The sequence below is a fragment of the Jatropha curcas genome, chromosome 4 (genome assembly GCF_041381405.1).
Source record: "Jatropha curcas cultivar XTBG-Jc1 chromosome 4, XTBG_Jcur_1.0, whole genome shotgun sequence".
NCBI lineage: Eukaryota > Viridiplantae > Streptophyta > Magnoliopsida > Malpighiales > Euphorbiaceae > Jatropha > Jatropha curcas.
Window position 1 is genome coordinate 27333997 of NC_143154.1, and position 72089 is coordinate 27406085.

The 72089-nt window shown below is 36.5% G+C and overlaps 2 protein-coding genes, 1 non-coding gene and 6 pseudogenes across 3 annotated transcripts; 1 reads left to right on the top strand and 8 right to left on the bottom strand.

The window, feature by feature from the left end:
• The window catches only part of LOC149497118 (receptor-like protein kinase FERONIA pseudogene), a 3153-nt pseudogene extending 2628 nt beyond the window's left edge, over positions 1-525 (bottom strand).
• An 8383-nt stretch (positions 526-8908) lies between these two features.
• On the bottom strand, positions 8909-13386 carry LOC149497119 (uncharacterized). Its single transcript, XM_089720013.1, has 6 exons — positions 12904-13386; positions 11720-12786; positions 10219-10801; positions 10068-10152; positions 9607-9986; positions 8909-9357 (listed from the first exon to the last, which is right to left on the bottom strand). The coding sequence occupies exons 1-6, from the start codon at positions 13202-13204 to the stop codon at positions 8909-8911; spliced, it is 2865 nt and encodes a 954-aa protein (XP_089576139.1). The 5' UTR covers positions 13205-13386.
• A 432-nt stretch (positions 13387-13818) lies between these two features.
• On the bottom strand, positions 13819-22603 carry LOC149497120 (receptor-like protein kinase FERONIA pseudogene; annotated as a pseudogene).
• A 6290-nt stretch (positions 22604-28893) lies between these two features.
• On the bottom strand, positions 28894-29708 carry LOC149497121 (uncharacterized). Its single transcript, XM_089720014.1, has 2 exons — positions 29009-29708; positions 28894-28937 (listed from the first exon to the last, which is right to left on the bottom strand). The coding sequence occupies exons 1-2, from the start codon at positions 29706-29708 to the stop codon at positions 28894-28896; spliced, it is 744 nt and encodes a 247-aa protein (XP_089576140.1).
• A 952-nt stretch (positions 29709-30660) lies between these two features.
• On the top strand, positions 30661-30767 carry LOC149497122 (small nucleolar RNA R71). The gene has a single exon (XR_016320738.1). It is a non-coding gene; the product is annotated as a small nucleolar RNA R71 (small nucleolar RNA).
• Positions 30768-34137: 3370 nt separating this feature from the next.
• On the bottom strand, positions 34138-46173 carry LOC149497123 (receptor-like protein kinase FERONIA pseudogene; annotated as a pseudogene).
• An 825-nt stretch (positions 46174-46998) lies between these two features.
• LOC149497124 (secreted RxLR effector protein 161 pseudogene) lies at positions 46999-47718 on the bottom strand (annotated as a pseudogene).
• A 6721-nt stretch (positions 47719-54439) lies between these two features.
• Positions 54440-61901, bottom strand: LOC119369084 (receptor-like protein kinase FERONIA; annotated as a pseudogene).
• Positions 61902-69908: 8007 nt separating this feature from the next.
• The window catches only part of LOC105643763 (receptor-like protein kinase FERONIA pseudogene), a 2759-nt pseudogene continuing 578 nt past the window's right edge, over positions 69909-72089 (bottom strand).

Sequence of the window (72089 nt, forward strand, 5' to 3'; positions counted from 1 at the left end):
GAGCGAATGATTCGAGCAGTCATGTAGGGTACCGGAGTAACTGAAGGATCTTGTTGGGAGGCTTTAGAAGCTGAAGAGGTTTCAGAGTTCACAGGACAGTATTTGGACTGCTTATCGGCATCACTCTCCCATTTCCGGCCATCCATTGACTGTTTTCCATATGGTGCACCGCTATTTAGGAGAATTAGATCCGTAGGGGTGTAAGGCGACCTGTTTTGGATTGCAATGGTTGAAAGAAGGGGATTGAGAACGAGAAGAAGGTAGAGAACTGCAGTATGCATAGTAGAATTTTCCGTTAGGTTGCTGTCGGTTGAAGTTCAAAATTATAAGAGAGTATTTTCTTGGAAAAATCTTTTATTTTATAGAAGTAGAAGAACATTTCTTTATACGACATAGTTTCTAGTCAGTTTGGAACAAAAAATTGAAATTGGGAGTGCTTTGGCAATTTTCATTCTAACTCATTAATGGGGTTAAGGAAGACCTTACTGGGATTGACTCAGAAATTTAGGACTCAGTCTTATTGAACCGTTCTTCCCACTTTATTTTTATTTTCCAGTTAATTTTATTTTTGCAATTTATTATCTAAATTAGCTTTTCATTTTCTCTCCATCATTTCGGGAGATATTAATTTGCGTGTTTAGAGATTTTTCTAGCTTGTGAGTTGTGGGACTGGGCCTTGTGGACATCAAAATTTATGAGTGCTATCCATCGATTATTCTGAGCAATAATTCCCTACTGATAACAGAAATTAGTTCACTCGAGCTCTCTTTAGATTGGTGCAGTAAAATTAGAAATTTAAGATTTGAAAATATGTAAGTGTTTAAGGTTTTAAATTATGAACAATTCCTTAAAATTCAATGGCTTATTGCGTTCTTTAAATCTTTTTCTTAGTTCAAAATTTTTTTACTTATAGTTTTAAATGAATTTTTACTTGATTTAATTAAAATTTTGAAGTGATATAAGAATAAATATTATGAAATAATTGGCTGAAAAAAAAGTTAAATATTTGATGTTCATGCCAATCGCAAATGGATATTTACGTGATTATTCAATTTATCTCTTTGTAGATTTAGTTTGAAGCATATATATTAAAGATAAGAGAGATTATTTTCATATTGAAAGGATATGGAAATACTCCTAAGAAAAAAATCTTTATATATATATATTTTTATTTCGCTTCACATAGCTTAATTTCAGCTGTCGCATCTAAAATTATAAATGGAAATAATAAAAATGAGAGTATCACTTGAAAAATCAATGTTTAATTGACTACTTGGAAAATTTTTAATGGCCGATCTATTCTTGTACCAATAATGCAGAAGAAAACGCCATAGACTTGAATGAGTCGGAGTGGAAAAAAATGTGACAAGCAATTTTCATGAAGTCGCATTCTTAGGCCCCCTGCTTTAGACCAAAGTTAGTGGTGTCTTTGCTTTTATGTGCTTTCCTTGTCTCTATTTACCCACTTGCATATACCTATAAACTAATACTCCCTCCATAAATGTAGAGGTGGTTTTAGGATAGTTTGTTGAAAAATGTAAGTAATTTTGAGAATATTTAAGAATAATTAGTAATTTTTTTATTTTATCCTTATTTATCTTAAATGCAACAATCTATATATATATATATATATATATATATATATATATATATATATATATATAGTTCTGGATAAAAAATATTTTTGAAATGCTGAGTTGGCATCCTACTCTCCCACTAATTTCTTTTTACTTTTTTTTTTTTACAGATTTTTGAACTTTTTTTTTACTTTAATTTGATTGCCTATAAAATATTTTTAAAAAACTATATTGATAAATAGATTCTATTTGAAAACTAAATTTAATAAATTTAAGCAAATCTTTTTGTGTATATCTTTCTATTTAAATGCTTTTAAATTGAATCTTTTTATCTCTGTTTAACTATTTATCTTTTATATATTTATTTGAAAGAGATTTGTAAACTTGAGCATGGCTCAAAGGTGCAAATTTGTAAATTTTTCTTTAATTTTTTTTTTATTTATTCTCCTATGTTGATCTACTTTGTCAATGAATAAATGATGCATGGTTTTATTTTTATTTTATTTTATTTATTTTTTTGACAATTCATTCCGCTGCTGTTAGAGTGATCTATTTAAGAATTGGATGATGTTATATATTATGCTCTTCAAATTAGATTTTAAAAAAAAAAAAAAAAAGCGAGAGCAAGTTATATTTGAAATCTAATTTTCAAGTAATTGTGTAGGTATTAGTAACTACGTTTGTTGATGGCTTTGACATGCGAATGATGCAGGCATAGATCCAAATTGCATACTATATTCATTTAGTTGCCTTTCATTATTACTAAACGATGGTAATGTTAATTATTTAGGATTTGATTTTTTTTTTTTTGGAGATATGAAAAATGTCATTACAGAGCTAAAGTGCAATAATCTTATTCAGTTTGGTTCAATTTATGTTATATAGAAAGTGCATGTGATATAGCCATAGTGGTATTGGTATTAAATAAATTACTATTTCTTCGTATTTATCATTATTCATTTGCCTTTTTATTATGCTCTTTTATTCTTTCTTTGAGACTCTTCTATTTTTCTATTTTTCTTAAATTTTTTGTTAGTGGAATTATATTTTCTAATTCATTTTTGTATTTATCCATTCATATACATATTAAGAGATTGCGGGCAAATTAATTTTGATATTTTTATTTTTAATTGATTTGTTTTTAGTGTCTTTTTGTAATGTTGTTCTTGAAATTCACTTTTTATTCATTTTCTTTCAATTTACTTTCATTTCAATTTAAATCATGTGTCAGAATTATCTAAAGGGTCATGTTACATATGTTAGCTTAACCTAAAATATCAATAGAATCAATTTTAATTTTTCTTTCATTTTTCTATGTTTTATAGAATTAATATTTAATAATAATAATTGAACTATATTTTAATGTTAAATAATTAAAATTATAAATAATATTTATGTATATATTATTCATATTGAATTATTTGAATTATAAAAACTTTATCTCTATAGAATTATCAATTACTAGATATGGTATTTAAATTGTTTAAATAACAAACTTTAACTAAAACTTAGACATGATTAATTAAATGTATAATTATTTAAATACATTTAATGGAGTAATTTGCTGGAAAACATCTTTTAATAGTATACTAAATAAATTTATAAAATACAATGTATAACAATAAAGTCGTTGTCGCGCAAAGTGCAGGCCTTCTACTAGTTATTTCTATAATTTTATAAATGGTACTTAATCAAATTAACGAAACACTTTGTTATAATTAAAGAAAATTAATTATTTTTTAATCATCATATAACAATCTTAAACTACTTATTTATAGATGGAGTATAAATCATTATGATTCACATTGGCCAACCAATCAACAATTGAGGGTAGCGATAAAAATTGGTCCATGAAAATTTACTCTTTTCATATCCAAATTCATTTTAAATTCATTTAAAAATTACATTTGCAACACTGATGGATAGAGTAATTGAGTGCCTAAACCATTAAAAAAAATACAATTAAGGACTTATTTGGCAATATTAACTGTTTTAATAGTTGTTAGCTGTTATAATAGTTGTTTATTTTTTTTATTAGCGGTTAATTAGTGGTTATCTGTTAGCTATTAGTTTTTAATCTGTAGTTTATATAGAAATTTAATTAGAAGTGCTCGGTAAAAATTATTATTTGATTTAAACTGACAAAAAATGACATTAATTGTTTAATTAGCTAAATTCGAGGAAAAAAAATAATGAGTGTAATTGTCAAAATTATTTAATTAATCTCCATGAAATACTAAGTATTAGAGTGTTTAACGTTTTATAAAAAGTGTTTTGTTAGTCTTTAAAACCTATTGTAAAAGCTATATTACCGAACGGTAAAATTAATAGGGATGAAATTTTAATTTAACCAAAAAGCTAAAGATTTAGTACTTTGAATGTTGTTTGAATTTAATTTCCATATTTTCCGACCTATTATAAAGGTTTAGGGGGTACAGGAAAAATACTTGCACTAAGCTAATGATTCACTGCCATTAATTTCACTCCTGACCGTGCATATGGTGATATATATATCTCCAATTCCTAAATTCACACTAGTTAAATAAAAATTAAATTCCTGACAATATAGAAAAAAAAAACTCTTAATATAAATTAGCAAAAATATTTTCACTAAAATTTGAATTTTTGAAGGGATTTGAATTTTATTTTGAAGAAATAATTATTAAAAATTATTTTGAATTAAATTCAAGAAGTAGAAAGAAAGGGGAAAAAGAAAGGAAAAAAAAATAGCAACATTTATTTACATGTATAAAAAAATAACTAATATTTATTAATGACATAATGCATAAATTTGCTATAAAACTTTAGGCGCTTAACCTTGGAACAATATCTCTAGAAAAACCTTCTCCTTCCTCTTCATTTCAATAAAATAAAATCACTCTCTTTGTCATTTGATCAAACACAAGATAAGCCATGGATGGAGCGGTGTTCAAAACGAAATGGGTTGTCATGGTTGCAATTTAGAGCTGTGCATCGTACACCTTCAACATCTAATTTTCCATTCTCAAACCCAGTTAAGGCTTGCAACAATAAATAAACATTACTCTTTCTGGTTAAAATTCCTGATTGGAAAAAATATATTTTAATTTTATAAATCCAAAATTGAAAATTAATTTTTTATAATTTAAAATTAATTAATTAAATCATACTAAAATAAATTTAAAAATTATATTTTAATTTTAAAAGTGCTACTTAATAAATAATTAAAATCAACACAATACCATATAATGAACATACATATATTAATTGAATTTTCCAACTTTTATTGGTAATGTTTAGAATTAAAAAAAAAAAAAAAGTCTTATTCAATTCAATTCAATTAAAACACTTAATTTTTTAGCGAGAATATCAATCTTCTTCTTGCTTCTCGGCTGCTCTTAATTTTGTAATCACAATAGTATCTGTTACAGCTATTGTCAATTGAAAACTTGTTGTAATCTCATAATTACTAGTGGAGTTTTTATTTTTAAGCAATGATACAACTTCTGCAGAGACATTAAAGTGGATTCCCAAATTAGACCCATCAACAGTATCAGTTCATGTTGTTGATTGTAATAAGCTATTAGAGGAACCGAGTGAAGGTGTTGAAGCTGAGAAAGCATTTTAATTTCTGTGAACTGTACACCATGTTTGCTTGACAAAAAATGGCAATATTTTCTTAATCCATCTTTTTGAGAATTTGAGGGTGGAGTTATAGGTTAGAGATATGACAACAACATCTCTAGAAAAACAGGGGAAGACTAAGTGTATTAACCCTTTCTAGAGCTATGAATGTGGATGTTTCTTGCATTGGATCATTCTTTATGATATTAAGAATTTCACTTCCATTAAGAATTGCATCAGAGTAAAGTACCATAAATTTGAACGAGAATGCATGGATGGATGGAATTGAAAATCCAACTGTTATCTAGACGAACTTTGATTATGTTTGTCATTATTCTGTTATAGAGAAAGGGAGAGATTATTGTATTCGGATTGAAGATTTTTCCCTTTGATCATGTTACAATATCCCATATCTGTTGATGGTTAGAAATATAAAGGCACATATAAGTTTTGAGTTACACCCTGAGCGAAACAAGACAAAAGAATTAACATGCATTTCTAATTGCTTTTGTGATGCTATGTTATTCAGCAAAAAATGCAATGATTAAAGAGTTACAAGATCAGATTCAGAGTAATAGCAAAGACACAAATATGATAGCTAGATTTAAGTACTTGGAAGCTATTAAATCCAACACTTTTAACTTATTTTGGGGGGAGTGTAAAGTAAAATTTGCATAACTGAACATATCTCTGTTGGACTTGCTGTAACGTGTAACTACATGAGCAGAAGAAGGCAAATATCATGGCGCCCATATTCGTCAAGAATAATGGTTGGAGGAAATATGAGCCATCAACAAAATGGGCCGGGCAGGAAGACTTGTAGAAAGTCGTTGGCAGGACTCAACAGAGTTCTTTTGTTTAGGCAGAATCATTTTTTCTAACTTGAAAAAGAATTTGGGGCAAACAGAGACTTGCACAAAGCTTAAGCAGTGACAGTTTTGGCGCAACCTTTTGATCAAGTCGTTCTAAGGATCTAATCATTCACTTGTTGATTGTCTTGTTGATATATATCTCCAATTCCTATATTCGAACTAGTTAAATAAACATTAAACTCCTGAAATATAGAAAAAAAATCTTAATATATTATTAGCAAAAATATTTTCACTAAAATTTGAATTTTTGAGGAGATTTGAATTTTATTTTGAAGAAATAATTATCAAAAATTATTTTGAATTAAATTCAAGAAGTAGAAAGAAAGGGGAAAAAGAAAGGAAAAAAATAGTAACATTTATTTACATGTATAAAAAAATAACTAATATTTTTTAACGACATAATGCATAAATTTGCTCTAAAAATTTAGAGCGTTTATCCTTGTAATACTTTTAAGTCCGCGCAGTATCCATGGTGCCCGTGCAGTTGCCTGTCATTGTAGTGGAAAAATAGACCTTGCAAGTTGCAAACAGTGCATAAAGATATTGCAGATGCTTCTGATCATGTGATCCGGAAGGACTGAGAATTGAAGCTCTACATATCCCAACTTTTTATGTAGCTTCCACTTTCTATAAGTTCATTGGAAAAGTCTCAGACTTTGGACCTAAGAGATCATTCCAACTAGATATATTATCAGGTTATACATGCACTATGCTTTTGTATATCTACTTATTTTCTTGTTGATACTCATTGAATGAGGAATTGTTAATGACAATGATAATGATAATAAAATATTATTTTGAGCAATAAATAATTCAATAATAATCACGTCAAAAAAAATTCAATAATAATCAAAACAAATAACCGAACAAGTGATGATCTGATTAGTTTTTTTACTTATGTGAAAGTTTTAAGATCGAGTCCTCTCGATCACTAGCTTTATAAATAGTAATTATTATGTATTGAAGTTTAATCCAAGATTAATATATAATTTTTTTTACAAGAAGGATAAAAAATATAAATAATTTGAATTTTATGAATTAATTTACATGAATGTATGTACATGAATTAAACAAATACAGAAAAAAGAGAGTTGAACTAACTAAAAATATTATAGTGGACAACGACTGCAACCATGGTCATGTCTAAAAATAAGAGCATGATGTTACTTTTGCCACATGTATTCACTATCCGGAGAGATGGACCGGTTAGAAGAATAGAAAATTCAACAGAAAAATTATTGCGCTTTCTGTCCCATTTTAATCAATAAAAATTATTTTTTATTTTTTTAACTCATTGATAAAAATTCATTTAATGAATAATCATAAAGATTATTATAAAAAAATAATTATTTAAATATACAAATTTAAAAACATTGCAAATATTTTGAAACATTCCAAAAAGTAATAACAAATAAACAAAATAAGTATTATTTCAAAAAACTGAATGGTGAGTTTATGCATCAATTCTTGTACCAATAATGCAGAAGTAAATGCCATAGACGTGAAAGACTTGGAGTGGACAAGCAATTTTCATGAAGTCGCATTCATGGTAGACCAAATCAGTGGTGTCTTTGATTATATATATGCTTACCTTTGTTTTTATTTACCCAATTGCATGTACTTCTAAACTCATTTAAACCACTAAATCAAAATGGTTCAAATTGGCAACCAACCAATCATCAATTGTATGCTAAGTAACTTTTCGGGAAAAATTTCCAGAGAAAATTTTATTTTGAAGAGAGAGAAACAGTATAAGTGGTTGTGCTTCCATCAAAAAATATTTTGAAACTTTTTGATTCACTGGGAGATTCAATGGGTCGACTGCAAATTACATAATAAAAATATTTTAAACTTTTAGTGAAATCATTTTTTAAGAAATATAATTTAGTTTATCCCACAAGCGAAATTATTTTTTGGTCTTCTGTTTAACTATTTCGGGTGATTCTCTCTTTTCTGTATTATACACCTTTAAATTAATAATTTCTTTCATCCAAAAAATCAATTTTTACCGTTAATCAGAATTGAGAGATAAAATTTCAAAGATAAAAACACTCTTAAGCACATATGTAAAGTTTAAAAGGAAAAAATGACTTCCAAAATGAACCACAGTCCTTTTCTTTTAATTAATATATTTTTCCTCTTTATTATTTCTCTGTTCTTAGTCCAAGTCTTCTTTCGCCCAAAGCATCAGTTTATCTCTTAGACCATGAAAGACTTTATTTAGCATTTTTCATCTATTTTTTTGCTTATTATTTTTTGGTTTTCTCTTATTTTATTTTCTTTTTTAAGCTTTTTAATTTGGTTAGCGAAGGCAAACATTAATGGGTTAAAGGGTCACCTAATCCAATATCCATTTTTTTAAACGTTTCATCTATTTCCTTGTTGCTGAAGGAAATTTTTTTTGTGTTTACCTACAGCATTTGGATGTAATAGACAATAAAAGAAATTTTTCCAGCATTTAAAAACAAATTAATAAAATATTTTATTTTGCTGATTAAAAAAAAAAAATCTAATTACCCGTTGATAAACTTCTTAAATCTTTTTAACTACTTTTATTCTATACCTTCTAACCCAAAAATGATAAGAAAAAGTCCCAAAAAATTGGAAATATCAGTAATAAGAAATGATAATGATAATGAGAAATAAAATAGAAGAAGATTAGGATGAAGACCTAATAGTTTGTATTCTGTAATGGTTTTTTTGTATATTTACAGTAAAGCTATGTACATCAATTTATACAAAGAGATGAAGACTTTCTATATACAATTTAAGGAAATATGTGGTGATTCCAATATTAACGGGATCCTATTCTTAATACACATTTATGATAAATATTTTATTCCTTAATACTCCCCCTCAAGTTGGAAGGTGAAGATCATGAACCCCCAACTTGTGTCGAAGTATCAGAAAACGTTCCTTGCCCAATGCTTTCGTAAAAATATCTGCGAGTTGATATTGTGTAGGCACATACGAAGGCTTTACAATCCCAGCTTGTAATTTTTCTCGCACGATGTGGCAGTCAATTTCAATGTGCTTTGTGCGCTCATGGAAAACTGGATTTGCTGCTATGTGCAAGGCCGCCTGATTGTCACAAAGGAGTGTAGTAGGCAAATCACATGGCACTTTCAAGTCTTGTAATATATATCGTAGCCAAACAATTTCCAAACATGTATTAGCCATCGCGCGATACTCGGCTTCTGCTGATGACCTTGACACATTTGCCTGCTTCTTTGATTTCCATGAAATAATAGAAGATCCAAGGAAAATGCAATACCCAGACACTGATCTTCGAGTTATTTGACAACCTCCCCAGTCTGAGTCACAATAAGCTTTCAGTGTAAGATTATTCTTTGATGGCAATAACAATCCTTGTCCTGGTGATCCTTTAATATACTTCAAGATGCGGATTGCTGCATCCCAATGAGGTCGCCGTGGGGCTTGCATATACTGGCTTAATGTTCTTACAGAAAACACTATGTCAGGCCGAGTTACCGTGAGATAAATTAACCGCCCTACAAGGCGCCTGTATTTGGCTGGGTCTTTTAACAATTCACCATCATCCGGTGTTAGCTTTAGATGTTGTTCCATTGGGAATTTATCTGGGCGAGCACCTGTGAGTCCCGCATCCTGTAAAATATCAAGTGCATATTTTCTCTGAGACATGTAAATGCCAACTTTGGAACGTGAAAATTCAATGCCTAAGAAATATTTCAAGTCTCCTAGATCCTTGATACGAAATTGTTTCAGTAGGCATTCTTTGAGGTGTTGCATTTCTTTGAGATCATTTCCTGTTAAAAGAATGTCATCCACATAAATCAAAATAGCAGTGAATGATGAGCCATGCTGTTTTGTGAATAAAGAATAGTCTGCTTTGGATTGCTGGTATCCTGCAGATTTAATCACATGGGAAAATGTCGAAAACCATGTCCGAGAGGCCTGTTTGAGACCATACAGAGATTTGTTGAGTCGACATACAATATTCTCCCCCTGTCGACGATGCCCTGGTGGCAATTCCATGTATATAATTTCGTGCAAGTTGCCATGTAAAAAAGCATTTTGCACGTCTAACTGGTGAAGGAACCAATTTCGAGCAGCTGCGACTGTAAGGAGACATCTGAGAGTTGTGAGTTTTGCTGTTGGAGAAAATGTTTCGCAATAATCGACACCTTCAATTTGAGTGTACCCTTTTGCGACAAGGCGCGCTTTATATCTTTCAATACTACCATCTAATTTGTATTTAATTTTATATACCCATTTGCAACCGATGGGTTTGTGCCCAGCAGGTAAAGATGTCAATGTCCATGTTTGATTTAATTGTAGGGCTGTGAGTTCTTCATCCATTGCTTGCTTCCATTTTGGATCAAGGATAGCTTGAGCATAAGTGCTAGGTTCTTTGGTGCCTGTAATATTAGCAAGATATGTACTATGTGTAGGAGAAAAATGAGAATTAGAAAGATAATTTTGCATGGGATACCTGGTTCCATTTGGCCGTTCTTGGACAGCGGTTGAATGATTGGCTTGAGTTCCCACCACATAATCTTGAAGCCATGAGGGTGGTTTAGTTGTGCGGCTAGAACGACGGACATTAGGTGTGGGTTCTGCTGGAATTTCTTGGGCAGAAGAAGGAAGTAGGGCAGTTGAATTTTCAGAGTCATTGTGAAGGGTTGAAATTTCTAGTCTTGGTTCTGGTATATCAATGTCAGAGGTGGGTAAAATTATTGGTGAAGGTGGTAATGGTTTTGGAGTAATCTGTTTGTAAAAGGGAAAAATATTTTCATGGAAAGTGACGTCTCTACTTGTGAAAAAAGTTCCATTGTCTATGTCAAAGAGCTTATACCCTTTTTGATTGTGTGGGTAACCAATGAAGACACATTGTCGAGCTCGGGGATCAAATTTTTGTTTGGGTGAGACAATGGTTGCGTAGCATAAACAACCGAAAACTTTTAGGTGAGATAGAGAAGGTGGCTGATTATATAGTAGCTCAAATGGGGATTTATTTTTTAGCAGAGGTGATGGCAATCGGTTAATTATATATGCTGCAGTTAAAACACATTCCCCCCAAAATTCTAATGGTAAATGAGATTGAAATAAGAGTGCTCGTGCTGTATTTAAAATATGTCTGTGCTTACGCTCTACTACTCCATTTTGTTGAGGAGTATATACACAAGTACGTTGAAACTCAATACCATTTTTAAGAAAGAAATTGCGCATGGAAAGAAATTCTAACCCGTTGTCAACACGAACGGTTTTGATGGATGTATTGAATTGATTTTGCGCAAAAGTGATGAAGGATTCTAAGAGGGATTGTGTTTTAGATTTGTGATTCATAAGGAACAACCATGTGCACCTAGTGTAGTCATCGACAATGGTGAGAAAAAAACGTTTTCCAAAATGAGTTGGTGTTTTATGAGGGCCCCATATATCACAATGCAAAAGATTGAATGGAGAATGAGTTTTTATTGTGCTTGATGGAAAGGGTAACCTTGTCTGTTTAGCTTTAGGACAAATATCACAACAATTATGATTGAGAATTAAATTTTTATTGATAGATAACAATGATGATGCAAGTTGTAAACGCGCCGGAGAAGGATGTCCGAGACGCTTGTGCCATAAATTAGAATCAGCAGAAATTTGAAAAGCATGTGCTTGGTTCTTTTAAGGGGATATGTAATACAAGCCTTCGTGTTGTTTACCCGAGCCAATCATCTTCCCCGTAGCCAAGTCCTGCAAAATGCAACCATGTGGAAAAAGAAGAACACAACAATTTAGTTCACTGGTTATCTTGCTAGCAGATATGAGATTAAGATTAAAGGAAGGTACACAAAGGACATTTTTGAGAGTGATATCGTTATTAAGTTCAATTGTGCCTGTAGATATAATGGCAGCAGTTGAGCCTATGGGCAGGTTAATATGTGGTATGGATGATGAAGAGGTCTGCGTTAAAGATTGTGTTTCTGATGTAACATGATCAGTGGATCCACTATCCAAAATCCATGGTTTAATAAAAGCATAATTAATGGATGAATTATAAGTGGACAGACCTGTAGCGTTTACAAACGCTTCACTTTTACCAGAATCATTGTTGATCAAGGCAACAGCTCTAGCCAATTGTTGTATTTGTTCAGCAGTGAGGCCTTGCACAAGATTCCCATTGGATTCATTGCTGTCATGTGGCATTCGAGAAGATTCTGCCATATTTGCTGATGGATAGGAACCTTTTAAATTCTTTTTGCTTCGTTGTGGTTGGCCATTACGTCCATTTGAGCTCCATGTCCCTTTCTTTATTCGACACCTATCTTCCGTGTGTCCGTCTTTATCGCAGTGTGTGCAATGATACTTCAAAGTTTGACATTCATCTATGGTATGACCAGATCTATTACAATGTTCACAGAACTTACTTTTCGATTGCTTCCAGTTGGAAGTTTGGCCTTGTACTGCTGCTGCAATTGAAAAGTTTTCCCCATGGTCTGAGTTCATCTGCTGCTGTGTTTCTTCTTGTACAACAAGGGAGTATGCTTGTCGAACATTAGGCAAGGGATTCATGACTAGAATGTTGGATCTTGTTGTTTTGAATGAGTCATTCAATCCCATGAGAAATTGCATTAACTTATCTTCTTCTTTCTCAATTTGATGCTCTTTAGTTTGATTGCAGACTATGGGTGAACGATATAATTCGATTTCATCCCAAAATGCCTTGAGTTTGATGTAGTATGAAGCCACTGACATCGTTCCTTGTGACATTGTTGCTATCGCCTTTTGAATTCGAAAAATAGCTGGTGCATTCTTTTGACCGAATTGGTCGCGGAGGTCTTCCCAAACTTGACGGGCTGTCTTTGCATGAACTGTTCTTGCTGCAATTTCTGGCTCAATGGAGTGACTTAACCATGTGAGGATCAAGGAATTACATTGATTCCATAATTCGAATTCGGACGGATTTTTTTCTGGTGATGGCATTTCCAGCGTGCCATCAACAAATCCAAGTTTCTTCTTTGCTCTGAGTGCGTGAATCATCGCTATTTTCCAGGATTGATAGTTGACACCATTTAATTTAGTTGATACCAACATGTGTCCTGGTTGGTCTGAATGATGAACATAATAAGGATTGGTTGAATCCATGGCAACCAACTTTGTGGATCCTTGCTCTGATACCATAATAAGAAATGATAATGATAATGAGAAATAAAATAGAAGAAGATTAGGATGAAGACCTAATAGTTTGTATTCTGTAATGGTTTTTTTTGTATATTTACAGTAAAGCTATGTACATCAATTTATACAAAGAGATGAAGACTTTCTATATACAATTTAAGGAAATATGTGGTGATTCCAATATTAACAGGATCCTATTCTTAATACACATTTATGATAAATATTTTATTCCTTAATAATCAGTTCTAAAAATTTTACGCGTCAATTCGGAGCAAGGAACCCACAACTGTTTCATCACTAAAAGTGATGTGATTAGTTTTTCTGATGCAGAAGGGTCTTGTTTTTACTCCGTGATGAATAGCTCTTATGACAGTTAAAGTAAGGATCTTGTCTGCATAGTTGCACATAAAATTAGCTTTGTAATTTTGAGGTTGTTGAGATCTATCCTTCCATGGTGTTGGGTTCTCCAATGTGATTTCCCGAAATCAATGAGAGTTGGGCTTTTCAGGGCGTAGATGATGTGGGCATTTTATGCACACATTTTTGGGCCATAGTTCCTATAGTATAGCATCTAAATGATACAATCTCACTCGGCTCATTTCGCCAAGTGCACCATATTTTATAATCCTTGTCATGTTTCTTTTGAATAGGTGAAAATATAAAGTGCTTACAGCTGAAAAAGGACCAAAACGAGTAAATCCCAAAAGCCAGGAACTAAGCTGCAGATTAACAGAGGCACCCAAAAACAGCCAGTAGCTATCCCTCAAGATACGTCCCAAAAGGCTGTCATTCAAATGAAAAAGCTAAGCCCATGCATCAAGAATACAGTAATTGAATGTCTTAGAAAATGTTTCTAACCACAAATATTTGAAAACATATATAGAGCATTAATTGCTAATTAACAATTGTTAAAAGCTGAAAACAAAAAAATTATATCAGCCAATCCTTGAGCCAAACACACCCGTAGTTGAACTACTTGTATCAAAATCAGTTGATGAAGTTGAGTCTAGCTGAGGTCCGTCGGCAATATCAACACATTGGGCAGGGAAAAAAGATACATCAGGATGGACTGTTTCACCATCAGGACTGATTCCCATATTCTCAGCTTCTGCATCCTCTTGCAGCTTCAGTGCAAACTCAAGTTCTTCCATAACATCTCTCATATTGGGCCGTTCAATTCCTTTGCTATGAATGCAACTGAATGCGATCTCCACAAATTTTTTTAAACACCGTGGAGCTATCTTCCCCTTCAAATAAGGATCAATTATTTGATAAATGTTTCCATTTTGAATGCATTTTTCAACCCAGATGGCTAAGTTCATATGTTCTTCCACCAAATTTCGATCAAGCGGCTTCAGAGCACACAAGACTTCAAATAATACTACACCAAATGAGTACACATCAGATGTTTCTGTTAATATTTGGTATCTTGCATATTCTGGATCTAAATAACCCCAAGTTCCCTTCACTATAGTAGTACTGACCTCCTGTTTGAAAGCTGCTTTGGATAATCCGAAATCTGAAACTTTTGCAATCCAGTTTTCATCTAGCAAAATATTAGTTGTCTTCACGTCTCGATGGATAATGGTATGCGTGAACTCGGAATGAAGATAATGCAATCCGCGTGCTGCACCTATGCATATGTGAAGCCTTTTTTTCCACGGAAGAGGATCATTGTTTATTTCATGTAAATGTTCTCCAAGTGTGCCGTTGATAAGGTAATCATAGATGAGAATCATTTCACCTTCATCAATGCAATATCCGATCAAAGATACGAGATTGACATGGCGGACTTGTGACAATATCTCTATTTCTGTCGTGAATTCGGGAGTCCCTTGCTTTGATGATGAATCTAGCCGTTTGATAGCGACTGTGATGGATTCATTATCTATATATCCTTTATATACATTACCAAATCCTCCAGAACCTATAAAGTTTTGATCGTCAAAATTTCTGGTAGCTTCTTTGATTTTGAGAATTGTAAATCTACGGCAACGCTCTGTTGGCAATGGTGAAGCAATTGTCGTGGACTTATTAGATTTGTACGAAAATGGGGCCCAAAAAGAAATATGGTCGATCGTAGGAGAGTCCTTAACTTTCCTCCTCTGATTAAAAACAAAGAGACAAACAATAAAAGCAAGAAATAACACTCAACCAAATACTGGTCCAATTAAAATTGTTACTTTCTTTACGTTTTTGCTTTTTGTTCTTTCTAATAATTTTGGTTGCTGTTCTGGTTTTTGCTGGACTGGTGGTGTCTGAACTGGTATTGGTTCAGAGTTTGGCCCTGCTAAACTACCCTTTGAATTATTCAACTTGAATATCTCCAAACCGTTCAAGATTGCGTCAGCAAACTCCTGCACATCAGATGGGTGTAAAGCGAGCCATAAGTCCTGCTTCCTAGGGACTCCAGCTGGAACCCATACAACGTAGTCTTTGTACACTGGAATACCGTTACCACCACTCCAGTATATTACATCTGCTTGAGGTACCGCTGTTTGATTATTGATGAATATGGAGAATACCAGTTGAAACGCACCGGTAACCTCTACTGGAGTCTCACAAAAGTGGAGACGAACAAGATAGTTGAATCTAGTATCAATGGGGTGTTGTGCGGTGCCCACTCAAATGGGACCCACAATAAATTTGAAAGGAAAATAAATTGAAAAAGAAAAAGAAAAAACAACACGTTTTGATTTATTTTCAAAGGTTTGCAGCCAAACAGTCAAAGGTTGGCATGCCAACCTGATTGTCGTGCATTGGTAATGCACGACTCTCTTAAATTCTCTTTGAATCCTCTCCTATAAAGAGAGGATATGAGCCAAGGCTCAATGCACCCAGAACACACCGAAACGAGAGAGAAAATGTAGCGAGAGAGTGTTACCGTTTTAGGATGGGTTGGGAGAGAAAACATAGTGAGGATTATTTTAGGGTGTTTTTGGGAAACACTTTGTGTGTCACTATTTTTGTATTACTCTCTTTGTACCTACTATTGTTTTAATAGTGGAAGAATGATTCGGAGTTTGTACCGTGGCCGTAGCCCTAAAAGAGTTGAGGGTGAACCACGTAAATTTCTGTGTGTCCCATTTCTATTTTTCCACTGCCGTAATTATTTTCTCTTAATTGGTTGAAAGGGCCCAATAAGTGGTATCAGAGCTGATTTCCTAACAAGTGGTATCAGAGCCGAAGGTTTCGGCAGGTCCAGCCGGTCAGATAGCGGTACCGGATCCGTGGATATATTTTGAAAATGAATATACCACGATGAAGAGAAAATTACGCCGAGTCCATTGGTATTGTCCGCTCGGAAAGACGTTGCAGAATCGACTGAGTGATGAATAGTAAAATAGTAACTCGCGTTGATGGTGAATAGTTACTATTGGCGTTATGTTGCTGAGCCTGTCACTGTTAAGCCCAGTACTATTCACGTATAGTACTATTCACGCATAGTACTATTCATGTATACAGTTACTATTCATGATCACTATTCACGTATACTACTGTTCACGTATACGATTTATGTTGGTGATGATATTCTGCGCAAGTCAAAATGGACAAGCAAAATGATCAGTCTAAATGGCGAAAATTACCATATATGGAGAAATGAGAGATCTCCTTATGGTAATCAAAATGTGTTTACCTGTGTTTAGTTGAACTAAACCGGAAGAGAAGACTGATGAGAAATGGGTTTTTTGAGCATGCGTCCAAATCTCAGTTGTAGATTTGATGATGAAGGTTTCTGTAGCACCTTCAGAAATGGTCAGTGGAGGCTCACAAAAGGTTCATTTGTAGTAGCTAAAGACCAAAAGCTGTACGTGATGCATGCGAAACTCTCCCAAGACACTTTGAGTGTAGCGGAGAATGACAGTACAGTTGAATTGTGGCATAAACGACTACGCCACATGAGTAAGAAAACTCTGGCAAGAAAGAACGTACTACCTGGATTGCATGAAGTTCACCTAGAAAAGTGTCCTGATTGTATGGCGGGAAAGCTCAACAGAGTAGCTTTCAAGATTACCCCTCCTTCTAGAATGAAGAATGTATTAGATCTAATTCATTCAGATTTGTGTGGACCATTGACGATGTCATATGGAGGAAATCGATATTTTGTGATATTTATCGATGACCATTCTAGGAAGACCTGGGTATGCACAATGAAGTCTTCTAAACCTGGTTGAGAGATAGACAGGCAAGAAGCTAAAGTATATCAGGACAGATAATGGTGGAGAATACACTGGGCCATTTGATGCTTTCTGCAAAGAGCATGACATTCGACATCAAACAACACCTTCCAAGACGCCGCAATTGAACAGTTTGGCTGAGAGGATGAACAGAACTTTGATGGAGAGAGTTAGATGTTTACTCTCACATGCAAAGTTGTCTAAAAAATTTGGGGTGAAGCGTTACTCACAGCAGTTCGCTGTTCACTATGTTTCCCTCTACAGTATGATACTCCAGAGAGAGTATGGTTAGGAAAGGATGTTTCCTATGATCAGAAGCGGGTGTTTGATTGCAAAGCCTTCATACATGTCCCAAAGGATGAACGGTTTAAGCTTGATGTCAAGACTTGACAGTGTGTATTCATTGGTTATCGCCAAGACCAATGTGGCTATAAAGTTTTATGACCCAATCCAGAAGACGATTAGAAGAAATCGTGATGCTGTATTTGTTGAAGATCAGACTATTGAAGATATTAAAGCAGAGTGCCAATAGATCTGATGAAGACTCAACAGACATACAGAGAGTCCCTCCAATAGAATGCAGACGAATTGGAGATGAAGAAGATGTTCCACAAGAACAAGTGCCAGAGTTAGAAAATCCAGAAGTTCCTAATGAAAATGAACCAGATGAAGATTATGGTGTTCATGTTCAGCCACCAGCTCCAGAAGGTTCTCAAACATTAAGAAGATCTAGTAGAGTTTGACAACCATCTACTAGATATCCAGTCAAAGAGTATGTATTGACGACTGACGGGGGAGAATGTGAAAGCTTTGAAGAAGCTATGGGAAATGAACACAAGAGGAACTGGATTGAAGCCATGCAAGATGAAATGAAGTCCTTGCATGAGTATGAAACATTTGAGCTGGTGAAGTTGCCTAAAGGCAAGGAAGCTTTGAAGAACAAGTGGGTGTTCAAGATCAAGCAGGAAGAACACAGCTCCCAACCACGAGTCAAAGCTAGAATGGTTGTGAAAATGACATCTATTCGGACAGTGCTCGAAACGGCCGCCAGTTTTGAACTGGAAATCGAGCAAATGGATGGAAAGATGACCTTCCTAAATGGAGATTTGGAAGAAGAAATATACATGGAGCAGTCAGAGGGTTTAGAAAAAGAGGATTGTGTTTGCAAACTGAAGAAGAGCCTGTACGGCTTGAAGCAAGCACTGAGACAGTGGTACAAGAAGTTTGAGTCTGTTATGGGGGAGCAAGGCTACAGAAAGACTACTTCAGATCACTATGAAGAAATTCTCTGATGATGACTACATTGTTTTTGCTCTATGTGGTTGACTGTTGGTCAGAATTCTAGTTTGAAGAAATCTAGTAAGTCTTTGCATGAAAGACTCAGGACCAGCAAAGCAAATTCTTGGCATGAAGATCGAAGAGCCAAGAAATTATGGTTGTCACAGGAGAAGTATGTTGAGAAAGTACTTCAAAGGTTTAGACTGGAGAATGCTAAAGCGGTTAGTTGTCCTCTTACTAATCACTTTAAATTGAGTTCTAAACAGTGCCCTTCTACGGATGGAGAGAAGGAAGAAACGGAAAAAGATCTGCAGGTGGTGCCTTGTGTCGAAAGTCTTCCCGACAAAAGGAGATCGGGCGGCGTGTCCCGCAAAGTTGTAGCGGCGGTACAAGATGGTGGGCAGATCTAATAGATTATAGCTGCAGGGGGAGCCATGTCGTGACAATCAAAGCGCAATTCACCTTGAAAAGAATTCCTCCTTCCATTCTATCACTAGATCAGGGATGTGTTGGAGATGAAGCTGTTATAGCTTGAGAAGATCCATACAGAAGAAAATGGATCAGTCATGTTGACGAAGATTCTTTCAAAGGAGAAGATCGAATACTGTCGGATAGCTGCAGGGGAGATGATGGCTAATGTCTCCACTTGAGTGTGCAGGGGGAGATTTGTTGTGCGGTGCCCACTCAAGTGGGACCCACAATAAATTTGAAAGGAAAATAAATTGAAAAAGAAAAAGAAAAAACAACACGTTTTGATTTATTTTCAAAGGTTGGCAGCCAACCATTCAAAGGTTGGCATGCCTTTTGACAAACCTGAGTGTCGTGCATTGGTAATGCACGACTCTCTTAAATTCTCTTTGAATCCTCTCCTATAAATAGAGGATATGAGCCAAGGCTCAATGCACACAGAACACACCAGAAACGAGAGAGAAAATGTAGCGAGAGAGTGTTACCGTTTTAGGATGGGTTCCTAAAACGAGGGAGAGAAAAAATAGTGAGGATTATTTTGGGGTGTTTTTGAGAAACACTTTGTGTGCCACTATTTTTGTATTACTCTCTTTGTACCTACTATTGTTTTAATAGTGGAAGAATGATTCGGAGTTTGTCCCGTGGACGTAGCCCTAAAAGAGTTGAGGGTGAACCACGTAAATTTCTGTGTGTCCCATTTCTATTTTTCCGCTGCCGTAATTATTTTCTCTTAATTGGTTGAAAGGGCCCAATAAGTGGTATCAGAGCTGATACCCAACAACTGGTATCAGAGCTGATTTCCTAACATGGGGAATATCCAAGTGAGATTGTATTTAATGTTAACTTTTTTTCGAGGACCCATTGAACGCATAGTACTATATACCAATTCAGGAGCAACCCAAGCGGGAGTACTCTTTGTATAATTTGCGGAATTCCTTGTCAAGAATGGATATGTTATGGCACTAGCAGACTCCAGTTTATTTGTAAAAGATCGGGAAGGAAGACTAGCTATATTGCTAGTATACGTTGATGATTTAATAGTCACTGGCGACAACATCGAAGAGATTCAACTCCTCCGAGAGAATTTGGCTACTTGTTTCAAAATGAAAGAGCTAGGAAAGCTCAAGCATTTTCTTGGATTAGAGATAGAAGAAGCCAAGGAAGGTTTGTTCCTCGGACAACAGAAGTATGCAAGAGATCTACTGAAGAGGTTTGGAATGATGGAGTACAAGCCGATATCTACTCCAATGGATGCTAATGTCAAGCTGTGTGCTCATGAAGGGAATGACGAAGATGCTACTATGTATAGACAACTAGTGGGAAGCCTAATCTATCTCACTATGACACAGCCGGACATTTCCTTTGCAGTTGGAGTAGTCAGCCGATTTATGCAGAAGCCTAAGAAACCTCACTTGGAAGCAGTTCGAAGAATATTGAGATATGTCAAAAGTACAATCGATTATGGGATCTTTTATAAGAGAGGTGAAATTATCAAGTTGGAAGGATATTGCGATGCTGATTATGCAGGAGATCATGACACTCGGCGCTCGACAACAGGCTATGCATTTAGTCTTGATTCAGGAGTAATCTCTTGGTGCAGCAAGAGACAACCTACAGTGTCACTGTCCACAACAGAAGCTGAGTATCGGGCAGCAGCAACAGCAGCTCAGGAAAGTGTTTGGTTGTCACAGCTTATGAACGATTTGCATCAACCCATCGACTATCCAATTCCATTAAATTGCGATAATCGTTCAGCTATACAAATGGCTGAGAATCCGGTGTTTCATGCAAGAACAAAACACGTGGAGGTTCACTATCACTTTATCAGAGAGAAGGTTCTAAAGGAGAGATTAGAATGAAATATATCAAGACGGAGGATCAACCAGCAGATATCTTTACAAAGAGTTTAAACACAAATAAATATGAAGATTTTTGCCAACAGTTGGGAATGATGAAGAAGGAGAAATTAATCGTTGAGGGAGAGTATTAAAATATCACCGATTAATTTAGTAAAGACAACCATCAAAATGGGCTGCCACAATAACTTGGCAAGCTTCAAGCCCAAAGGTAGAAACCCAAGCCCAAAGATGGATGATCCAAGCCCACATTCTAGAATACTCCATAATTCTCCACACATGAGATGTAATGAAAATATCTTACCTAACTCTAGAATGTTCCTTGTAATCTAGACCGTCCATTTTTGTAAACAAATCTTAGCCGTACATTGAGGAGGTGGAAATGACTATAAATACCACATTCCTCTCAATTGTAAGAACCAAACAAACCAAGCAAGCACCAAACAAAAACCAAGTAAGTAATCCTTTCCTTAAGCTTTGTAAATGTTTGCTTCCTATTAATACAATTATATTTGGTGTTTTGTGTTAGTATTATTTTGGTTGCCTTTCCCGTTAATATTCTTGGTGTTATAAATTATTAATCAATCTTGGAGTTTATTACTACACTTATATCCAACAAGTGGTATCAGAGCATTAATCCCAACATAATTTATCTTAACCTTAGAAATAGACGTCACTCCAAATGCAGCACCAAAAATGTAATTAGAGTCTTGAACCCATTTCTTGTACATTCCGGTGTCACCTGAACCGTCAATATCCCGTCCTCCAACATTTAACCGATAAACAGTCTCAAGAGCGATTGTATTATCCAAATAGAAGGGATAGTCAATGCCAACATTTGTCAGCGGGCTATCATTTCCGTGTATATAAAGACTGTCTAGCATGGAAACGATTTCAATACCATTTATGAAGGCAAAAGATTTCAGAGATGGATTAAAAGTTACGTTAAGCATCTGTTTTTCCTAAATAGTAACGACAAACTCTTTCACAATGGCAGCGACTGGAAGCTCTATAGCTGTCACCGTAAGAAAAGCACTAAAGTTGCTTAGAAGTGTGTAGTCATTGGCTTCAATGGAAAAGAAGGATTTGGATATATCAAGATTGGAGTAAGTAGCCGGATAGAAGTAGAGGCGAATAAATTTTGAGCCAAATGAGACAGGAAAGCTGTAGGTGAATTTGGATAGAAAAATACGAGCTGTCATGTAAGGGACTTGGGTTACAGATGCATCTTGTCGGGAGGCTTTGAAAGCAAATGATGAGTTCAGAGAGTTAGAGGTACCGAATTTGGATCGGGAATCGCTAATCCAATTTCGGCCGTCGGGTGATGTTGTGAGAGAGGACGCACCACAGTTGAGAAGGATAATGTCTGTTGGAGTATATGGCGGCAAGCTGTGAACGGCTGTGATGCAAGGGAGAAGGATTATGAAGAGAGATGCAACAGAAATGAATTTTGTCAAGATAAGAGAGAGTGAGGCAATTATGAAGCCCATGGATAGTGTGAAATTTAATATTTTTTAGATCCAACTGATTGTTTATGGCGATCGGCAACGATAGGAATAAAGGAAAGAAGTTTACATCAACTTTCCATTAAAAAAAATGGAAATTAAATTTTCTAATGGAAATTTCATGTAAACTTCTTTCCATTAAAAAAAAAAATTAGAAAATTTTAATTTCCATATGTTCCAAATACTTATAAAGGTTTAGGGGTATAGGAAAAATACTTGCACTAATCTAATACTTCAGTGCCATTAATTAATTATGTGATAAATATATGAGAAAATATACAATATATAGACATAATGACAATATAATATACCAATTCTCTCCTGACTGTGCATGTGGTGATATTCCTGTATTTGCACTAGTTAAATAAAAATTAGATTGAAGTGATAAAAAATTGTAATAATTTTTTATCAAGAAAAATTACAATAAATGCTTGATTTTTTATCATAATAAAACTGGATATAATTTATTATTCAATCAGAGAATATAATTCATCACCGGCACACACATCGTTTTCTTTTATCTAAATTACTGAAGTCCGAAGCTCTATGTCCTTCTCAGAGCTTTTGCAACATGTATACCAAAGTCTCTTTTTTCTTGTTTTGAAGAACTGTTAATTGTTAATTTAAAAAGCATTTTTGGGAGTCAGCAAAGACTTGAACAAGTCTTCAATATTGACAAGTTTTGGCACTGATAGAGATTTTCGCAAGTGTACGAAATCGCTACAAGTAATATATGATGAGTAGAGTATCGTATCCACAGGGATTGTAATCCAAGTACCAAAATTATGTTATCTTATTATTATTTAAACGATAAATGAGAAAATTGTTTATAGAAATTAAATTCAACAAGTAAAAATAAGAAGTTAAGCAAGCAATTATTGATTAAAGAAATCAAGGAAGTAAAACTACTAGGGGTTTTGATTTCACTTAACTCTATCCAATTTATTTCATTAGTTCATTGATCAATTTAATTATTCAAGTAGGGGAAACAACCCAAAAATCACTAACAAGCTCTCCCGATGTATTGTTAGCTATTTTAACCCGGTCTAATTACCTATCTTCCAATAGCGCAATCAAACATGAATTAAATCATTAAGTTTTATGGTTTGTTTTGTGAATCCATAACCTAAGGTCATTAACTTATGAAAACCCCCCATGAGTCAAACCGTATAGCTTCCGCATCAAGTTATTATTCTCATGTGTTTTATTAACCTTTTCATATCAAAGACCCTTCTTCCGATAGTGATAATCGAAATAAATCAATCTAGGGGAAAATTCTGCCTAGAAGCATTAAGTTCATTAATAAATCATAACTTGAATAAGGAAAAATAAATCTAATTGCATAAATTGGAAAATAGATTAAGCTACATCAAACCCCCTAGTATAAGAGTTTAGTTACACATAGTACTTAAATAAAACTCAACAATACTTGATAAATATTCCATAATCAATAAGATAATGAAAGAAATAAACAAGATTAAGAGTTAGAAATAAGAACTAGAGATAAATTGCTTGGATGGCTTCCTTGAAACCTTGCACAACTCCTAAACACTTAGCCTCAAAAGAAAATAAAACTATCTAAAAACTATGAGAAAAGGGAGAATAGATGTAGAGTGTAGGATGTGTCATCTCTCTGAGTGGCTTCTTTGCTTCCTTATATAGCCTATTTGGGGGAACAAGCCTTGTGCTTTGATGAGTGAAGTCCAACTTTGTTAGGTGGAAAAGTTTGTAAATTAAGCCATAAATTGCTCTCAATTATGGTGTCTCAAATGCACATGGTTGAACTTTGACTGGCATGTGAAGAAAGCATCCAAAGCACCTTGTGAAAATGGTAGAAATTAGTTGGCAACTTTTGACTCAAAATATAGAAATCTTGGTCTGCACGGGCGTGTTGCCTGGCACGGCCAGGGGCGTGCTTCTCTCTGGAAGTTAGAGGCATATGAGGCACTGGCGTGTTCCGCAGCACGGTCTGGGAAGGCTAGCGCGCACGGGCGTGTCGCGTTGCACGGGCTAGGGCGTGCTCTTCTCTGCCTCTTGAGTTGCGCTTCTCGCGGTCGCGCATTTGCAAGTCGCGCTCGCGACTTGTGCTGGCAAACCTTCTGCCTCTCAAGGGTGCTTTCTCGCGCCCGCGCATATGAATATCGCGCTCGCGACTTCATCTCGCGCCTGCGTATATGACTGTCGCGCTCGCGTCTTCTCGCGTCTTCTGGTTCAATTGCTTCTGATACTCAGATCTGCTTGTCGCGCCCGCGCATTTTAAAGTCGCGCTCGCGACTTCAGCTCGCGTCCGTGCATATGGAAGGTGCGCTCGCGAGCTTTTCTTGCAAATCTTCTGACTCTCTTTTCTGATTGTCGCGCTCGCGCATTTGAAAGTCGCACTTGCGACTTGGCCACTTTTCTTTGTTGAGACTTGCTTCGTAGCGCGACTTGGGCGTGCCACTTAGCACGGCTAGGGCGTGCTAGAGCTGAGTGTCTTGTTTTCTAAAGTTCTTTTCTGCACCAATTCCTACAATTTTCTCTTAGATCAAGCGGATTAAAGATCAAGGAAGCTTTTGATCATAATTATGCTAAAAGTGATTAAAACCAAATTAAAGCAATAAAAACTTACTAAAATTCTAACAAATATTATAATAAAAACACTATAAAAATCAACACTATCAAAATTCCCCAAACTTAAACTATTGCTTGTCCTCAAGTAATAAAATTCTTTCTGAAAGTAGCATGGAATAATTATTTGCGAATTTAATCAATAACTGAATTAATCATAAGAATAAATTATATATATATCCTATGTAAGTTATTTTTTTAGCAAAAATTGATATAACATATTCTTTTTATTAAACATGAGTAAATGACATTTTGCTTACTTCTTATAGAATAGTGAGTATTAGGACAAATTTAGCCTACATGTAATATTTCTCATCTCAAGGTATTTTTAGGTAACCTACTTCTATTAAAGAAATTGGTTGCATTTTATGCTCCATACCACTTCTCATCTTTTTCTTCTTTTGTGGTTGCATTTTATGCTCCATACCACTTATATATTTATAAGAATATAAGTAATAAGTAGTTGCATTTTATGCTCCCTACTATTTTATTTTAAAAAAAAATAAATAAATAAAACCTTCATCCTTTATTGATTTAAAACATACATGTAATATGGCTTTAGTGTCCTTTTTCTCTTTATTCAAGTTTTAGAAAAATGCTCTAAACAAATGGTTAAGTCCAAGAAGTATGTTAAAACCAATTTTTGGTTTAAAATAATTTACTTTGGAAAATATTATTAATTTATTCAAAAGTTTAACTAAGATATATCATAAATTCATACTAATAATTATTCCATACTTATTTTATTGAAATAAAATTTTATAATTTAGATAAAACGTCCACCCCCTACTTAAATGAGCACATTGTCCGCAATGAGCAATTCCCCAAACTTATTGTAGTGCAAATAATAAGAAGTTTAGAAGTGTACCATTGTTGGGGCAAAAGAATGCAATGGAGCGTGGTAGATCATCCAAGCTAGGAGGTGAGAAACAGAAAAATAATAATAATCTAAAGGAAAAACAACACAAACCAAAAACAACACAAACCATTAAATCTAAAGGAAAAATGGGTCGTCTCCCACAAGCACTTTTGTTTAACGTCGTTAAGTTCAACATTCTGAACCTGATTCGTTTTAATCAAGATGGATAATGGTTTTAACAGGGTCAAAATTTCCACCATGGTATACCTTTAGGCGATGAGCATTCACTTTGAAACATCGGTTGCCATCCATTATCTCGACTGCTCCATGTGGAAAAATTTCCTGAATTGTGAACGGACCAGACCATCTCGAGTGCAATTTGCCTGGAAAAAGACGGAGTCTAGAATTATATAGTAATACCTGTTGGCCTACCTTTAGATTTCGTTGAATGATACGCTTATCATGCCATCGTTTGGTGCGTTCTTTGTATACTTTGGTATTTTCATAAGCGTGGAGCCTCATTTCATCCATCATATTCAATTGAAGCAACCTCTTTTGACCAGCTTCCTTAGTGTCAAAATTAAGAAATTTGATTGCCCAATATGCTTTATGCTCCAACTCGACAGGGAGGTGACAGGCCTTACCATATACCAGTCGATATGGTGACATGCCAATTGGCGTCTTGAATGCAGTTCTATAGGCCCAAAGAGCATCATCGAGCTTCTTGGACCAGTCCTTCCTTGATTGGCCAACAGTTGTTTCCAAAATCTTCTTGATTTCCCGATTCGTGACTTCTACTTGTCCGCTTGTTTGAGGGTGATATGGAGTACCTACACGATGTGTAACACCATATCTGGAAAGTAGTGAGTCAAGGTACTTGTTACAGAAATGCTTACCTCCGTCGGTGATTATTGCTCTTGGAGTACCATGCCGTGTGAAAATGTATTTCTTGATGAAGCTCATCACACTTTTGGCATCATTATTGGGAAGAGCAATAGCTTCTGCCCATTTTGATACATAATCCACCGCCACTAGGATATATTGGTTCGAGTATGATGAAGGAAATGGTCCCATGAAGTCTAGACCCCAAACGTCGAAAATTTCGACCTCAAGAATGCCATGCAAAGGCATCTCTTGTCTTCTTGAAATATTACCTAACCTCTGACATTGATCACAAAGACGAACATAGTTAAAAGCATCTTTAAACAGATTAGGCCAATACAAACCGCTTTCCAAAATACGTGCTGCCGTCTTGTTTGCTCCAAAATGCCCTCCACATTCCATTGAATGGCAGAATTTAAGGACACTCTCCATTTCACTTTCCGGTATACACCGCCTGAATAGTTGATCATTACAGTATTTGAACAAAAATGGCTCCTCCCAATAATAGTATTTGATATCATGGAAAAATCTTTTCTTTTGTTGATAAGAAAAATTGGGAGGAGTAATTTTGCACACAAGATAGTTGACTATATCAGCATACCAGGGGGTTTGAGCTTTTACCATTAGCAAAAGTTGCTCATGGGGGAAGTTCTCATTAATTTGTAGTTTGGTTGTATCCTCTTCCTCCAACTCTAATATGGAAAGGTGGTCAGCCACAAGATTCTCGGTTCCCTTCTTGTCGCGAATTTCCAAATCAAATTCCTGCAATAAGAGAACCCAACGAATCAGTCTTGGTTTTGCATCTTTCTTTTCTAGTAAATATTTGATGGCTGAATGATCTGTATAGACTATTGTTTTTGCTCCAATTAAATAGGCCCTGAATTTATCAAAAGCAAAAACAATAGCTAGCAATTCTTTTTCAGTAGTTGCATAATTCAATTGTGCGTCATTCAAGGTGCGACTAGCATAATAGATGACATGCAACTTCTTGTCCTTCCTTTGCCCAAGAACAGCTCCAATAGCATGATCACTAGCATCACACATAAGTTCAAATGGAAGAGTCCAGTCTGGTGTAGTGATGATAGGTGCTGAAATTAACTCCTTTTTTAACCTGTTAAAAGCATCTAAACATTCTTTGTCAAAATTGAAAGGAACATCTTTAACTAACAAATTACAAAGAGGTTTTGTGATTTTTGAGAAATCCTTGATAAACCTTCTGTAAAACCCTGCATGACCAAGAAAACTTCTTATGCCTTTCACTGAGTTAGGAGGAGGCAGTTTTTCAATTACCTCGATTTTGGCTTTGTCTACTTCAATTCCTTGTTGAGAGATTTTATGCCCTAAGACAATTCCTTCACTAACCATGAAGTGACATTTTTCCCAATTTAACACAAGGTTAGTATCTTCACAACGTTGCATTACTAAAGATAGATTATAAAGACATGCATCGAAAGAAGAACCAAATACAGAAAAATCATCCATAAATATCTCAATAGATTTCTCAACCATATCAGAAAATATGGCCATCATGCATCTTTGGAAAGTTGCAGGAGCATTGCATAATCCGAAAGGCATTCTCCTATAGGCAAAAGTGCCATAAGGACAAGTGAAAGTGGTCTTTTCCTGATCTTCTGGAGCAATGGGTATTTGGAAGTACCCGGAATAACCGTCCAAGAAACAGTAGAAAGGATAACCTGCAAGTCTTTCAAGCATTTGATCAATAAAGGGTAAGGGAAAATGGTCTTTACGTGTTGCTTTGTTTAATTTTCTGTAATCAATGCACACACGCCAACCTGTGACTGTTCTAGTGGGAATTAACTCATTGCTTTCATTAAAGATGACAGTCATACCTCCCTTCTTTGGCACCACTTGAATAGGACTTACCCAACTACTATCGGATATTGGATAGATAATACCGGCGTCCAGAAGTTTTATGATTTCAGCCTTCACTACTTCCTTCATGTTTGGATTTAATCGTCTTTGGTGCTCGATTGAAGGCTTGTAGTCGTCCTCCATTAGGATCTTATGCATGCATACACTGGGGCTTATCCCTTGTAGATCAGAGATCGACCATCCTATGGCCTTCTTGTGCTTTCGAAGAACCTGTAACAACCCTTCCTCTTGATCAAGTGTTAAGTGAGAGGAAATAATAACAGGAAAAGAGTTGTTTTCACCTAGAAATGCATGCTTCAAATGAGGGGGAAGCTGCTTCAGTTCTTGTTTGGGTGGTGTATCTTCTTCTTCTTTTTCTTCTGTATTATTACAATTATTATTCATGCGATATAAAGTTTTATCTACACATGTATCTATTACATCTATTCTAAAGCAATCATCGCAGTCCATAGGTAGTTTACAAGATTTTAACACATCGAAAACAACCTCTTCTTGACCTACTCTCAATGTCAATTTTCCATCGTGTACATCAATTAGAGCTCTTGCAGTTGCAAGAAAAGGTCGTCCAAGGATCAATGATCCTTCTCTTCCTTCATCAATGTCAAGGATGACAAAATCAACTGGAAAAATGAATTTCCCTACCTTGACTAGTACGTCCTCTACAATTCCTTTGGGATATTTGATTGATCGATCGGCTAATTGTAGAGACATCTTTGTTGGCTTGAGCTCCCCCATACCTAGCATTTTAAAGACTTCATAAGACATCAGATTTATGCTAGCTCCTAAGTCAGCCAAAGCCTTTTCAAAATTTAAATTGCCAATATTACAAGGGATAGAAAAACTCCCTGGGTCTTTGAGCTTTGGTGGCAATTTATTTTGAATAATTGCACTGCATTCCTCAGTCAGCTTTACCATTCCTTGGTCATCAATCTTTCTTTTCTTGCTCAGGATTTCTTTCAAGAATTTTGCATAACTTGGCATTTGAGCAAGAGCTTCAGCAAAAGGGATGTTTATTTGAAGCTTTTTGAAAACGTCCAGGAATTTCATGAAACTTTGGTCATCCTGTGTCTTTTTCAATCTTTGTGGAAATGGAACTGGTGGAACATAAGGTTTTACCTCTTCCTTCTCTACTAGATCAATGATAGGTGCCTTTTTCTCTTCCTCCTTCTCTTTTTCTTTTCTGGGTTTGTCCTCCAACTCTCTTCCACTCCTCAAGGTGATTGCTTGTACCTGTTCTTTAGGATTTTTTTCAGTGTTACTAGGTAACGTACCTTGAGGTCTAGCTGCCATCATGTTTGCAAATTGTCCCATTTGGATCTCCAGATTTCTTATCGCAGCTTGTTGGATTTTATTGTGTTCTCTTGTTTCGTTCATGAAATCCATGTGCGATTTTAAGAGGGCAGTAAGGAGATCATCATGAGACTTCTTTTCAGGGGGCAAGAAACCTGGTGGTGCATTTAAAGCATTATTAGAATTACCATATGAAAGACTCGGATGATTTCTCAACCTGTTATCATAAGGATTCGAATATGGGTAATTCCTCCTTTGTTGGTTCATCACATAGTTCACTTGCTCCAAGGTTTGTGGGTTTGCAGAATCTAACATGCATTCTCCAACTCCATGCGGTTCGTTGCATCTGTCACAAGTTTGCATGATAGAATTTACAGACTTAGTGGTTAGCAAATCAAGCTTTCTTACCATATTATCAACCTTTGCATTGAGTGCAGTGATGGCATCAATTTCATAAATCCCAGCAGTCTTTCTTCTTTCAGAGCTGCTTTGATAATGGCTATTGCTGGTCATTTCTTCTATTAAATTATATGCCTCATCAATCTCTTTTCTTTCAAAGGATCCTCCTGCAGCTGCATCCAAAGTAATTTTAATGTTAGGTGACAATGAATTATAGAAAGTTTGGACCTGTAACCATTTGGGCAAACTATGGTGAGGACATTTTCTCAACAAATCCTTGAATCTTTCCCAAGTCTCATACAAGCTTTCTTGATCATGATGAGCAAAGGTCATAATCTCATTCCTTAATTTAGTTGTTTTAGAAGATGGAAAGAATTTAGCTAAAAATTTCTGGGCTAACTCTTCCCAAGTTTTAAAACTTCCAGCAGGACAAGATTGTAACCATGATCGTGCTTTGTCTCTTAGAGTAAAAGGAAAGAGTCTTAATTTAATGGCATCTTCAGAAACACCATTTTGTTTGAAAGTGTCACAAATTTCCAGGAAATTAGTGATATGAGCATTAGGATCTTCACTAGGAAGTCCTCCATATTGAATAGAAGTGGAAAGCATTTGTATTATTGCTGGTTTAATTTCAAAATTATTTGCTTCCACTCTTGGTCTAGTGATGCTGGAGGTTGCTCCGTTAAGAGAAGGTGTGGTGTAATCTCGCAAGGTACGGACATTTGGCTGCTGTATGGCTTGAGGATTTCCAGCAAGATGTATATTTGGAAGTTGAGGATTAAGTCCGTCCATGTTTGTTTGTTGTTCGGTTCTATTTTCTTGTGCTCTCCTTGCTGCGTTGTTCCTTCTGCAGGTTTTCTCAATTTCTGGATCAAAAATCAGAGGATCTGTCCTTCTAGATCTTCTTTGCATAAAACCTGAGATAGTCTGCAGAGAAATTAAATGACTAAAAACAAATGAATAAGTAAATGTCTAAATTAATAACAAGATAATTCGTATTGATATTGGTATTGCCAATCCCCGGCAACGATGCCAAAAACTTGATAGAGATTTTCGCAAGTGTACGAAATCGCTACAAGTAATATATGATGAGTAGAGTATCGTATCCACAGGGATTGTAATCCAAGTACCAAAATTATGTTATCTTATTATTATTTAAACGATAAATGAGAAAATTGTTTATAGAAATTAAATTCAACAAGTAAAAATAAGAAGTTAAGCAAGCAATTATTGATTAAAGAAATCAAGGAAGTAAAACTACTAGGGGTTTTGATTTCACTTAACTCTATCCAATTTATTTCATTAGTTCATTGATCAATTTAATTATTCAAGTAGGGGAAACAACCCAAAAATCACTAACAAGCTCTCCCGATGTATTGTTAGCTATTTTAACCCGGTCTAATTACCTATCTTCCAATAGCGCAATCAAACATGAATTAAATCATTAAGTTTTATGGTTTGTTTTGTGAATCCATAACCTAAGGTCATTAACTTATGAAAACCCCCCATGAGTCAAACCGTATAGCTTCCGCATCAAGTTATTATTCTCATGTGTTTTATTAACCTTTTCATATCAAAGACCCTTCTTCCGATAGTGATAATCGAAATAAATCAATCTAGGGGAAAATTCTGCCTAGAAGCATTAAGTTCATTAATAAATCATAACTTGAATAAGGAAAAATAAATCTAATTGCATAAATTGGAAAATAGATTAAGCTACATCAAACCCCCTAGTATAAGAGTTTAGTTACACATAGTACTTAAATAAAACTCAACAATACTTGATAAATATTCCATAATCAATAAGATAATGAAAGAAATAAACAAGATTAAGAGTTAGAAATAAGAACTAGAGATAAATTGCTTGGATGGCTTCCTTGAAACCTTGCACAACTCCTAAACACTTAGCCTCAAAAGAAAATAAAACTATCTAAAAACTATGAGAAAAGGGAGAATAGATGTAGAGTGTAGGATGTGTCATCTCTCTGAGTGGCTTCTTTGCTTCCTTATATAGCCTATTTGGGGGAACAAGCCTTGTGCTTTGATGAGTGAAGTCCAACTTTGTTAGGTGGAAAAGTTTGTAAATTAAGCCATAAATTGCTCTCAATTATGGTGTCTCAAATGCACATGGTTGAACTTTGACTGGCATGTGAAGAAAGCATCCAAAGCACCTTGTGAAAATGGTAGAAATTAGTTGGCAACTTTTGACTCAAAATATAGAAATCTTGGTCTGCACGGGCGTGTTGCCTGGCACGGCCAGGGGCGTGCTTCTCTCTGGAAGTTAGAGGCATATGAGGCACTGGCGTGTTCCGCAGCACGGTCTGGGAAGGCTAGCGCGCACGGGCGTGTCGCGTTGCACGGGCTGGGGCGTGCTCTTCTCTGCCTCTTGAGTTACGCTTCTCGCGGTCGCGCATTTGCAAGTCGCGCTCGCGACTTGTGCTGGCAAACCTTCTGCCTCTCTAGGGTGCTTTCTCGCGCCCGCGCATATGAATATCGCGCTCGCGACTTCATCTCGCGCCTGCGTATATGACTGTCGCGCTCGCGTCTTCTCGCGTCTTCTGGTTCAATTGCTTCTGATACTCAGATCTGCTTGTCGCGCCCGCGCATTTTAAAGTCGCGCTCGCGACTTCAGCTCGCGTCCGTGCATATGGAAGGTGCGCTCGCGAGCTTTTCTTGCAAATCTTCTGACTCTCTTTTCTGATTGTCGCGCTCGCGCATTTGAAAGTCGCGCTCGCGACTTGGCCACTTTTCTTTGTTGAGACTTGCTTCGTAGCGCGACTTGGGCATGCCACTTAGCACGGCTAGGGCGTGCTAGAGCGGAGTGTCTTGTTTTTTAAAGTTCTTTTCTGCACCAATTCCTACAATTTTCTCTTAGATCAAGCGGATTAAAGATCAAGGAAGCTTTTGATCATAATTATGCTAAAAGTGATTAAAACCAAATTAAAGCAATAAAAACTTACTAAAATTCTAACAAATATTATAATAAAAACACTATAAAAATCAACACTAGCACTATCATTTAATCAAGTGGTACGTGCTCAGAAAGTAAGGGGCTGACCGTAAGGTCTAATTGTGGTTGGACAAAATATGTAACATCTACAAGGCGGGTCGGGCAAGAAGACTTCTAGTATGTAGAAAGTCATCCATAGGACTTTGAAAAGACCTTGTTGATTACAAATTAAATAAAGAACTGCGGAACACCTGGTGATTAGAATAGCTATAACGACAATGACAACAAAATAGTATAATTATACCCTTCACAAACAGAGCAATGCAGATCTTAAGAAGTTGGATTAATTATATCATTGGAGAGATCCATATCAAACAATTAATTATATTAATGAAACCTAGATAGTTCATTATTCAGAAATAGCATAATTACATAGAAATGCTTAAATTTTTAGAAAATATTCAAACTAGCAGAATAGAGCAGCGTTAATGATCTTAGTCTCCATATTTATCCAATTGCAATTCTTTCAAACAACTAAAAACCCAGTAACCGGGAAACAACATTTTTAAGAAACAAAAACAGAGCAGGTCTTATTGTCTATAATAGCACATTGTCGAGTATAAACAAATTTTGTCCATTCTTATAGTAACTACAAATTGGAAAAAGATCATCAGCATTTACTCTCAGGATTCCTTTCTAAAACCATGCAAAATTTGATAGACTGTAATAAGCATACCAGAGGCTTAAATCAATTGGATTTAACTACAATTTTCATCTTCCCATTTGATTCATAATTTCCGAAAATACAGACTTAGACTTAAATCCATCAGGATCAAGTTTAGCAGCACTCCCTTCACCACTGCTAACTGTGCTCTTGGAGTCCTCCTTTTGTTCGCCTGAAACGCTAAATATATCATCATCATCAGTAGTTACAACAGCTTCCCCACGCAACAACAATGGACTTTCCTGCTCTTCACCCACACTCTCGACACTACTATTTCTACTCTTCTCTGCCGTCTCTTGAAGCTGCAATGCTAACTCCAGCTCACATATCACGCCGCTCATTGCCGGTCTTTGTGCTCCATTGTCACGCAAACAGCTCTCCGCGATCTCTCCAAATTTCTCCAAACAGGCAAGATCAGCATCACCTCTCAAGTGCGGGTCCATTATTCGGTCGAGTGCACCTCTTCTATAGCAGATTCTAGCCCAATCAGCTAAATTCGCTTGCTCTTTGGGTAATCCTGGAATTACAGGTGCCCTAGCACATAATACCTCCAATAGAACAACTCCGAATGAGTACACGTCAGATTTTTCAGTGAGGTGTTGCCTACGATAATACTCTGGATCTACATATCCAATACTACCCCTGACAACAGTGCTGACTTGCGTTTGGGACTGGCTAGTGTGAACCCCTCCCCAAAATATCATGGCGATATGAATGCATGTGACTAAGGAAAAAATGCACGTGAATGAATGAGTCGCCACCTTGTTTAATTGTTTTAGGGTAAACTAGGAAAAACCCTAAGTGACTCCAATTTTAATTAACCTAGTTACTAGATTAATTAGCCCAATGTCTAAGGCATGGTCTTCGAACCCGAGGTGGATCCCGAGACTATGTCATGCTGATGAAACTAACCTAAGAATGAATGTTTTGCAAGGAAGATGAAATAATTTAGACCAATGAAAAAGATGTTTATGTGATTCGACTTGCCGCCCGGGGTTAGATCCCGAACGTGCCTACGTACTTCCGTTTGAATGGAAGATCAAAGTCAACGTAGTTCGATAGGCCTCTTTTAGAGGGCTTTTGAAGGGGATGCTTAATGCATGAGTGTGTGTATGCTTTGTGCATTTCGTTTAGGCATTTTGCCAAAAGATTGATTGATTTAGGCACTTGGTGCCAAAATGTTGATTTTGAGGCTTTTAGCCAAAAGAATTTAATTTGGGCTTATTCTTGCCAAAAGATTGATTTTTAAGGCATTTGTGCCAAAACGAATTGTTTTAAGGCTTTTAAAGCCAAAATATTGGTTTAGGCAATTAATTTGCCAAATGATGTTAATTGGGCGATTGTCGCCTAAATGGATTGATTTAAGGCAGTTTATTTGCCAAAAAATTGTTTGAAGGCTTTTAGCCAAAGAAATTTAATTTAAGCGATTTGTCGCTACAAAAAGGTTAATCTTCACTTATAGGCAATTTGTTTGCCTAAAGTGATTAATTAAAGGCTTTTAGCCAAATTTTGATTTAAGCGGTTTGTCGCTTAAAAACTGATTAATTCTCACTTGTAGGTAATTTGTTTGCCTAAAGTGATTAATTAAATTGAAATATAGGCAATTTATTGCCATAATAAAAAAAGTGTTTAATTAGGGCCTTTTAGTCACAATTATTGATTAATTAGACTTAGGCCGAAAACTGTTCGAAATAAAGGCACTTTTACCATAGTTATGGATTAACTAGGCTTTTTTAGCCAATATTGTCGAATTTAAGCTTTAATACCACGATTATTGATTAACCGGGCATTTAAGCTTAATTTTATTTAATTGAGGCAATTTGTTTGCCTTGTGGATGATATGAATGCATTTATGCAGTTATAGAATTTAAGAGGAGTAGAAGAGAAACATGCATGAAATGCTAAAATTAAAAAAGACAGAGTTTAGTTTTGTGTACCTGATTTAGTCGACGGCCACTTCTTAACTCCAGGTTAAGCTCCTCGTTAAGGGAAATTAATTAATTTAATTTAATTTTAATTACCCAAATAACAAAGAAAGAAAGCAATAAAAGCTAAATTAAAATGCAAAAAAGCAGTAAAGAATCGCAAGGAGCGAGAGGGAGAAGGAGCGTCCGTCAACACAGACTGAGTGTGGAAAAAAGGAGGCCCGAGGCCTGTATTTATAGGCACAAAAAAACGGACTGTTTTCGGTGGTCGGGTCGCCGGCCCGGCGGCCATCCCGGCGGCCGGGCCGCCGGCTGGGCCGCCGGCTCGGCGGCCGGGCCGCCGACTCGGCGGCCAGCCCGGCGGCCGGGCCGCCGGTCCGTAGGCGGCTGGGCCGCCGACTTGGCGACCTTCCCGGCGGCTGGGCCGCCGGGTCGGCGGCCTGACTGGCGGCTGGGCCGCCGGGACGGGCCGCCGGCTCGGCGGCTGGCTCCGGTGGCTGAGCCACCGGGGCAGGCAGGTTCACTCCGGGGGCTTTTCCGGGAGTTCCGGACCTCCAAAAAATATTCCGGGACCAGTTCCGTGATCCTCGTAATTTTCCGGACGTTTCAAGTACCATATTGGCATACTTCCGGTGAACTTTCCGAAAGGCCTCCAGTCCGGCCGGACTGTTCGCAGTCGGAAAAAACAGGCTTTTGAGCCTCAAAAATTTGAATATTCACAGGCGACTGCAGCCGCTGTCGCCGGCGGCCGGGAAAACCGGCTTTTCGAGTCTCAAAATTTGAGTATTCACAGTTGCCCCCCACCGGCAACCATAAAAATGATTTATGGGTGTCGGTGGTTGTCTGAAGACCAAATTTTGAGGATGGGCAGCGGAGGAAACCCCGCCGTGGTTTTTTTTTTTTTTTTTGAAAATGAAATGATCAAATGCATGGATTTATGTTGGTAACTTAAAGATGTTTTTGCCTCTTAATGAGGGCTTAAAAAGAAGTTTTGCCTCTTAATGAGGGCTTGAAAAGAGATTTTGCCTCTTAAAGGACTTGAAAAGAGATTTTGCCTCTTAGAGGACTTGAAAAGAGATTTTGCCTCTTAGTGAGGGCTTGAAAAGAGATTTTGCCTCTTCGAGGACTTGAAAAGATGTTTTGCCTCTTAGTGAGGGCTTGAAGAGATGTTTTGCCTCTTAATGAGGGTTTGAAAAGAGATTTGTTTTATTTTTCTTTGAGAACCAAGGGTCCACCTAAAGTCGAAATGATCAAATGGCTTGGTTTTGGATGAAAAAGGGTTGGTTATTTGTTAGGGTTTCACCCTAGGTTTTATGTAAGAAAGTTAACCATTAACCGGGTTCTACCCTGGGTTTGGGTAAAAGAGATTGACGATGGTTGGGTTCCACCCTGGGTTGTGTATGTTTTTTTTTTTTATAACACTTGCCCCTGAATTCGACTTGGAGGATTTTGCCCCCTGCTTGAGGGAATTGATGCCTTTATTAGCTGAAACAGAATTTCTTCTTAATGAAAGACTAAAATTTTGTGATTACTTCTGTGATGGGAGAATGGTGAAGGTTCTTATCACTTCTTGCCCCCAGAATGGTGCTGACCATGGAATACTTCAAAACATTGGTGTTGTATTTGTCCTTTCGATCGAGGAATCAAAGAGAACAAGGTTACTTATATGACTCGAGGAAACGGACAATGTGGATGACATCGCTCGTCTGAAAGGATCGAAGAAACGATGGTCCGAGTGGAGACGAGGTATTAAAGAATTACCTCTCAATGATTATGTTTGACACTTTTTTAGGGATTGTTTTGACATTTTTCTCTCTCCCTCTTTCTTCGAGGAATGACTCAAAGAGTGACGCTTTCAAAACGGACTTTTGAGAATGACTCGATTTTTGTGGCCCGTTGTGGAATGACCACTGGTGATGGAGACTTGATTTTAGAGACTCGATTTAGAGACCCAAAGTTTTCTTGTAGTGAATTTTGACTCGAAGGAACTCAGTGATTCCTGGAAAAAATGATTTATATACTCCCAAGGAGACCTTTGAAAGCACCTTTTTTTTTTTTTTTTTTTTTTTTTGGCCTTAACTTTTGCCTAGTAGCCGCCCTTTCGGGTTTTCGACTCTAGCAGGCTCTTTGCCCTAACTTTTGCCTAGACCGCCCTTTCGGGTTTTCAGCCTAGCGGGCTCAATTCTTGCCTGAAGCCGCCCTTTCGGGTTTTCAACTCCAGCTTTTATTTTTCTTTTCTTCTCTTTTTTTTATTTTTTATTTTTTATATTGGCAAAGAGAAAATGCTATTTATGATGCAAACTTATGTTTGTGACCGCGCCTTTGTGGCTGCCTACGTATCTCCAAGAACTCTTCGGGGGATGGGGAGAATCAGGTCTTTCGTAGTTCCTTCCGGGATGCGAACTTCGTGCTCGGCTGGTGCGGAATTCATCTCCGTCTTGATGTTAGTGCGGAATTCCTTTCTGTCTTGGTGCGGAATTTATTTCCGGCTTGCTGCTGGGGCAGAATTCAATTCTGACTTAATTTTGATTGTGGAATTCATTTCCGATTTGACTTCTTCGGGATTCCTTCCTGACTTGATATTAATACAGAATTCATCTCCGATTTGAATTTTTTTTTTTTTTTTTTTTTTGCGGGATTCCTTCCCGGCTGGATGTCTCTGCGGGATTCTTTCCCGACTGGATGTCTTTGCGGGATTCTTTCCCGGCTTGATGTTGATGCAGAATTCATTTCTGACTTAATTTCTTTCGCGGGATTTCTTCCCGGCTTGATGTCTTTGCGGGATTCCTTCCCGACTTGATGTCTTTGCGGGATTCATTCCCGACTGGATGTCTTCGCGGGATTCTTTCCCGGCTTGATGTTGATGCAGAATTCATTTCTGACTTGATTTCTTCGCGGGATTCCTTCCCGGCTTGATGTCTTTACGGGATTCATTCCTGACTTAGATGATGTTGAATCAACTTATTGACTCGAGCTCGTATGATAGTGATGACCCTAGGCGAATCTGACTTTGTTGTTGTAGTGGTTTTACCACTGGTTGACTGAAATGTGACTTGTATTCGCCACAAAGAGTTTTGAATACCCACATTGTGGCGGTAACTTGAGGGGCTTGAGTGTTGAAGAAGCTTTTATGCTTTGAGTTTATGGCTTTGCCATGTTTGAATTCTTGAGGTTAATTTGATTCCTTTTCTTGAACTTTATCTTCCTCTGAACTTGAAACTTATTTCCTCAATGGTTCTCCTCTCCATAAGGAATTTTGAGGAGACTCTTCCTTTTCCCCGTTTTGAGAAATGATCCTTGTTTATAAGGACACTTGTACTTGTGCCATGCTTGGCGCTTGATTTTCAAGGTGTTTGTTGTCATCCAATTCGTGAAAATGACTGCTTCTTTTAACTTGCTTTTTCAAAGTGTGAGTAGCCGCTTGGTCTTTGTCCTTATGGCTGAAATGATTTGTCATCTACCCTTGATGGTCTTGAATTTAACGGAGAGCCTGCAGTTGACCCGTTTTTGACAACTCGATTTCCTGTAGCTTTGTCCTTGATTTCTTTCTTTTGTGCAGGAGTTCCTCTTTGACCCATTTTTTTCTTTTGCTTGTTTTCTTCCTTTTGACCAGGGGTTCCTTTTGTCCCGTTTTTCCCTATGCCTGCTTAGAAGCAGCCTCTCCATAAAGAATTTCGAGGCAACTGGATTCTGAGATGACTTGAGTAGTGTATGGATAGCATTGCGACTTCGTGCAGACCCAACCCAATTCCAAATATAACTTCTTTTATTCTGTCGCTTTTAAGCTCGAAATTCAAACACCTCTCTGTCAGAGCATCTTCCATTCCTGGGTTTTTGGAGAAACCATTCTGGCCCTAACCCCTTCAATCGGCTTTGCCTCGGTACTGTTTTGAAGTCTTGCGTACCCTTTGCTGGATCCTTTCCATGATTACCCTTCAAAACTTCCCCTTTGATGGTGCTTCTTAGGATGCCCCCAGCTTTGATTGATGCAGAGCAAATGAAAGGATGAATGCATTTTTCTTTGCCAATTTTTATTATCTTTTTGTCATTTTTTTTTTATTTTTTTCAATTTTTCTTTATTATTTTTTTCGATTTTTTTTTTTTTTTTTTTTTTTTGCTTTCACAGGCAAGGATAGGGAAAGAGTATAAATATGATTGGAACGTAAACTGATCCCTTTTTATTGATAAGACAAAATTTGTGTACAAAAGACACTTAGATTTACAAATGAATACTTGAATGGAAATGAAAATGAAAAGAAAAAAGAAACTAGACCCTAAAAGATAGACTCTAGGTGGGCTGTGATGGACTAGGATTGGATTGACTGTAGTGACTTTGTTCTTCTCGATGCTTCAATCGATCAGACATGTTGTTGTTGGTCTTGAACAATACCTTTGTTCTTTTGGAGGCTTGATCTCAACCTTCTCAGACACAAACTTCATTCAATTCTAAGAAAAAGTTTGAAAGGATCGAACGATTCTTGTTCAGCAAATTTTTTTTTGCATTAATCCCATGGTTAGGCAAGGGATTGGTTGATGTTCAGCTTGCTCTTGGGGATGATGGACCCATTGTCAACTAGGTCTTGTAGACGGTTTTTCAAAGTCCAGCATGATTCGGTCTTATGCCCATGTCCTTGATGGTACTCACAGTATTCATTGGTTTTGAAATTCCGGGGCAGGGGGTTTGGTAATGGCCTTGCTTCTAAGGGCTTCAGTAAATTTGCTTTTACTGCTTCTTGGAACACCAAAAGGATTGGCATGCCGAGATCAGTATATTGCCTCCTTGGCTGATTGTTTCCCAAATTCCCAATACGTAAAGGATTCATGGGGATTATACTGGCTATTTCATTTGTCTCACTGGACCCAGCATGATTCTGCTTCTTGTATGAGTCTTCTTTGAGTTGACCCAACTGGATTAAGTCTTCCACCTTAGTTGCAGTCGCAATGAGCGATTGGAACGTAGGCAAGTACTGTGTTTGAAGATGTGACTGGTAGACAGGCAGTAAATTATTGATTATTATGTCAACTTGTTCCTGTTCAGAGGGTCGGTTGATCATTTGAGCAGCTTTGGCCCTCCACCTCGAAAGGAACGAGGAGAAGGGCTCATTGTTCTTTTGTCTAGTGGTTTCCAGCTCTCTCCGAGTGACATCCACTTCGATATTATAATGGTACTCCGTGTTGAAAGCATTGCATATGTCCTCCCAATTCTTCATTTTGGAACGATCCAAGCTTACAAACCATCTTAATGCAGCACCAGTCAAAGATTGCTGAAACAACTGAGCAAGGAGCTCGCTGTTCAGGCCAAACGGGTTGAGGGCACCTACATACATTTTCAGGTGCATTTTAGGACAAGTGGTTCCATCAAACTTGTCCATGTTGGGCATCTTGAACTTTGTCGGCAGTCTTGCTTCGGGGAACAAGGACAAGGAGTCCATGTCCACGACTTCTTTGTGTGTCTTGAGGGCACTGATAGACCTTTCCAGGAGTTCTAGTTTCTCTCTCATTTTCTGAGCTTCCAGCTCAGAAGCAGTTCCAGAGGGCATGCCATCCAGGTTAAGGGTAGGGTTTATTGGTTCTGCAGCAGGTCCCAGATTGGAGGTAGAAGGTCCACTTCCCCCGGCGGAAGCCCCATTTCCATTACCACCACCAAGTTCGGCTATTAGGGCAGTCCTCTGGGCAGCCAATGCCTCATTCATTCTAGCCTCCATTCTGGCTTCCAATTGTTCAATGAGGTTTTGGATGTCAGACAGTGATGCCATTGGTGCAGTTGGGGTTGTTGGACTTGTGGGTGAGAGCTCAGTTGGTGTTTCGGGTACAGGTGGTCTTTGGAGGGGTACCTGTAAAAGGACATAGTCAAAAATGATTAGACTATAAGGTATTTTCATAGGGTATGTGAGATAGTGTGAGGTAGGGTAGTGTATGGGCGAGGTATTTGGACATGACCCTTGTGATGTGGGGTGATATTGGTATGCTAGGACACCTAGGATAGAACTCCATGGGATGTGATATGTAAGGTAGAGTGTTTAGGGCTGGACACCTCGACTTTTCGAAAGACCCTAAGTTCTCAAAAAAAATTTTTTGGGCCTTAGGGGCCAAAATGTGAACTTTTGGGCCTTTGGGGCCAAAGTGTGAATTTTTGGGCCTCTGTGGCCAAATTGGGAATTTTTGGGCCTCTGTGGCCAAATTGGGAATTTTTGGGCCTTCGGGGCCAAATTGAGAATCTTTGGGCCTCTATGGCCAAATTGGGAATTTTTGGGCCTCTATGGCCAACTTGGAAATTTGTGGGCCTTCGGGGCCAAATTGGGAATTTTTGGGCCTTCGGGGCCAAATTGAGAATCTTTGGGCCTCTATGGCCAAATTGGGAATTTTTGGGCCTTCGGGGCCAAATTGAGAATTTTTGGGCCTCTATGGCCAAATTGGGAATTTTTGGGCCTCTATGGCCAACTTGGAAATTTGTGGGCCTTCGGGGCCAAATTGGAGATTTTTGGGCCTCTATGGCCAAATTGGAAATTTGTGGGCCTCTATGGCCAAATTGGAGATTTTTGGGCCTTTGGGGCCAAATTGAGAATTTTTGGGCCTTAGGGGCCAAATTGGAAATTTTTGGGCCTCTATGGCCAAATTGGAAATTTGTGGGCCTTCGGGGCCAAATCGAGAATTTTTAGGCCTCTGTGGCCAAATTGGAAAATTTTTCGGCCTTAGGGGCCAACTTGAGAATTTTTGGGCCTTTGGGGCCAAATTGAGAATTTTTGGGCCTTAGGGGCCAAATTGAGAATTTTTGGGCCTTTAAGGCCAAATTGGGCATTTTTGGGCCTCTGTGGCCAAATCTAGAATTTTTTTTGGGCCTTAGGGGCCAAAATTGGAAATTTTTGGGCCTCTGTGGCCAAATTGGGAATTTTTGGGTCTCAGTGGCCAAATTAGGAATTTTTGGGCCTTAGGGGCCAAAATGTAATTTTTCAGGTCTTAGGGACCAAAATGTGATTTTCCAGCTTTGAAAAGGAATGTTTTTTTTTTGTGAAGTTATGGGATGAATGCGTGAATGCGCACGACATCACAACATAATTCATTTTAATGGAATGATCCAGCATCATTGGGTGCATACTGTCCTAAAGGATAGGTTCTATAGGCTATGACACAAATAGAGGATTGGCTTATTAAGGGACCCTTGAGCCTTGAGCATGGATATACCTAACCACATGTGAAACAAAGAGTTTCGCGTGGGTCCAACAGTACGCATGCCCATGGGCCACCCCCAAAAGGATTAGGGATGGTTTGCGGCAACAGGGAGGACGCTTTGGCTGTCCGTCGACATAATCAAAGAGACCTGCCGATCAGCGCTACTTGCTATCCAGACTCAGAAGTTTGAACAGAGAGAGAAGAAATTCATTTGAAATTCATTTTTTATGTAATGGAGAAAAAGATTCTCTCAATCGTGCAAATAAATAAATAAATTAAAATGTCTTAAACAATTTGTACAATTTGAGTTTAAATTCCTCATCTCGTATTCTTAAAGAAAGAATACTTGATTTGTGCTAAGGTACCCTGCAAAATAAAGCATTGTAAAATAATGCCCTAAAGAAGGACAGGTTAGTTTACACAGCAATTGTAGTCCACTTTATGCAAAATGATTACATAAATCCCCAGCAGAGTCGCCAAACTGTGAACCCCTCCCCAAAATATCATGGCGATATGAATGCATGTGACTAAGGAAAAAATGCACGTGAATGAATGAGTCGCCACCTTGTTTAATTGTTTTAGGGTAAACTAGGAAAAACCCTAAGTGACTCCAATTTTAATTAACCTAGTTACTAGATTAATTAGCCCAATGTCTAAGGCATGGTCTTCGAACCCGAGGTGGATCCCGAGACTATGTCATGCTGATGAAACTAACCTAAGAATGAATGTTTTGCAAGGAAGATGAAATAATTTAGACCAATGAAAAAGATGTTTATGTGATTCGACTTGCCGCCCGGGGTTAGATCCCGAACGTGCCTATCTACTTCTGTTTGAATGGAAGATCAAAGTCAACGTAGTTCGATAGGCCTCTTTTAGAGGGCTTTTGAAGGGGATGCTTAATGCATGAGTGTGTGTATGCTTTGTGCATTTCGTTTAGGCATTTTGCCAAAAGATTGATTGATTTAGGCACTTGGTGCCAAAATGTTGATTTTGAGGCTTTTAGCCAAAAGAATTTAATTTGGGCTTATTCTTGCCAAAAGATTGATTTTTAAGGCATTTGTGCCAAAACGAATTGTTTTAAGGCTTTTAAAGCCAAAATATTGGTTTAGGCAATTAATTTGCCAAATGATGTTAATTGGGCGATTGTCGCCTAAATGGATTGATTTAAGGCAGTTTATTTGCCAAAAAATTGTTTGAAGGCTTTTAGCCAAAGAAATTTAATTTAAGCGATTTGTCGCTACAAAAAGGTTAATCTTCACTTATAGGCAATTTGTTTGCCTAAAGTGATTAATTAAAGGCTTTTAGCCAAATTTTGATTTAAGCGGTTTGTCGCTTAAAAACTGATTAATTCTCACTTGTAGGTAATTTGTTTGCCTAAAGTGATTAATTAAATTGAAATATAGGCAATTTATTGCCATAATAAAAAAAGTGTTTAATTAGGGCCTTTTAGTCACAATTATTGATTAATTAGACTTAGGCCGAAAACTGTTCGAAATAAAGGCACTTTTACCATAGTTATGGATTAACTAGGCTTTTTTAGCCAATATTGTCGAATTTAAGCTTTAATACCACGATTATTGATTAACCGGGCATTTAAGCTTAATTTTATTTAATTGAGGCAATTTGTTTGCCTTGTGGATGATATGAATGCATTTATGCAGTTATAGAATTTAAGAGGAGTAGAAGAGAAACATGCATGAAATGCTAAAATTAAAAAAGACAGAGTTTAGTTTTGTGTACCTGATTTAGTCGACGGCCACTTCTTAACTCCAGGTTAAGCTCCTCGTTAAGGGAAATTAATTAATTTAATTTAATTTTAATTACCCAAATAACAAAGAAAGAAAGCAATAAAAGCTAAATTAAAATGCAAAAAAGCAGTAAAGAATCGCAAGGAGCGAGAGGGAGAAGGAGCGTCCGTCAACACAGACTGAGTGTGGAAAAAAGGAGGCCCGAGGCCTGTATTTATAGGCACAAAAAAACGGACTGTTTTCGGTGGTCGAGTCGCCGGCCCGGCGGCCATCCCGGCGGCCGGGCCGCCGGCTGGGCCGCCGGCTGGGCCGCCGGCTCGGCGGCCCGCCCGGCGGCCGGGCCGCCGACTCGGCGGCCAGCCCGGCGGCCGGGCCGCCGGTCCGTAGGCGGCTGGGCCGCCGACTTGGCGACCTTCCCGGCGGCCGAGCCGCCGGTCCTTCGACGGCTGGGCCGCCGGGTCGGCGGCTGGCTCCGGTGGCTGAGCCACCGGGGCAGGCAGGTTCACTCCGGGGGCTTTTCCGGGAGTTCCGGACCTCCAAAAAATATTCCGGGACCAGTTCCGTGATCCTCGTAATTTTCCGGACGTTTCAAGTACCATATTGGCATACTTCCGGTGAACTTTCCGAAAGGCCTCCAGTCCGGCCGGACTGTTCGCAGTCGGAAAAAACAGGCTTTTGAGCCTCAAAAATTTGAATATTCACAGGCGACTGCAGCCGCTGTCGCCGGCGGCCGGGAAAACCGGCTTTTCGAGTCTCAAAATTTGAGTATTCACAGCTAGTGGGACCCATTCTTGACAAGCCAAAGTCAGAAACTTTAGCCACCCAGTTCTTCATCTGTCAGTATGTTCGTTGACTTGACGTCGCGGTGAATGATCGGGTGTTTCGCACCTGTATGGAGATGATGCAGTCCATGTGCAGCTCCGATGCAGATCTGTAGTCTTTGCTTCCATGGAAGAGGAGGGTTTTTGGTTTTGTAGAGATGATCACGGAGAGTGTTGCGGTGCATGAACTCGTATACTAGAATCATCTCGCCTGGATCATCACAGTATCCTATTAGAGACACGAGATGCGTGTGACGGAGCTTGGAAAGCATCTGGATTTCTGTTTTGAACTCGCGAGTTCCCTGTTTTGATGATGAATGTAATCGCTTGATTGCGACAGTAAAGGCGCCATCATCGATGGATCCTTTGTAGACATTAAAAATGTGTTGCTTTCTTGATAGACATGGGACAAGGGACATCAAAATTTATGAGTGCTATCCATCGATTATTTTGAGCAATAATTCACCACTGATAACAGAAATTAGTTCACTCGAGCTCTCTTTAGATTGGTGCAGTAAAATTAGAAATTTAAGATTTGAAAATATGTAAGTGTTTAAGGTTTTTTAAATTATGAACAATTCCTTAAAATTCAATGGCTTATTATTCAAAATTATGAATAATACAGATCCACACGCACACTATATGAATGCTTTAAACCTGCCGTATTTGTATATATTGTTGGATATCAGCTCTGATACCACTTGTTGGATATCAGCTCTGATACCACTTGTTGAATATAAGTGTAGTGATAAACTCCAAGATTGATTAATAATTTATAACACCAAGAATAATAACGGGAAAGACAACCAAAATAATACTAACGCAAAACACCAAATATAATTGTATTAATAGGAAGCAAACATTTACAAAGCTTAAGGAAAGGATTACTTGGTTTTTGCTTGGTGCGTGCTTGGTTTGCTTGCTTCTTACAAATGAGGTGAGGGGTGGTATTTATAGGCATTTCCACCTCCTCAATGTACGGCTAAGATTTGTCTACAAAAATGGACGACTTAGATTACATGGAGAATTCTAGAACTATGTTGACATTATACAAAATATCTTTTAAGTGGAGTAATGTAGAGTATTCTAGAATATGGGCTTGGACCTCCAACTTTGGGCTTAAGGTTTCCATCTTTGAGCTTGAAGCTTGCCAAGTATTTAACTTATTATGGTAGCCCATTTTAGTGGTTGTCTTTTCTTAATTAATCGTTGATATTTTAATACTCTCCCTCAACGATTAATTTCTACTTCTTCATCATTCCCAACTGTTGGCGAAAATCTTCATGTTTATTTGCGTTTAAATTCTTTGTAAAGATATCGGCTGGTTGATCCTCTGTCTTGATATATTTCATTTTAATCTCTTCTTGTAGAACCTTCTCTCTTATAAAGTGATAGTGAACCTCCACGTGTTTTGTTCTCACATGAAACACCGGATTCTCAGCCATTTGTATAGCCGAACGATTATCACAATTCAACGGAATTGGATAGTCGATGGGTTGATGCAGATCGTTCATAAGCTGTGACAACCAAACACTTTCCTGAGCTGCTGTTGCTGCTGCCCGATACTCAGCTTCTGTTGTGGAAAGTGACACTGTAGGTTGTCTCTTGCTGCACCAAGAGATTACTCCTGAACCAAGACTAAATGCATAGCCTGTTGTCGAGCGCCGAGTGTCGTGATCTCCTGCATAATCAGCATCGCAATATCCTTCCAATTTGATAATTTCACCTCTCTTGTAAAAGATCCCATAATCGATTGTACTTTTGACATATCTCAATATTCTTCTAACTGCTTCCAAGTGAGGTTTCTTAGGCTTCTGCATAAATCGGCTGACTACTCCAACTGCAAAGGAAATGTCCGGCCGTGTCATAGTGAGATAGATTAGGCTTCCCACTAGTTGTCTATACATAGTAGCATCTTCGATATCATTCCCTTCATGAGCACACAACTTGACATTAGCATCCATTGGAGTAGATATCGGCTTTCACTCCATCATTCCAAACTTCTTCAGTAGATCTCTTGCATACTTCTGTTGTCCAAGGAACAAACCTTCCTTGGCTTTTTCTATCTCCAATCCAAGAAAATGCTTGAGCTTTCCTAGCTCTTTCATTTTGAAACGAGTAGCCAAATTCTCTCGGATGAGTTGAATCTCTTCGATGTTGTCGCCAGTGACTATTAAATCATCAACGTATACTAGCACTATAGCTAGTCTTCCTTCCCAATCTTTTACAAATAAACTGGAGTCTGCTAGTGCCATAACATATCCATTCTTGACAAGGAATTCTGCAATCTTACCATACCAGGCCCTCGGTGCTTGTTTTAGACCATAGAGAGCTTTCCTTAGCTTGCACACATAGTTAGGATTTTCACGACTTCTGAACCCTGGTGGTTGCTCCATGTAGATTTCACGATCAACTTCACCATGTAAGAATGCATTCTTCACATCCATCTGCCACAAAGGCCATGACTTACTAGCTGCTAAAGCTAGTAATACTCGCACAGTAGTGATCTTGGCAACTGGACTAAATGTCTCATCATAGTCCAAGCCATACTGTTGAGAAAATCCACGAGCAACTAGTCTTGCTTTGTATCGCTCAATTGATCCATCCGGGCGAGTTTTGATTTTGTAGACCCATTTGCAAGATATAGGTTTCACATCTTTTGGTTTTGGCACTAATTCCTATGTTTGGTTTTCCTCCAAAGCATCAATTTCTTCTTCCATTGCAGTAGTCCACTCCATCTTCTTTGATGCTTCTTCATAAGTTGTTGGCTCCTTTATCTCTGCTATAGCAGCATTTGCATATTTTGGATTAGGCCTTCTTTCTCGACTTGATCGTCGAAGTAGAGGTTAATCTGGATCTTGTTCTTCTTGACTTGGCTGCTGTTGTTCGTATGCACCTATCTTCCATGGGCTCTTCGATTTCTCTTGAACTCTGGATGGCTCTCCTTGACCTTTCTCTGGGATGAACTCTCCCTCTCCTATCTTCTTTTCAACTTTTTCTTGAATTTCTTTTGAGTCTGGTAGCAGAGTTGCTTCAGATGACCACCAAGATGATGTCTCATCAAAGACTACGTTTCGTGAAATATGGCACTTGTTAGTTGTAGGATCACAACATCTCCAGCCTTTTCTTTGCTCATCATAACTAACGAATATGCAGCGAAGTGCCTTTTTGTCAAACTTGCTTCGAAGTTCATCCGGAACGAAGACATAACACACGCATCCAAAAACGCGAAAATGACTTACAGTTGGTTTAATGTTCCACAGTTTCTGGAATGGGGATGTAAACTCTAGTCTTGCTTGAGGTAGTCTGTTGGTGACGTACACAACTGTCTTCATGCACTCTGCCCAAAATCTAGCTGGCACATTCTTCGCATGGAGCAAACTCCTGCAAATCTCCACTAGGTGTCGATTCTTTCTCTCAGCAACTCCATTTTGCTGCGGTGTTCTTGGACATGTGAATTGTCTTCGAATGCCTTGCTCTTGGCAAAATTTAGTGAATTCGTCAGACGTGTACTCTCCACCATTGTCAGCGCGAAGGCATCTAATTTTATTTCCGACTTCTTTCTCAACTTTGTTCTTGAAAGCTTTGAATTTTTCAAGAGCTTCCGACTTCTCTACCATGAAATCTACCCAAACATATCTCGAGTAGTCATCGATGAAAGTAATCATGTACCTCATATTGCTGTTTGAAGGTTGCTTGATCCGTCCAAGAACATCTGAATGTATTAACTCCAATGGCACCTTGGCTCTATGTATTGACTCTTCAAAGGGAAGTTGGTGAGCTTTTCCATATTGGCCTCCAGCACATATAGTGTCTTCTCGGCATTCCAACTGAGGAAGACCTTTAAGCATGGACTTCTTCATCATCACCTTAAGCTTGTGATAACTGACATGTCCCAGACGAGCGTGCCACAAGTCAGCTGTCTCACTCTTTCTTGTTCTATCAACATAGGCTTCTTGTGCTGTCATGATGTAGATTGATTCTACTCGCCGTCCTTCCATGATTGGATCTCCGATTAATTTAAGGTTACGATAAACCTTCACATTATCAGGACCGAACACCACATAATTACCTGCACTTGCTATTTGTGATACAGAGAGCAAGTTTTTCTTCATCCTTGGCACATGGTAAACCATCTGTAACTCCATTTTCTCCTTACTGTAGGGAGAAACAATGGTTGTCTTTCCAATGTGAGCTATTGGCAATCTCGTGTTATTTGCTGTGACTACAATATGACCTCCATCATAATTTGATACATCCGATAATTTCTCCATGTTTCCTGTCATGTGATTAGAACTTCCAGAATCAACTATCCAATCATCATCATAGTTGATTCTATCACTTACAGATATTAATGATGACTCCTGCTCGGATCCTTTCTTCATCATCTCTACTGGCTTTTGTAGAGAATATTCTTCCTCTTGAACAAAGAAACTGTGAATATCCCATTCCTCTTCACTTTGTTGCTCGTTATGGGTTGATGCTGTGTTTCCTTCTACTCGTCTGCTTCGACATTCTCGGATGAAATGTCCTCTTTTGTTGCACTTATAGCAACGATCACTTTCTCTCCAATCGTCTTTCCTTTGTTCTGGCCTTGCTCTCCCTTGCTGTGATGGTCTCCACTTTTGCTTTCTCCATCCTTGTTGATTGCTCCTTTCTTTTCCACCATCTACTCTCGCAATGTTTCGAAATCCCCTCTTTTTAGTAAAGAGAGCTTTCTCATCATCCTTCAAGTCTACTTTAGACATTCTTTCATCTAAGGTCTCTTCATTGGACAAGATATTCTCTAACTTGTCTAAGGTTGGTTGTGTAGCCCAACCACGAGTAGCAGTCACAAGACCCTTAAATTCAGGTCTTAGACCATGGATGATGATCCTCCTCATCCTTGTCTCGTTGATCTCGTTGTCTAGATCTAATTTTGAAATCTCCTCACATAAAGATTTTACTTTAGAAAAGTATTGACTTACAGTGAGGTTCTGTTGCGAGATTGAGAATAACTCATTTTCGAGCCGTTGCAATTTTGCTTCGTTCTTCTTGGCGAAAGCAGACTTGAGAATGTCCCATGCTTCCTTTGGTGTTTTAGCCGACTTGATCCGTTGCATCTGCTCATCTTCTACTGCAACCGTCAGCACATACATCGCCTTCCCGCATTTTGTCTCCCACTCTTTCAGAGCTTTTGCATCCCCAACTGGTGGTGTAGTATTATCTCCTCCGACGATATCCCATAAGTCTTGACCTATGAGATAATATCTCATACGGGTACTCCAGTTCCCGTAATTGTTGCTATTTAGCTTCTCGATGCTATTAGCAACTCCAGAAAAATCCGCCATAAGGTACTGGTATTCCTAACACTAACCAATGCACGATGGTCCTTGACCAATCACGATCACAATCCTTGCTTGTGAATTTTGGTTGAACAACAGTCCCCGACTGTTAATTCCAGCAAAGTAACGATACTCTACTTGTAAATGAACACCATAAATACCACAGCTACAACAACTACCACCACAACCAGGCTCTGATACCACTTGTTGGATATCAGCTCTGATACCACTTGTTGAATATAAGTGTAGTTATAAACTCCAAGATTGATTAATAATTTATAACACCAAGAATAATAACGGGAAAGGCAACCAAAATAATACTAACACAAAACACCAAATATAATTGTATTAATAGGAAGCAAACATTTACAAAGCTTAAGGAAATGATTACTTACTTGGTTTTTGCTTGGTGCGTGCTTGGTTTGCTTGCTTCTTACAAATGAGGTGAGGGGTGGTATTTATAGGCATTTCCACCTCCTCAATGTACGGCTAAGATTTGTCTACAAAAATGGACGACTTAGATTACATGGAGAATTCTAGAACTATGTTGACATTATACAAAATATCTTTTAAGTGGAGTAATGTAGAGTATTCTAGAATATGGGCTTGGACCTCCAACTTTGGGCTTAAGGTTTCCATCTTTGAGCTTGAAGCTTGCCAAGTATTTAACTTATTATGGTAGCCCATTTTAGTGGTTGTCTTTTCTTAATTAATCGTTGATATTTTAATGTATATATCGTTTTCTTCTGGTCAACTTGGGGAACCTCCTCTGCAAGGATCGTAGGCATTACAAGGCCTGACAATTTTCATTTCCTTCCCAAGACAAGAACCATATTTAATTCCTTCACTGCAAAATGCTTGTTTATTTAATGCTGGATAAGTAATATAATTATTCTGTTGAAGAAGAATCTGGCTCACATTGGGTTCCATCAAGTGCTCTTAGTCTGCAATGAATTCGGGCATATCATTATTCCAAGATCCAGTGATTGTTCTACGGGTTAAAATTGCAGCTTTGGTTGTTGAAGCATTGGTGCAGATGATCAGTATCATTAGCAGAACAGGTAAAGACAATTCGACAGACCCCAGTTTCATTTCAGCTGATCTCTTTTTTTCTTTTTTGCCTTAATTACTCCCTATATGGAATTATATCAGTGTGACTCTTATTTGGCTGAAGCCTAAAAGTTGTGGTCGTCATTGTGGTCCCTCCGCTCTCGCATATCCATTCATCATTTTTCTCTTTTAATACAATTTGATGAGCTTGAAATTCACCTATTTCTTTTATTTTTCCATTTTCAAAGCCATTGCAGATTTCTGTATAAAGTTAATTGGTTGAGTGATGCTTAAATGAAGTCCTGCATGTGTAAGCATTCACGCTTTTGGTTGGATAGATTCAGTAACAAGAAATCAATTTGTCTGTCCAGCTTTTAATAACTTCTCTCTCCTTACACCATCAGATTCTTTATAAATTTGTACTTTAAAATTGCAAAAAATAAAAAAAGGACAGAGGACGGACTAAACTAAACTAAACTAAAGCTTTGTTGGTACATTTTTGCCTTATTTAATTATAGGGTATCTAAATAACAGTGATGCAAATAACACTGATGCATAGTTACATAAATTAAACATAAGCATATGTTTTCATAAATCAGAACAATAAAATAGGTATTATATGATTGGAACCTGCTGATGTTTTCTTCTGGTCAAATTCATCTAATGTCTGCACCTATCGTAGTTGGTGCACATGCGCATACTTTCCCCGGGTTGGGAGGGCAATTATTATATGGTTTTTCGCTGCAAATTGGTTGTCTTTCTCTTACTACTTGCGGAGTAATATGAAGCGTGTTAGAGGCTTGAAGAAGCCTCTGGCTCACACCGGATTCCATCAAGAGCTCTTCTTCTGCAATGGATTCAGTGATACCATAATTCCATGGTTCACTGATTGTTTTACGGGTAAAAATTGCTACTTTGCCCGTTGATGTATTTGTGCAGATGATCAAAATTATTAGCAGAACGGATAAAGACAACGCATTATGCCCTCCTTTCATTTCAGCTGACCTGTTCTGCCTTTTTGCCTAAATTTCTCTCTTTATGGAGTTTTATGAGATACTTGTTGCTTGGCTGAAGGCTGAAGCCTAAAAATTGTGGTCGTCTTTATATATGGATGCAATAGGGGAAATCCCCTTTAGACCACTGAACTTACCTGGTTTGGTCATCTGAGGACTACAATTTTTATTGGATCCAATTAGATTCTTCAATTCCCCCCTTTTGTACAAATAAAAAAAAAAAAAAAAAAAAAAAAAATCTTATTTTTAATTGTCATAAAAAAGTGAAATATTTGGTCAGGGCCCACTGAAGAAAATATGGACCACAATTATATGTTCCCCTAGATTTTAATTAAATAAATAATTGAAAGTAAAAAAAATACATTCACGTTTTAAATTTAAAAAAAAAATTGATGCCTTTTATGTTTAAAACTTTATTCATATTTTAAATTTAACTAGTCAGTTTTATTTAGTTATTATTATAAACAAGTGTCTATCTAAAGTGAGCATATAATTACGTTCGTAAAATGAGTCTGACTAATGTTTAAGAATTGATTTTTTGGATGAACAGATCCAAAAGTGACTTTGAACAAAACTTAAGGACTTTATAATGATTTCTCATAAGCATTTGTCAATATTAAGATGTAGGAAAGTTTTATCTAGACCGGGCTATAATTCTACGCATATATCAAAGCAACAAGAATAAAGTTTTTTATTGAAATGATGTTATTTTTTACCATATATATATAAAAAAAAAAAGATAAAGCAAGTAATTTCCTTAAAATATATAGGTAATCTCCATACATATAAATTGAAACCAAAATCACGTTTATGGTGGATGAATTTGAATCCAAATTGTGCTAACTACGAACTATATATATATAATTAGAACTATTGCACATCATCAAATTGGTTAAAATAATAATTAGCTAGGACTAAAGCTAAGAACTGGCACCAGTGTGGAAAATTGCTTTAACCAAATGGATAAAGTTGAAAGTCCCCAACTATATAACGAAGAACAAGTCTACTTTGGAACCAGACGATATTGAAGGTAATGTATTTTATAACATCAGTACATTCAAGTGAATCACATATTTTAAGTAGGAAATTATTTGTCTAGACCGGGTCTATAGTCACATTTACATACTAAATCAATGACAATAAGAATTTTTTTAAAAGTGTTCCGACTTTATCATTTTTTTTCTAATTCATGGTCAAAAATACCTTCATTTCAATAAGAAATTTTATTTTTATTAGTTTAGTCAAGTAGCGAGGCCATAGACTCGGTCTAAGTAAATTTTCCCCGCCTACGTCTCCCTTTAGGGTTCATTTCGAACTCATTCTCCCTGCGCATTAATTATTTCTGAAAAACCTGATTTCACTTCATCAGAGTCGTTCTTTGGTACTAATTGTGCTCCTTGAATCACTAATCGGTCCACCTGAGAATGTAAATATATCATCATCATCAATGGTAGCGACCTCCTTATATGGCATAGATGATTCTTTCTGGTTCTCACTGACAATATCACTTGCATGGGAATTTTTCTCAGCAAATTCTTGAAGCTGCAATGCAAATTCAAGGCTCCATATCACATCACACATTTTTGGCCTTTCAGTTGCTTTTTCACGCACACAACTTTCAGCGATCTCCACAAACTTGTTTAAAGAGACAGATGTGATATCACCATTCAACTGCGGGTCAATAATCTGATCAAGAGTTCCTTTTCGACAACATTTTCTTGTCCACTCAACCAAGTTCACTTGTTCTTTGTTTAGGTTTGACATGATTGGTGGCCGGGCGCCCAGCACTTCTAACAACACTACCCCAAATGAGTAGACATCAGATTTCTCAGTGAGGTGTTGCCTGCGATAGTACTCGGGGTCAAGGTAGCCTACACTACCTCTAACGACAGTGCTGACATGGGTTTCGTCTTCACTGGTGGGACCTGTTTTTGACAAGCCAAAATCTGAAACCTTGGCCACCCAATTCCTGCCCAATAGTATGTTTGATGACTTCACATCACGGTGGATGATGGTGTGTTTTACGCCTGTATGAAGATAATGTAACCCTTTTGTAGCTCCTATACATATTTGTAGTCTTTGCTTCCATGGGAGAGGAGGGTTATTTGTTCTGTATAGATGATCTTAAAGGCTCCCATGCGGCATGTACTCGTATACAAGGATCATCTCATCTTGATCATCGCAGTATCCAACCAAAGAGACGAGATGAATGTGTCTGAGCCTGGACAACATCTCAATCTCTGTGTGGAACTCGCGAGTCCCCTGTTTTGACGATGAATTTAGCCTTTTTATTGCAACTGGGATGAATTCATTTTGAATATAGCCTTTATGCACAGTACCAAAACCTCCAGAGCCAATAATGTTCTGATCTTCGAAATTTCTTGTAGCTGCTTTGATTTCAGCCGTTGTAAATCGATGGCAAAGATCAGTTGGCAGTGACATACCAAAACCATCAGTATCATTTGCTTTCCTTTTTGTTCCTTTCCCTTTTCGTTTGTAGATAAAGAAAAATAGAACAACAGAAAAAGCAAATATTGTTGGTTAATTAAGATAACTAAGAAACCAAAAGCACAGAAGAGAAAGTGGAGCTGTATATTGCATATTAATGAAGAAAAGAACAGAGCCTTTTATAGGCATTACATAACAACTGAACAGAAAAATAGCCTCAAAAATCTGCAACTAATCTATAGCAGATAATCTTTTATTTCCCACTGCTAACAGTAACATAAATCTAGGAACTAAATCAGCAACTAAAGGCTCCACTAACTTAATTTTGAATCAAATCTTAACATGCCCTCTTGATTCAAAATCACAGATGCCCAATTGTTGTCCAAAATAAACATGTTTCAGCTGAGATAGAGATTTAGTAAATAAGTCTGCAACTTGATCATTTGTACCACAAAATTCCAACTCTATTTTTCCATTTGCTACCAACCTTCGAATGAAATGGTGCCGAGTTTCAATGTGCTTTGTTCTGCTGTTGAAAGCTGGATTCTTTGCCATTGCTATTGTGCCTTTGTTGTCACAATAGATTTTAGTTGCTGCCACTTGCTCTTGGCCCAAATCAACCAAAACTCGCCTAAGCCACACTGCTTCACATGCTGCAGAAGTTGCAGCAATATACTCTGCTTCCGAAGACGACAGAGCAATAGTATCCTGCTTCTTTGAGCTCCATGAGATGGCACCTGAACCAAGACTGAAATTGTAACCTGAGGTACTTCTTCTATCATCCAAAGAGCCAGCCCAATCACTGTCAGTATAGCCAAATAATCTGAAATTTGAGACTGTGGTGTACCATATTCCAAATTCAACAGTTCCAGCAACATATCGCAAAACCCTTTTTTTAGCTCCAAGATTGTGCTTTGTTGGACTATGCATAAATCTGGATAAGACACTAACAGAAAATGCGATGTCAGGCCGTGTATGAGATAAATAATTCAGTCCACCAATCATTCTCCGAAAATAAGTTGCATCAGCTTTTTCTGTCCCATCTTCAGCTTGTAATTTTTCATTTAAATTCATTGGAGTTGAAGCCACTTTGCAATTCACCATGCTGAATTTTTTTAGCAAATCACTTGCATATTTTTGTTGTCCAACAAAAACTCCATCTGCACATTGTTTCACCTCAAGTCCAAGAAAGTATTGCAGTAACCCCAAATCTGTCATCTCAAATCTTCTCATCATAAAAGATTTAAAGTCAGCAATAAGACATTCATTGGACCCAAAATAAATCATGTCATCAACGTAAACACAAACAACAAGAAATCCAGCTTTGACTTCTCTTTTCAAATATAAAGTGGGCTCATTTTCACTTCTAACAAAACCATTCTCACAAAAGTAGCCAGGCTCGCGGTGCTTGTTTAAGCCCATAAAGAGCTTTTCTCAATCTGAGAACTTTATCCTCATGATCATTTTCAACAAAGCCTTCAGGTTGAGAAACATAAACTTCTTCCTCCAAATCTCCGTTTAAAAATGCAGACTTCACATCAAATTGAAAAACAGGAAGAGATAATTGAGCAGCTACAGCAAGCAATAATCTTACAGTTTCAAGACAAGCAACTGGTGAGAATGTTTCCTCGAAGTCGATACCTCGTTGTTGGGCATACCCCTTCGCTACAAGCCGTGCTTTATGCTTTTGCACACTCCCATCAGCATGGTACTTGGTTCTAAAAACCCATTTGAGCCCGATAGCATTCTTCCCTTTAGGCAATTTTACCAATTCTCAGGTCTGATTTTTCTGAATTGAAGTTATCTCTTCATTCATAGCATTTTTCCATTCTTCCATTGTTGCTGCCTCCTCATAGAATATTGGATCTGAAACATTCAAAGCAAAAGAACAAGTTTCATATATTTCTCTCAAGGATCGGGTCTTCCTTGGAGGAGTTTCAATCGATGAGGAAGAGCTTGAGTTGATTGGACTGGAAGAATTTGAGTTGTTTGGACTTGATGAGTTGCTACTAGTTGAATTTGACGATAAAAAATCAGCAACATCATTTGATGGTGAAGAATCAGCAACATCATTATCTAAAACTGGAGCTTGGTCTAAATTCTTAGCATTTCTCCAATCACATTCTGCATCTTCATTAAAAACCACATTTCTGCTAACAATAATTTTGCCACTTAAAGGATTATATAGACTATATGCCTTGGATTGAGAACAATAGCCAACAAAAATGCATTTTTCAGACTTTTCATCAAGTTTGTGGCGAGATTGAGAATTAATTAAAGCATAGGCTATACAACCAAAAATTTTTAAGTGACTTACACATGGTTTTCTGCCTCTCCAAGCTTCATATGGTGTTTTATTCATGACAGCCCTTGTTGGAGAAATATTCAAAAGATATACCGCAGTTGCAACGGCTTCAGCCCAGAAAGAATTTGGAAGACCCTTGGCTTTGAGCAAGCTTCTGGCCATCTCCACAACAGTTCGATTCTTTCTCTCGACAATACCATTCTGCTCTGGTGTGTATAGTGTGGTGAGCTCCCTATGAATGCCACATTCTTCACAAAGAATATTAAATTCAATAGAATTAAATTCACCACCTTTGTCCATCCGGAGACATTTGATACGACTGTCCAGCTGATTTTCTACCAAGTTCTTAAATTTCTTGAATGTAACAAGAGCTTCAGATTTACACTTCAAGAAATAAACCCAATTCATACGGCTATAGTCATCAATTAACAATAAAAAATATCGATTACCACCAAATGATTAAGTTTGCATGGGTCCACACAAGTCCGCATGTATCAATTCAAGACAACTATCAGTCCTCCATGATTTTCCTACAGGAAATGATTTCTTACTTTGTTTGCCCAAAACGCATCCTTCACAAAACTCAACAGATTCAATCTTGGGTAACCCATTAACCATATTTTGCTGACTCAAAAACTTCAACCCTCTTTCATGTAAATGCCCATAACGCAAATGCCACAAATTAGATTCATCAATTTTACTAACAGCAAGAGCAGTGTTTTCCATGGAAGCATCTAGTGGAAACATTTTATTTTGAGTCATTGGAACATTAACAATAGTATGACCAGTTTTCTTATCTTCAATACAACATGAGTTATCATCAAACACAATTCTATACCCACTAGTCATCAATTGCCCAATACTTAACAAATTATAAGCCAAGCTAGGAGCAAATTGCACATCATTCAAAAGTTTAGTATTACCGTGGCGAGTATTGATGGCAATTGTACCTTTCCCTTCCACTTGAATCACCTTATCATCACCCAGCCGGACTGTTGTTTTTTCTTTCTCATCAAGCTCTTTAAAATAATTGCTTTGTTCCTGACATGTGATTAGAGCACCCACTATCTAAAAACCAAACAGCATTTGCAACATTTTTATCAATCGAATGAGCCATGAAAAGCATACTCTCTTCTTCTTCAGCAACATCTGCATGCTTTCCTTCATTCCTTTGCTTTCCTTCATTCCTTTGCTTGGTCCAGCAATCAGCTTCTTTGTGGCAGACTTTGTCACAATAATAACATTTGATTAAATTATCTTTGTATTGTCGTTGTTCTCCAGAACGTCCTCCTCTTCCACGGCTGCCGCCGTGACCTCGACCACGATAACCACCACGAAAATTGCCTCTATTTGAAACTTTGTCATGTGATTTACTGTGAGAGGACTCTCCTTTCACTTGAAAAGCTTTTTCTTCAATTTTTGTTGATGATTTATTTATCCTGCTTTCATGAGCTTGCAAAGAACCTATTAAATCATCAAAAGAATAAGCAGATAAATCTTTCGACTCCTCTATTGCAGCGACCATATGATCAAATTTAGGAGACAGACTTCTCAATAATTTTAAAACCACAGTCTCATCAGTAATTTTTTTGCCATATGCTCTCATTTGTGAGATAATTTTAGAAGCCCTTGATAAAAATGCTTGAACAGACTCAGAATCACCCATTTGAAGTGTTTCAAATGTTCTACGAAGAGATTGAAGTTTTACAGTGATTACCTTTGAGCAGCCTTGAAATTCATTTTCAGAATCTGCCATGCTTCCTTAGAGGTGGCTACTGCTGAAATATGAGAGAAAATCTCATCCGATACAGCTTGTTGAAGGAAGAATAGAGCCTTTGCATCCTTCTTTTTATTTTCTCTAAGCTTTTGCTCATCATTGGGGTCTTCATACCCATTCTCAACTAGCTCTCACAATTCTTGCGAAATAAACATAGTTCGCATTTTTATGGCCCAAAATTCATAACTCTCACCCTTGAAGAGAGGAATTAAGGGTTGAGTTGAAGTAGCAGTGCCATTTACTGCCATTTGAAAGGTTTGCGTGAACCACTCTTCTTTCCCTCACTCTTTTTTTTTTTTTTTAACTCTCCTCTACCTGCCAAAATAATGACTCTGATACCAAAAATATGTTGGTTAATTGAGATAACTAAGAAACCAAAAGCATAGAAGAGAAAGTGGAGCTGTATATTGCATATTAATGAAGAAAAGAATAGAGCCTTTTATAGGCATTACATAACAACTGAACAGAAAAATAGCCTCAAAAATCTGCAACTAATCTATAGCAGATAATCTTTTATTTCCCACTGCTAACAGTAACATAAATCTAGGAACTAAATCAGCAACTAAAGGCTCCACTAACTTAATTTTGAATCAAATCTTAACAAATATTACACCTATCACAACCCCAACAATAACTACAACAGATGACCCTTTACTCTTTGTTATCTCCTGTAAGCTTGATTGTTGTTGTGATGATGGAGGAACCACCATTAGCGGTTCAGGGTTGGATCCAGCAAGATTACCATCTGAGTTGTTCAGCTTGAATATCTCTAGACCATTCAAGATTGCATAAGCATAAGTTGAATGATCGGCAGGGTGTAAAGCGAGCCATAAGTCCTGGTTGCTTTGGCTTCCTCCTCCTGGGACCCCAATCACGTAATCTTTGTAGACTGGAATGCTATTACCCCCACTCCAGTGGATCACATCTGCTTGTGCTTCAGCTGTCATGTTATTTATAAATATGGAAAACACTCTTTGACCTTCATGAGTGATCTCTTTTTCAGTTTCACAAAAATGGAGGCGGAGAAGATAATTGAATCCAGAATCAACCAAAAAGTGCCAGGTGAGATTGTAATTCCTGTTTATCATAGAATCTGGACCCATTGTACGTTTACTAATGTATACAGCTTCTGGTGCAACATATGCTGGCGTATCCTTACTGTATTTTATTGTGACATTACCGCGCCCCATATGCTCGACACCAGACAGACCACCAAAAAGATAGCTGGAATCATCGAACCATGTTCGAAACATTCCTGTATCGTCTACATTCTCAATATCTCCTCCGCCAACATTTAGACGACAAACAGTTTCAAGAGCCGTTGTGTTGTCGAAATTGAAGATCATGTTGTCATTTACGAAGGGATAAGCATAGTCGTTATCTTTTGCGTACAGATTGGTTGGCATGGAAACTATTTCTATGCCATTAATGAAAGCAAAAGAATTTGGAGATGGAGTAAAAGTTAAGTTGATGACTGCTTGGTTATCCCATACAGTGATGATAAATTCTTTGACAAAGTATGCAACTCGTGGTTGCATTGCAGAAACAGTTAGATATGAACTGAAGTTACTTAAAAGGGTGTAACCATTAGCCGTGACGGAGAAGAAGGAGGTTGATGTGTCGAGGCCTGAGTAGCTATTTGGATAGAAGTAAAGACGGATAAACTTGGGTCCCATTGAGACAGGAAACATGCAAGTGTATTTAGAGCGAATGATTCGAGCAGTCATGTAGGGTACCTGAGTAACAGAAGGATCTTGTTGGGAGGCTTTAGAAGCTGAAGAGGTTTCAGAGTTCATAGGACAGTATTTGGACTGCTGATCGGCATCGCCCTCCCATTTCCGGCGATCCATTGACTGATCTCCAGATGGTGCACCGCTATTTAGGAGAATTAGATCCGTAGGGGTGTAAGGCGACCTGTTTTGGATTGCAATGGTTGAAAGAAGGGGATTGAGAACGAGAAGAAGGTAGAGAACTGCAGTATGCATAGTAGAATTTTCCGTTAGGTTGCTGTTGGTTGAAGTTCAAAATTATAAGAGAATCTTTTCTTGGAAAAATATTTTATTTTATAGAAGTGGAAGAACATTTCTTTATACGGCATAGTTTCTAGCAAATTTTGGAACAAAAAATTGAAATTGGGAGTGCTTCGGCAATTTTCATTCTAACTTATTAATGGGGTTAAGGAAGACCTTACTGGGATTGACTCCCAAATTTAGGACTCAGTCGTATTGAACCGTTCTTTCCACTTTATTTTTATTTTCTAGTTAATTTTATTTCTGCAATTTATTATCTAAATTAGCTTTTCATTTTCTCTCTATCATTTCGGGAGATATTAATTTGCATGTTTAGAGATTTTTCTCTCTATCATAAATTTATTATCTAAATTTAGGCCTTGTGGCCCAGCTGAATTATGATTTATTTTGTTATTTTCTCCGCTATCCCACTGAATAAAATGAATTTTCCTTTTCAGTGTCGTGGAAAAATGTGTTGCTTTCTTGATAGACATCAAAATTTATGAGTGCTATCCATCGATTATTCTGAGCAATAATTCCCTACTGATAACAGAAATTAGTTCACTCGAGCTCTCTTTAGATTGGTGCAGTAAAATTAGAAATTTAAGATTTGAAAATATGTAAGTGTTTAAGGTTTTAAATTATGAACAATTCCTTAAAATTCAATGGCTTATTGCGTTCTTTAAATCTTTTTCTTAGTTCAAAATTTTTTTACTTATAGTTTTAAATGAATTTTTACTTGATTTAATTAAAATTTTGAAGTGATATAAGAATAAATATTATGAAATAATTGGCTGAAAAAAAGTTAAATATTTGATGTTCATGCCAATCGCATATGGATATTTACATTATTATTCAATTTATCTCCTTGTAGATTTAGTTTGAAGCATATATATTAAAGATAAGAGAGGTTATTTTCATATTGAAAGGATATGGAAATACTCCTAAGAAAAAAAATCTTAATATATATATTTTTTTTATTTTGCTTCACATAGCTTAATTTCAGCTGTCGCATCTAAAATTATAAATGGAAATAATAAAAATGAGAGTATCACTTGAAAATTCAATGTTTAATTGACTAGTTGGGAAAATTTTTAATGGCCGGTCTATTCTTGTACCAATAATGCAGAAGAAAATGCCATAGACTTGAATGAGTCGGAGTGGAAAAAAATATGACAAGCAATTTTCATGAAGTTGCATTCTTAGGCCCCCTGCTTTAGACAAAAGTTAGTGTTTAATCACTCATTAATATTATAAAAAGTCATTCATTCAAACACGGAGAAGTTAAGAGAAAATGACGAACTCTCATAAAAAAAATTTCATAATATAATTTATGAACCAATCCACACTAAAATTAACTTCTCTATAAACACGAGAGAATTTATCTCTCAATATATCATAGTAAAATAATTCTTCATAAAATTATAATTAAAAATTTGTCAGAGTGAATAGTTTTGAATTTTAATATTTTATATTTCAAAATAGATATTGGATCAGCAACCATCAATAAATTTTTTAAAGCATATTTGTTATACTAGCATGGTCTTGCAATTTTTGGTTATGGTTCTAGATTACTGTGACCATTCTGTTAGGCAGAGCGGTGTCCACTTCACTTAACCATCTGGCTTGGAAGCAGGAACTTCTGTATTGACTGACTTCAGGTCTAGCTTTTACCATTCAACCGCAAATCATGGTCTTAAGGCATATAACAATATTCTGGTGTTTCTGGACAATATTATCTGTTAGGCCTGTATGTGGAATTTAAATTTAGAGATAAAGATGAAGGCGCATAATTTCATTTGGTTAAGTTTCTTTGAAAAGGTTGTAAGATATTTGTATTTCGTGTACTACTTGTCAAAACTCAAAGCATATGAGCAGCCAGTTCTACATGATCTTGGGCTTTTAATCAAGGCCCACCTTCTCAAACTTCTTTTCGAATGGGCTCTTTTTTTTGGTTGGATTGGTAATACTCGATTTGTTTCAACGGTCGTTGGATTATAAGTTAGAGCCTAATCTGACGGCCCTCAAAAATCAAATTACACTCTACTATTAATCTAAACATGGATTGGAATAACTTTTTGTGAAAAGTTACTGAGCTACTCTTGAGCTATGTTCGGCAATAACTTTTTATAGTGTTCGGTAATATAATGTCTGAACTAGCTTTTAGAGGTTAAAGTAGTATTTTGTGAAAAGTTAACTTATGTAACGTTTGACTTTCAACATTTCATGAAAATCTATTCGAACAACTAAAAGTTAAATAAGCTCAAAATTGTTGAATTGTCTCTAGAAGCTTCCCATGCAATTTTATCGCAACATCTTCTAACAATCTGGAGATTTTCTGCCCATGGAGATAAAGTTTCACAGGATTTAAGAACAATGATGGTATCTTTCCATGAGGAAAGGACTACAAATGTGAGGAAAACTTCTGTCTTTGCAATGAGGTTTCCATCTTCAAGTTCGTCACTCATCTCCAAGAATTCTGCTCCACACCTTAGTGCAGCTATGTTGTTAGGTTTTAAGTCTAATGGAAGTCCATAACAAAACTTTAGAATGGTTTCAAATGTTTCTGGTCCTCCTGGGAAGTTTTCAAGCTTGAGTTCATACCCAAAATTTGAAATTGATGGCTGAAGTTCTAGACGGCCTATGTAGCCACATTTTGATAGCAAAGGATACTGTTGCAGGAGAAATGAATGTGTTAGCAAAAAATAAGACTTAATTTATAAATTTTACTTGTTATGGTTATGTCCTGAATCCACTAATGTGTGATTGGTTATTGAATGGAACTAGATCAAGAACAATCTAGCATACATTTAGTTTAGTTTTTATGCATTTAGAATTTTCAGTATTAGTTTTATGTGGGGATATATAGATAGGGGGTAAAGATGTGAAATGAACGAGAAAATGTGCGTAAATGAGGAAAATAGTTCCAATTATATACAAGTAGACTCCAAGAAGTTCTGTAACAATTATTATTATGTTTAGCAATGTAAGTTCAACGTCTGGCATATATGTGCAATTACTTGTTTTCTCTTTCCCTTTCTCCTCCCTTCAAGTGGAAATGTTCATTGCTATTTGAGTTATTGACAAAAAAATCCAAAACATTTGTTCAAATTGTAAATCATTGCTGAAACAATAGCAATTATAGCATGCAATTCGTTATGGGAATTGGGAAATCTTCTTTGATGACGTCCAAAAATGCTTCGGCAAAAAAACCTTGTAGTTTTATCCATTTGCTAGTCATTTCTTTAACGTGTCATCTTTGTTGAAATAAGATATGAATTTGAGAAAAAAAACAGTGAGTGTAATTATCAAAATTATTCAATTAATCTCCATAAAATGTTAAGTATTAGAGTATTTAATGTTTTATAAAAAGTGCTTAGTTAATCTTTAAAAGCAACTGTAAAAGTTTTATTACCCAATGGTAGAATTAATAGAGATGAAATTTTAATTTAACTAAAACGCTAAATATTTAGGACTTTGAATGTTGTTTGAATTTAATTTCCATATTTTCCAACTACTTGTAAAGGTTTAGGGGGTATAGGAAATTTGAATTTTTGAAGAGATTTGAATTTTATTTTGAAGAAATAATTATTAAAAATTATTTTGAATTAAATTCAAGAAGTAGAAAGAAAGGGGAAAAAAGAAAGGAAAAAAATTTTAGTAGAACTATGTATGTCTGGCAAAGCGCATGTGAATGTCAAATGCACGAGGGAGAGCGACAGACCAAAAATAGTGCCAACATAGACTTCTCCTTCCTCTTCATTTCTAATAAAATAAAATCACTCTCTGTCATTTGATCAAACACAAGATAAGCCATGGATGGAGAGATGCTCAAAACGAAATGGGTTGTCATCGTTGCAATTTAGAGCTGTGCATCGTACACCTTCAACATCTAATTTTCCATTCTCAAACCCAATTAAGGCTTGCAACAATAAACATTACTCTTTCTGGTTAAAATTCCTGATTGGGAGTATTCAAAATCTATATATCCAAGTGTGCTTTCAATAAAAAGATTTGAAAATTATATATCAAAAACTTGTGTTTAAGTCCACTTGTAAGCCTTCTTGGCTATCATTGTAGTGGAAAAATAGACCTTGTAAGTTGCAAACAATGCAGAAAGATATTGCAGATGCTTCTAATCATGTAATCCGGAAGCACCGAAAATTGAAGCTCTACATGTCCCTATGTAGCTTCCTTCCACTTTCTATAAGTTCATTGGAAAAGTCTGGACGAGCTCATATGTACGTTGATAGTGATTTTTGCAAATATGCGAAATCACAACAAATAATAAAAAGTGAGTAGAGTATTATTTCCGCGAGAATTGTATACCAAGTACTAAAATTATATTAACCTACTATTATTTAAACGGCAATAAGGAAAATTATTTTAAGAAATTAACTTTAACAAATAAAAGAGAATGAAAAGAAATAAAGCAAGGCAATTTTGAGTAAAAGAAAACAAGGATTAAAAGCTACTAGATATTTTGATTCACTTAATTCTATCCAATTTATTTTATTAGTTTGATAATCAATTTTAATTGTTCAAGTAGAGGAAACAACCCTAAAATTACTAACAAGCTCTCCCGATTTATTTTTAGCTATTTTAACCCGGTCTAATTACCTATCTTCCAATAGCGCAATCAAACATGAATTAAATCATTAAGTTTTATGGTTTGTTTTGTGAATTCATAATCTAAGGTCATTAACTTATGAAAACTCCCCATGAGTCAAACCATATAGCTTCCGCATCAAGTTATTATTCTCATGTGATTTATTACCTTTTTCATATCAAAAACCCTTCTCCCGATAGTGATTAATGAAATAAATCAATTCAGTGGAGAAACTCTGTCTGGAAGCATTAAGTTCAATAATAAATTATACTTTGAACAAAGAAAAGCAAATTTAATATTATAAATTGTAAAAGAAATTAAGCTACATCAAATTCCTAGTATGAGAATTTAGTTCGACATAGTAATTAAATAAAACTCAATTGAATTTGAGAATAATTCCATAATCAATATGAATGTGAAAAGTAAAAACAAGATTAAGAGTTTAGAGATAAAAACTAGTCAACATATAATTCTGGACAGCTTCCTTGAATCTTCACACAAATCTTGAGCACTTGAAGTCTTGAAGAGAGAGAGAAAAACAATAGAAAAAAGATGGAATATACAATGAATGGATTTCGTCTTTATGGCTAGTCTCTCTATTTATGTAGACTTTCTGGAATATCTTCGTTTTCGTTTAGGAAAGTGAATTTTTATTAAAAATACTATAAAATAACACATATCATACACTTACCACTAACTTATACTTTTGCTTATCTACTTATTTTCTTGTTGATATTGATTGAATGAGGAATTGTTAATGACAATGATAATGACAATAAAATATTATTTTGAGCAATAAATAATTCAATAATAATCCAAACAAATAACCAATCAAGTGATGATCTGGTTATTTTTTATTTACGTGAAAAATGAAAGGTTTTAAGTTCGAGTCCCCTCGATCACTAGCTTTATAAATAGTAATTATTCTGTATTAAAGTTTAATCCAAAATTAATGTATAATTTTTTTAAAAAAAGATAAAAAATATAAATAATTTGAACTTTATGAATTGATTTACACCAATGTATGTATATGTGTTAAACAAATACAGAAAACAGAGAGTTGAATTAACTTAAAATTATTCTAGTGGAAGCACTGTCTGCAACCATGGTCATGTCTAAAAATAAGAGCATGATGTTACTTTTGCAACATGTATTCACTATTGAAAGAGATGAACCGGTTAGAAGAAAACAAAATTCAACAGAAAATTCATTTAGTTAATAAAAATTATTTTGCTATTTTTTATTCTTAACTCGTTAAGATATTAATAAAAATTTATTTAATGAATGAATATAAAAAAATAATTATTTAAATATATAAATTTAGAAATCTTATAAACATTTTGAAACATTCCAAAAAGTAATAACAATCAAATAAAATAGAACATTATTTTAGAAATTCAATGGTGAGTGTATGCATTAATTGTTATACCAATAATGCAGAAGTAAATGCCATAGACGTGAAAGACTTGGAGTGGACAAGCAATTTTCATGAATTCGCATTCATGGGTCTCCTGCGGTAGACCAAATCAGTGGTGTCGTTGATTATATATATGCTTACCTTTGTTTTTATTTACCCAATTGCATACACTTCTAAACTCATATAAACCACTGAATCAGAATAGTTCAAATTGGCAACGAACCAATCATCAATTGTATGGTAAGCAACTTTTCGGGAAAAATTTCCAGAGAAAATTATTGGTTATTAATTAGTACTCATACTATTTACAAATTTTAAATTTTTACACAGTGATTAAGTAAACAATAAATTTTCTTAAATTATAGCAAAAAGTTCATTAACACGATTAAGTTATTGTATATATCTATATATATATATATGTGTGTTATATATATGTATAAGGGTAAAATTAAAAGAATTTCATTAATTACTCGTTAATACTCATTTTGTCCCAAAATATAAATCGTTTAGGATTTTTGCACAAGGATTAAGGAATCAATCAATTCTCCTAAAATTATAACAAACCTAGGAGTAATTTGACCAAATTATCATTTATCTCAAAACCGATAATTATATAGTTATTATATAGGGATAACATTGGAAAAATATCATTTATTACTTTTTAAAATACTTAAAATGAGTTATATTTTGGGACAAAATAATTTCCAAAAAACGACTTATATTTTAGGACATAAAGGTATTCTCAAAAATAACTTATATATATGGGCGTAAAAATTACTCTAAAAAGACTTAGGTAATTACTTGGACCTCTGATTTTGCTAAATACATTATTTCATCCTTGTACTTTAGGGGTGGAAACAGCATAAGTGGTTGTGTTCCCATCAAAAATATTTTGAAACTTTTTGATGCACTAGGAGGTTCAATGGGTGGACTGCAGGCTACGTAATAAAAATATTTTAAACTTTTAGTGTAATCATTTTTTAAGAATCATAACTTAGTTTATGGCACAAGCAAAGTTATTTTTTGGTCTTCTGTTTAACTATTTCGGTGATTCTCTCTTTTCTGTATTGTAGACTTTTAAATTAATAATTTCTTTCATCCAAAAATCAATTTTTTGTGTTTACCTACAGCATTTGGATGTAAGTGGGCAATCTTCTAGTTCGGGTTTTAGCATATTGAATTTGCTAAATTTTTACAGCATTTAAAAACAAATTAATAAAATATTTTATTTTGCTGATAACAAAAAAAATCCAATTACCCGTTGATAAACTTATTAAATCTCTTTAACTACTTTTATTCTATACCTTCTAAACCAAAAATGACAAGAAAAAGTCCCAAAAAATTGGAAATATCAGTTCCAAAAATATTTTATTTTGGGGCAAGGAACCCACAACTGTTTCATCACTAAAAGTGATGTGATTAGTTTTTCTGATGCAGAAGGGTCTTGTTAGTTTTACTCCGCGATGAATAGCTCTTATGACAGTTAAAGTAAGGATCTTGTCTCCATAGTTGCACATAAAATTAGCTTTGTAATTTTGAGGTTGTTGAGATCTATCCTTCCATGGTGTTGGGTTCTCCAATGTGATTTCCCGAAATCAATGAGAGTTGGGCTTTTCAGGGGGTAGATGATGTGGGCATTTTATGCACACACTTTGGGGCCATAGTTCCTATAGTATAGCATCTAAATGATACCTCATTTTGCCAAGTGCACCACATTTTATAATCCTTGTCATGTTTCTTTTGAATAGGTGAAAATATAGAGTGCTTACAGCTGAAAAAGGACCAAAACGAGTAAATCCCAAAAGCCAGGAACTAAGCTGCAGATTAACAGAGGCACCCAAAAACAGCCAGTAGCTATCCCTCAAGATAAGTCCCAAAAGGCTGTCATTCAAATGAGAAAGCTAAGCCCATGCATCAAGAATACAGTAATAAATTTTTCACACATATTATTGTTTTGATTAAATATTGTTACGGGAACACTATTTCCTTAAAATACTTTTCCTTTAAACACCATCTTGGGAAAAAAATTCAAAAACTTTATCTAATTTTAAAGGAAAATTGAAAATTTTTTTTAGAGCTTGGGGCCATGGCTGCCTTTCATTTCCTTCTCTCTGATCCTGTCTGTCTTTAGAACTTTAAATCACTCAAAGCTTCAAACTACAAATAATTTTGATTCTACTTTTAACCCCAAAACAAGAAAAATAATGTTTAATGAATAAGTATTATAATTGAAATGTCTTAGAAAATGTTTCTAACCACAAATATTTGAAAACATATGTAGAGCATTAATTGCTAATTAACAATTGTCAAAAGCTGAAAACAAAAAAAAATATATCAGCCAATCCTTGAGCCAAACACACCCGTAGTTGAACTACTTGTATCAAAATCAGTTGATGAAGTTGAGTCTAGCTGAGGTCGGTCGGCAATATCAACACATTGGGCAGGGAAAAAAGATACATCAGGATGGACTATTTCACCATCAGGACTGATTCCCATATTCTCAGCTTCTGCATCGTCTTGCAGCTTCAGTGCAAACTCAAGTTCTTCCATAACATCTCTCATATTGGGCCGTTCAATGCCTTTGCTATGAACGCAACTGAATGCGATCTCCACAAATTTTTTGAAACACCGTGGAGCTATCTTCCCCTTCAAATAAGGATCAATTATTTGATAAATGTTTCCATTTTGAATGCATTTTTCAGCCCAGATGGCTAAGTTCATATGTTCTTCCACCAAATTTCGATCAAGCGGCTTCAGAGCACACAAGACTTCAAATAATACTACACCAAATGAGTACACATCAGATTTTTCTGTTAATATTTGGCATATTGCATATTCTGGATCTAAATAACCCCAAGTTCCCTTCACTATAGTAGTACTGACCTCCTGTTTGAAAGCTGCTTTGGATAATCCGAAATCTGAAACTTTTGCAATCCAGTTTTCGTCTAGCAAAATATTAGTTGTCTTCACGTCTCGATGGATAATGGTATGCGTGAACTCGGAATGAAGATAATGCAATCCGCGTGCTGCCCCTATGCATATGTGGAGCCTTTTTTTCCACGGAAGAGGATCATTGTTTGTTTCATGTAAATGTTCTCCAAGTGTGCCGTTGATAAGGTAATCATAGATGAGAATCATTTCACCTTCATCAATGCAATATCCGATCAAAGATACAAGATTGACATGGCGGACTTGTGACAAAATCTCTATTTCTGTCGTGAATTCGCGAGTCCCTTGCTTTGATGATGAATCTAGCCGTTTGATAGCGACTGTGATGGATTCATTATCTATGTATCCTTTATATACATTACAAATCCTCCACAACCTATAAAGTTTTGATCGTCAAAATTTCTGGTAGCTTCTTTGATTTCGAGAATTGTAAATCTACGGCAACGCTCTGTTGGCAATGGTGAAGCAATTGTCGTGGACTTATTAGATTTGTACGAAAATGGGGCCCAAAGAGAAATGTGGTCGATCGTAGCAGAGTCCTTAACTTTCCTTCTTCTTTGATAGGCTAAGAGACATAGAATTAAAGAGAATATGCCACCAAAGACAGCTCCATTAATGATCAAAAGCTGTGATGCTAGTCTACTCCTTCGATTTTGTTTTAAACTTGGATGTTGATCTGGTTCTGTAGGAACTCGAATTGGTTCAGAGTTTGGCCCTGCTAGACTACCTTCTGAATTGTTCAACTTCAATATCTCCAAACCGTTCAAGATCGCGTCAGCAAACTCATGCTCCTCAGATGGGTGTAAATCGAGTCACATGTCCTGCTTGCTAGGGCTTCCTGCTGGAATCCATATGACGAAGTCTTTGTACACTGGAACACCTTTACCACCGCTCCAGTATATTACATCTGCTTGAGTTACCGCTGTTTGATTATTGATGAATATGGAGAATTCCAGTTGAAACGCACCGGTAACCTCTAGTCGAGTCTCACAAAAGTGGAGACGAACAAGATAGTTGAATCCAGTATCAACGGGGAATATCCAAGTGAGATTGTATTTAATGTTAACTTTTGGTTGAGGACCCATTGAACGCATAGTACTATATACCAATTCAGGAGCAACCCAAGCCGGAGTACTCTTTGTATAATTTATCTTAACCTTAGAAATAGACGTCACTCCAAATGCAGCTCCAAAAATGTAATTAGAGTCTTGAACCCATTTCCTGTACATTCCGGTGTCACCTGAACCGTCAATATCCCGTCCTCCAACATTTAACCGATAAATAGTCTCAAGAGCGGTTGTATTATCCAAATAGAAGGGATAGTCAATGCCAACATTTGTCAGCGGGCTATCATTTCCGTGTATATAAAGACTGTCTGGCATGGAAACGATTTCAATACCATTTATGAAGGCAAAAGATTTCAGAGATGGATTA

Bases quoted from the DNA above. Each gene is read 5' to 3' on its own strand.
- LOC149497119 (XM_089720013.1), bottom strand. From the start codon at position 13,204: ATGGTATCAGAGCAAGGATCCACAAAGTTGGTTGCCATGGATTCAACC. The intron at 12,787-12,903 runs CAAGAACAGTTC...CAACAATGTCAC, and splicing joins CATTGAGCCAGAAATTGCAG to AAGGAACGATGTCAGTGGCT. The intron at 9,987-10,067 runs GGAATTGCCACC...TCTCAAACAGGC, and splicing joins TTGCACGAAATTATATACAT to CTCTCGGACATGGTTTTCGA.
- LOC149497121 (XM_089720014.1), bottom strand. From the start codon at position 29,708: ATGCCAAGTTATGCAAAATTCTTGAAAGAAATCCTGAGCAAGAAAAGA. The intron at 28,938-29,008 runs GTGAAAACAACT...GGGTTGTTACAG, and splicing joins TTTGAAGCATGCATTTCTAG to GTTCTTCGAAAGCACAAGAA.